Source organism: Canis aureus, chromosome 8, assembly GCF_053574225.1.
Source record: "Canis aureus isolate CA01 chromosome 8, VMU_Caureus_v.1.0, whole genome shotgun sequence".
In the NCBI taxonomy this organism is placed as follows: domain Eukaryota; kingdom Metazoa; phylum Chordata; class Mammalia; order Carnivora; family Canidae; genus Canis; species Canis aureus.
In genome coordinates this window covers 43,789,356-43,861,444 of record NC_135618.1, presented here as the reverse complement: position 1 = coordinate 43,861,444, position 72,089 = coordinate 43,789,356, and positions in this window count along the sequence as shown.

Genomic DNA, 72,089 nt, shown 5'->3' with positions numbered 1-72,089 from the left:
GGGACTTTATACATGTCCATGGCATGATTATTTTTTTGAATATTTTATTCATTTGAGAGAGAGAGCTCGTGAGCATGACCTGGCAAGGGGGCAGAGGGAGAGGGAAAAGGGAGAAGCAGACTTCCTGCTGAGCAGGAAGCCTGACGTAGGTTTGATCCTAGGACCCTGGGACTGTGACTTGAGCAGAAGGCAGATGCTTAACTGACTGAGCCACCCAGGTGCCCCATGACATGATTATTTTTAAGCTTGGTAGTAAATGCATGAATGCTTGTTTTGTTTTCTGTAAGTTTTGCTTGTTTGCAATATATATATTTTTAAGATGTTCCTTTTTAAAAAGATTTTATTTATTTATTCATGAGAGACACACAGAGAGAGGTAGAGACACAGGCAGAAGGAGAAGCAGGCTCTCTGTGGAGAGCCTGATGCAGGACTCGATCCCAGGACTCCAGGATCCCGCCTTGAACTAAAGGCAGACGCTCAACCACTGAGCCACCCAGGTGTCCTGCTTGCAATATTTCATACTAATAACAAGAATACAGATTACTGGGTCCTACTCCACAATTATCCCATCGAGATCCCCAAGAATAAGGCCCAGGAATCAGTATAAGCACATAAGGTGATTCTTACAAGTAACTGGATTTGAAATTCCCTGGTGTTGATGATCACTAAGATGACTCGAGAAGAACAAACAAAAGCAATCATGGATGTGTGATAGGGTGTGCCACAAGGAACACCTTCAGAGCTAGTATTCTATCATGGAAAAGCATGGATCTTGTATTCAGATGAGAATGGAATATGATGAGGTCATGTAGGTAGGGGAAGATGACTCTAAACCCTACTTTCCTTACTAGCAAACTGGAATTGTCTTAAGGATTAAATGAAAAAAAAAAAAAAAAAGAAGAAGAAGAAGTCCTGGCATAGGAGGCAGTTCACAAATGGCTAATATTTCTATTATTACAAAATACCAAAACTAAGTGTTCGTTTTTGAAAATGTAAACACCCCATTCACGGAGCATTCATCTGTAGGACGTCTTCCATGTACCAAAGAGATTGTACCTAAAATAGTCTTGGCCTCTGTTCCCCAAGAGTTAACAGTTGGCTGGGGAAAGACAGACACCCTCTGAGTAGTACTATGTTTTAAAAATTTTTTTTATTGGAGTTCAATTTGCCAACATATAGCATAACACCCAGTGCTCATCCCGCCAAGTGCCCCCCTCAGTGCCCATCACCCAGTCACCCCGACCCCCCGCCCACTTCCCCTTCCACTACCCCTTGTTCTTTTTCCAGAGTTAGATGTCTCTCATGTTTTGTCACCCTCACTAATATTTTCACTCATTTTCTCTCCTTTCCCTTTATTCCTTTTCACTAATTTTTATATTTCCGAAATGAATGAGACCATATAATGTTTGTCCTTTTCCGATTGACTTATTTCACTCAGCATAATACCCTCCAGGTCCCTCCACGTTGAAGCAAATGGTGGGTATTTGTCATTTCAATGGCTGAGTAATATTCCGTTGTATACATAGACCACATCTTCTTTATCAGGAAAAAGACAGGGATGTCCACTCTCACCACTGCTATTCAACATAGTACTGGAAGTCCTAGCCTCAGCAATCAGACAACAAAAAGAAATAAAAGACATTCAAATTGGCAAAGAAGAAGTCAGACTCTCCCTCTTTGCAGATGACATGATACTGTACATAGAAAACCCAAAAGACTCCACCCCAAGATGCTAGAACTCATACAGCAATTCTGCCGTGTGGCAGGATACAAAATCAATGCCCAGAAATCAGTGGCATTTCTATACACTAACAATGAGACTGAAGAAAGAGAAATTAAGGAGTCAATCCCATTTACAATTGCACCCAAAAGCAGAAGATACCTAGGAATAAACCTCACCAAAGAAATAAAGGACCTATACCCTAAAACCTACAGAGCACTGCTGAAAGAAATTGAGGAAGACACAAAGAGATGGAAAAATATTCCATGCTCATGGATTGGAAGAATTAATATTGTGAAAATGTCAATGTTACCCAGGGCAATATACACATTTAATGCAATCCCTATCAAAATACCATGGACTTTCTTCAGAGAGTTGGAACAAATCATCTTAAGATTTGTGTGGAATCAGAAAAGACCCCGAATAGTCAGGGGAATATTAAAAAAGAAAACCAGAGCTGGGAGCATCACAATGCCAGATTTCAGGTTGTACTACAAAGCTGTAGTCATCAAGACAGTGCAGTACTGGCACAAAAACAGACACGGATCAATGGAACAGAATAGAGAATCCAGAAGTGGACCCTCAACTCTGTGGTCAACTAATATTCGACAAAGCAGGAAAGACTATCCACTGGAAAACACAGTATCTTCAATAAATGGTGCTGGGAAAATTGGACAGCCACATGCAGAAGAATGAAACTAGACCATTCTCTTACACCAGACACAAAGTACTATGGTTTTGACTAGTTCCACAGCTTTGTGTCTCCTACAGGATTTTGGAGGGGCTTCCAATCATGGCATGCTGTTCCCTGAAGACATGCGATGGCACGTGACCCAGACAGGCCAGTGCCCCTGCTCCTCCCTGACAACACTAATTAGCATAGGAAGAGGGTGTATGATTTTAACTGGCCAATCAGAGATCTTCTGTGAAGTTTTTCTCCATGGATTCTAGAAAAGTAATCATTCCACTAGGCTCTAAATGAGAGAATTGTCAGCCTTATCTGCTTTTGGCTAAGCTTGCTTCTCTGCTTCCCAGTCATATGGTAAAAATCATTGGAACAAGGAGTGAGAAACTTAGATAAAAGGTAATGAATCATCTGATGCCTTGGATCCATTTCCATTCTTCCCAGTTACAGGAATCAATGAATCCTTTTTTTTTTTTTTTTAACTAAACACCCATAGGTTAGATTTTTCAGTTGTTTCCAGCAAAACAGTATCTCGATGAAAACATACTCTAAGATAACCTCTCTCTCATGGCGTAATTTGTTTGGCATCTGATGACAATGTCAATTATCATTAATTTTCAAAACCATATGACATAATTCTTTTTTTTTCCATATGACATAATTCTAATGCTCTTTGTGTTCAATAGTTCCAAAGTATTTCTCATCCTCCTTTTTGATTAAATAATCTAAGAATTTTGTCCCTGTACATTTAAGAGTTGCTCTGGGCTACTAGGAGGAGAGATTCATTTACAAAGACGTGAACAGGCAAGGATTTATTCATTAACATGAATAGTCTGAAGGTAGATAGTTCAGAACTCTCTTGGCTCCACAGGGTCAGCTGGGAGGGACATGGAGTACCTTCTATGTTTCTATTTTACTAACCCTAGCACTAATTTGCAACCACAAATTCTCTTCACAGCCCAAGATGGCTGCTGGGGTTCCAGCCGTTGCACCCATATTTATAAAAGCCAAAAGGAGGAAGGGTGGTGATGACAAAGAATGGAATTAACTCCAAACCAAGGCAGTTCTTAGTAGTAGCCTTTTTCAACACCCCAAATAACACCTTCCACTTATATCTCATTGACTAGAACTACAAATAAGGCTGAAAATGTAGCGACTGAACTTGACAGACCAATACTGTGAACAAAATCACTTTTTGCTACTCAGTAACAAAGGGAGGAAGGATATGAGGCTGATAGTTAATATGGCTGTTAGTCTTCCCAAATCACTGTGGACCCTCTTAGTCTTGGGATACTCAACCCCAGTCCAACCTACACCATCATATTCCCAACCTTGGGTTGAAGGGAAGCTTAGAGCAATGATTTTTTTCCCCCTGCAATAAATGGAGGGGTGTGTAATTGGAACTGTGGCACAGAGAAGAGTGGCTCTTGGTGTGGGCTGGTGGAAAGGGTCAGGGAATACCTTCCCAGAAGGACACATCTGAGCTCAATCTTAAGGAGAGGTCTAGAGTAGAGGACATTTCTGGCCTAGAGTGAGCAAAATATGAAAGGGGAAGTAAATGAAACTAAGTTTCAGAGCACCTTTCTGAAATGTTCCCCTTCAGAGACTGTTGTTGGAGAACAGAGTTGGTGATTTTTTTTTTTAATGTAAAAGGGCCAGATAGCAGACATTTCAGACTTTGTAGTTACATGTTCTCTATCGCAAGTACTCAATTCTGTCTCCTTGTAGGAAGGAAGCAGCCGTAGACAATAGGCAAACAGTTTTGACTGTACCCCAAGAAAAGTTCATTTATAAAAATAGCAGGTGGCCTCGGGCCTTGGTTTTCCAATGTCTGCCCCTGAGGAGAGGCTGAATTATTTTTCCATTCTCTTTGTAGAAAATGACATCACAAAATTTGGGGCATATGAAGAAGTGATTAATAAGGACAAACACAAGAAAATGTAAGGAAATTATATTATGGTTTATGGACTTTCATGTGAAAAAAATTATAGAGAAGAGTTATTTTGCTGAATTTTTGAAAATGTGGTATTTTTCAGCATTTTAAAATTTGTAGTTTGTCATCTTTTTATTATGCGATATAAGTGTTCACATGAATCCCTAAATTTTTATTATTTCTCTTTTTTTGTTTCTTCCTTAAAGAGCGGCCTCTAAAACTGTATAAGGTCCCAGCCCTGCAAAAAAGCAGATCTAATCCTGCCCAGAGGCAGGGGAAAATTGCACACTGGGGGAATTGCAAGCAATTTGGTGTTGCTTACATGAAATAGTGAAGTGATGAGAATCCTAGTCTCACCACCTGGGTTGAAATCCGGGTGTTACTGCTTATTGGCTAAAACAACCAGGCTCCGTTTTTTTCATCTGTGCATTGGAGGTAAGCATTTTCCCAGCCTCGAGGGTCGTCAGAGGGTGAGGTGAGGCGAATTCACACATAGGGCTATGTGCAGTGTGTAGTATCCGGTAAGGACGCATTCATACCAGTGGTGAGGATGAGGAGGGTGAGTAGCATGTGGTTGGGGGCTGGGTCCTGCGGGAGGAGCCAGATGCAGAGGGCTGTGTATGCAACCCTAGGAACTGGAATCCATCCCACAGACCATGGGGGAATATGAGAGTTTCAGCCCCAAACTGGCTTGATGAGATTTTCATGTGTTTCTGGAGCTGTGAAGTCACAGCTCTAAGAAAGGAGGCAGAGTGGGCCCAGCTCGGTCAATACCTGCTGTGTTAGCAAAGCTCGAGGTCTACTTTTCGAAATCCCTCCTGGGGAAATCTTCTGTTGAGTTATATCACCCGGCATCAGGACCCTTAGCAGAAGGAAATGAAATGCATCAGTGAAGGCCTGGACGGGTCCTGCAGGACCGGTGTAATTAAAGCTATCTATCCACATAGCTGGATGTTGGAAGGCAGACGTGGAGTTTGTATCAAAGAATAGTGTCAGGGCCAAGTTCCTGGGTGTTCTTCAGCGCCTCAGGTAGGGCCGTCTATCCCAGCAGTGACAGGGCAGGCGACTTCCAGAGCAGGCTCTCCGATCCTTTACAAAGCTCAGTGTGTTTGTGAGGGAGGCAAGGTCAGGCAATGTTATCAGAAAATATCCAGGCACAGGTGGGCTTTGGGGCCTGAAAGTTATCTGATCACGAGGGCTTCGTCCCGACTGGACCAGCAATATTCTCTAATGCTCTGCTGGTGCTTGAGATGTTTTCCCTTTGCAGCTTTTAATGCAATTGCAGTAATAATAATAATAATAATAATAATAATAATAATAATAAAACCTTTGGGGTAATACTTTGTTAAATATCAGGCTATCCCCCTAAGTAATTAGCTCCATGATGGTAGAGAATATTTCTGCTTAATTCACTTCTGTATCCCTAGTAGCTGGCCTGTGAAGGTACATACAGACTTGATGATATTTGTTGTATATATAACTCATTAATTTAGGAGGGATCCTCCTGGCAGTTTTAGGGAGTCAGCTGAGAGAGGCTTTTTACCCACCGAGATACCTCATGAACCTGTATTAATTTTGTTCATGATTCACTTCTTCACTCCCTCATTCTCTTCCAGTTTTAAGCAGCTTTATTGAGATATAATTCATACACCAAGCAACACCTATTTGAAATGTATGATTCAATGACTCTTAGTATATCTATGGACTGGTACATGCATCACTACAATCGATTTTTGGAAAGTTTTCATTTCTTGAAAGGGAATTCCACACTCCTTAGCAGTCCCCCCCACACTCCTGCCCCAGCCCCCCATCCTCCCCAGCCCCAGAAACCCACCAATCTATTTTCTATATCTATGGATTTCCCTATTCTGGACATTTCAGACAAATGAAATCGTATAATCTGTGGTCCTTTGTGACTGGCTTTGTTCACTTAGCATAATGATTTTAAGGTTCATCCATATTGTGCTGTGTATCGATACTTAATTTCCTTTCATGGCCAAAAAAAAAAAAAATCCACTGTATGGATATACCACATTTTATTTATCCATTCCTCAGTTGATGGACATTGGGCTGTTTCCATGCCAGAGCTTTAACAAAACTCATGCATTCTTCATGCATTCTTCAACACCGATTGACACCTACTGTTTGCTGAACACCCTTTTAGGTGCTCTCTTATGTGAAGATAAGTGAAAGCTGGTCTCTGTTGGGTAGAACATTGCAGCTTCTGGGGAGGGAGGGTCACAGTTAAGCTCTAGATATCTTGAGAAGAGCTAAAGATATTTCTTAAGCCCAGAAATCCAGAGGAAGGAACAAATATTTTTGCAACTGAGGGGATGGAGTCAGTAAGTGAAACTAGAAAAGCAAGAGTTTAGTGGAATAGTTGAGGAGGCTGCCCAAGGAGATGTGCCAAGGCACCTACTCACTGTGTTCCCCATGGACACCCCCTGTGTGTCAGGATGCCATGAGTAGGTTAGGGTGGCCGGTGGTTAGAGCTCGGGGTGAGGAGATGGGGGACGAAGCTTCTCCATGCTGGGATTTGTAGGGCCAACGGTGAACAAAAGCAAGTCTTTCTCTCCCCTGTACCCCACTGGAACCCGTCACACAGGCCCTTTCTCTGATCCACTAAGAAACAAATATTTACTGAGCATTTATTATGTCTAGATATCAGGAGCAAAATAGAGAAAAAGACAAAAAGCCTTTGTACTCATGGAGGTCACATTGTATGGAAAGGAAGATGATAAACATAAGTGAAGAAGTGCATAATGTATTTTCCTGTCACTTCTTTTTTTTTTTTTTTTAACATACAAAGGATTATCCTCTTTATGCTGCTCTATAGCTTGCCTTTGTATTTTTTCACTTAAAAAGATATCTCGGCAAATTGATCCATAAAAGAACTTAAGCATTTACCTTATGCTTTTTTTTTTTTTAAGTCATAAGGCACTCCTGCTGGAGTCAGCATAATTTATTTAAAAAGCATCAGCCAATGATCATTTAGGTTTTTTCCAATCTTTATGGTGAACAATGTTGCAATGGATGTACTGAACTAGGATCCCCAAAGGTAAATTAGCAGACCTGGACCTTCAGAGTAAAGAGTATGTACAGTTTTTTTAGAGGTAGATATTTACAGATTGTTCTTGGGAGGGACTGTAGGGTGTCTTTCCTTCTGTGAATGAAGTACAAGAACACTTGCATATCATGTTGCCATCCTTTCCAGGGCTGCCAGCCTGCCCAAGGGTGCATTTTGGAAATATTACAGAGAAGCTGGTTTGAGTGGAGGGTGGGTGGGTGAGGGGTGGGAGAGATTAAGCCAGAGAAATAGCAGTTTGCAGTTACCCAAGGTGAGAGATGGTATGTTGGAGGTGGAAGCCTGAATTTAGGCAACAGAACTCAGCCACATTGCCTTTAGAAATGAAGGAATGAAAGGTTTCAGACACATAAACTGAGAGGTAGAAGGAACTGGAGTAGTGTGTGTATCCGAAAGACAGGAAACAGGCCTAGAAAGAGGAATCCACTCTTGACTCTTGGAAGCTAGTGCCATGCCTTCCAAAGGCATGAACCTAAGAACCGCTAGGGGAGCTGACCTTGGATGACTCAGAGTAAAGCCTGAAGAGACAAAACTCCCAAATTATCCACGTGGGAAATCGTGCTTGTGTTTGGAAAGAGGCCCTGGACAGAGCTTCCCGTCTCAGGGAGCATATGGAACAAGGCGTTCTCTCTGAAGAGGAGAGTGTGTGGTGCAGAGCTGCCAGAGAGCCAGACGGCAATCTTGAAAGCCCTCCGTTTCCATCACTGCAACAAAATGGGGCTTCATCTGAGGGGTTCCCTAGTGAAACCTCAGCACATTACCTTCTGAGTTGTGGGACTCAATTTGGAGACACAGACAAGAAATTTAAGATCCTCACAAATTCCACAGCTTGAAATGTAGACCCAAATATCCATTTGTAGTTCTGAAAAACAACATTCTATTAGATCAACACTCCCACCAGCAAAAACTAAAAATACTATATTATAATAAAAGGCATTTGGTAGTTATCAGAGAAGTCATGCCTTTATGGGGACAAGGTCCTACAGTTAAGTGAAACTTACTGAGGTCAGTCCAAGAAGTTTGAGAATCTGAGCAGAAAGTATTTGCTAAGGGTCAGAGAAGTTGACCAGAACTTTTGCTAGTTTCTTGGCATTGTGGAAGCTAAACAGAAAATATAAAGTTCAGAATTATCCAGACAACCAGGACACTAGTGGAAAAGATCCCAGAAAGAAAATAAGTATAGCAATGGAGCCTGATAGTCTAAGCTAAGTTTTCCCCTTGAATTATGTGTTGACTTGTAAGGGGTGGGTGACAGGATGAGAGGCAGAAACACCAGGCAGAAAGTCATGGGGGGGAGGCTGAGAAGCTAACCAAAAGTTCAGAAAAGTTAAGGACTAGGGTTCAGGATTCATCAGAGTGGAGAAGCTCTAGTAAACATGGCAGGCATTTCACTGGGCAGTGGAAGGATTATACCCCAAGAGCAGAGAGGAAATAAAATAGAAATGTCTTTTATGGCTCAAATGTACTTTGAAACATCTTGGTTACTGACTGTGTTTTGATGATCTGTCCCTACTAGAACTCCTTGCTAGAAACTAAATAAATACTTCTAGGAGGAAGACAGCATCTAGAGCCTCTACAATGTTTAAAATATATATTGTATGGCATTCATACAAAAGTTACTGGGTTTACCAAGAGACCAACAGAAAAACTAAACAATAGAAAAGGAATGAGGAGTGATCCATGTTTTGCATAGTACATCAAACATGGACTGAAAATCAACAATAGTTATTCAAGAAATGAAGGACAAGATAGAAAATGTAGACAGATAACAAATACAGAGAAACTAAGAAAAAATGTAATTAACATTGGAGTAATGTGTAACTTAGAAAACAGTCATTAGACAGAAAATACTAATGAATTGGAAGATAAATCATTAGAAAGCATTCAGAAAGAAGTTCAAGAAGAAGGATGAGTAAAAAATAAAAGTGATATACGGAACACAGTATTTTGATCTCACACACATGTATCTGGGATATCAGAATTGTATGACAGACAGAAGGGGACAGATGCAATATGTGAAGAAACAAGAACTGGTAATTGTCTAAAACTGATGAAAGACATCAACCCACAGATTCAAGATGGATTACAGACGAGATCGGGCGCGTTCAGGGTGGTATGGCCATAGACCAAGATGGATTACAAACTCAAGTCAGATTCACACAAAGAAACCCACTGGATGACCTTTTCATAAAACTCTGGAAAACCAAAGACAAAACTGTAAAAGCAAACAGAAAAAATAAAAACATTATCTTCAGAAAAATAACAATAAATATGGCAGCAGATTTTCAGGAAAAATATGGAAACCAGAATACAAACACTGAACAAAAGTAATTATCAACCCAGAATTCTATACAGCAAATACATATATTTCAAAAGTGAAGGCAAACTAAAGACATTTTCAGGAAAACAAAATGTAAGATAATTTGTAGCAGACTTAAACTAAAGAAAATACTTAAAAAGAGTTCTTCAGGCTCAGGAAAAATCATTTCTGGATGGAGACATTGAAGCACAAAAGGTAATGAAGGCCTGTGAAAATTTTTGAATGTATTTGATCAGATATATGTATAAAATGTGTATCTACTGACTATAAAGAATGATAATATTGTCTTATGTGATTTAAAAGACATGTAGAAATATGTAATAACTATATAACAAAAGGTGAGAGGGAATAAATGGAGTTAAAGTATACTAAAGTTCTGATATCAGGAAAGGAGTGCAAATAGTATCTCACTCTTGACTATGGGCAAAGATACATACTGTAATCTCCAGATATTAAAAGAATAAAGGTATGTAAAATTATTATATCAGTAAAAGGGGACATGACATAACAAAAGTAGTCTGATAGAAGTCAAATAGAAGAGAGAAAAGGGACACAGAATAAACAGGACAAATAGAGAAAATAGTACAGTGGTAAATTTACACCTAAAATATCATATATTACATTAAATATAAATAGATGAATTAACCAAATTAAAAGACAAAGATGATCAGAATCAAGTATAGACAGATGTAGATATGTAGATATAGTCTTCTTACAAAAATACTTCTCAGATGTGAAGATAAATTGATGTTAGAAATCAGGGCATGGCAAGGGTATGCCATGCAAACACTATCCACAAGAAAGCCAATATAACTATGCTAATATAAATGTGCGCCCAGTGGGACTCCTGGGTGGCTCAGCGGTTGAGCGTCTGCCGTTGGCTCAGGATGTGATCCCGGAGTTCCGGGATTGAGTCCCACATTGGGCTCCCTGCCTGATTCTCCTTCTGCCATGTCTCTGCTTCTCTCTCTCTGTGTCTTTCATGAATAAATAAATAAAATCTGATAATTTTTTGTTGAAGATTTTATTTATTTGACAGAGAGAGAGAGAGTGAGCAAGCATAAGCAGGGGAAGCTGCAGAGGAAGAGGGAAAAGCAGGCTCCCCACTGGGCAGGGAGCTTTATGTGGAGCTCCATCCCAGGACCCCAGGATCATGACCTGAGCCAAAGGCAGACACTTAATTTACTGAGCCACCCAGGCACCCCTGTAAAGTTCTTAAAAAAAAAAAAAAAAAAAACTAAGTAAGATTTGAATTAATAAACTGGGACAAATGGGAATGAAAAAGTGTCTTTTCTTGTACTTGTATTTTTAACATGATAATCTTTTTTTTTTAATATTTATTTTCTTATTTGAGAAAGAAGAAAGAGAGAGAGGCAGGGAGGGGCAGAGGGAAAGAGAAACTCTAGCAGACTCTGCGCTTAGCACAGAGCTCAACATGGGGCTGGATCTCACGGCCCTGAGATCACGATCCGAGCTGAAACCAAGAGTCAGATGCTCAACCAACTCCACCACCCAGGTGCCCCTTTAATAGGTTAATATTAAAAAGAAGAGGTATTTGTGTGGTTTCTGGACACTTGCCCTACATTATCGTGAATACAACATAGACTAGCCTGCTTAAACCTTTCTCTACTGTCACTGGATTCCTGTTCTTCTCTAAACAAGGCACTTCTCTCTGGGCTAATTGAGGTGAAATAGGAGGATAACTAGTAGTTCGCAGAAGTTTCTGGGATTCTATTACTGTAAAATATCAGACAGCTATCTCAGAAGCCCACATTGAGAAGGCTCAGCCCTCTGGGAACTTCTCTGCATGTGCTAAGTTTCAAGAATCATAATAATTTCTATCAGGTAACATGTATTGAGTGCTCACCCCCATGAGAGGATTTGTGTTAAAGTCTTTAAGTGTTTTTATTTTTATTTGATCTCCATCACAACCCTATAGTTATCCCAAATGAGGAAACTGAATCTGAGATCAAGCAACTTGCCAAGGTGACCTGATTTGTAAGTGTCAAGCAGACAGATGAAGGTCTGCGTGAAAAGGACGGTCCTCTTCTGTATCCCCATTTCTTCCTCAAAGACCACCAGTAAATTGGAATCCCCTTCCCCCACCTATATCCTACTCGCAAGCAAGGCCACGTTTCAGGGGGCTGAGTCTCTGCCTCAGTGTGAGATTACAGCTTATTCTCCAATTAATTTTGCAGCAGCCTCTTTGGCTAATAAAGTCTAAACAAAGAGCATTTAATCCAATTCATGGGGTTTTTCTCCATCGTGAGCAGCCTGTCAAACACAATCAGATTCCGCATGCAAAGCAGAGAGGAGGCAGGCGTCGGCTCCACCTGCTTAGCGGGGCTGTAAGCGGGAAGCCCGCAGTCAGAGAACAGTTGGCTGTGCAGATGGCAGAGATGGGAAGACGTGGGGGAAACCGCTCTCTGACTCCAGTGCAGCGCAGGGAAGGGGCCATTTGGGGGTTACAGGCAGAGAAACACTTCTTCATGCCTCTTGACTTGGTCCAGTCAATGGGTGGTAAAACCACTCAGAAAGAAAAGACCCAAAACTGACAAGGAGCCCCTTATGTGACAGACACATAACGTTATGTGATCTCCAATTTTCAAGCAAAGGTCAAAGATAGAGACAGGCTTTCCTTTACTTCCAAGTGAGAAAAATGAAGATTCAGCAGGTAAAGTGACTTTCTTAAGGACATAGAGCTAATAAGTAGAGTTGTAGGGGCTCGAGTTCAGCTCTCCCAGATTCTCTTCTTTGCACCAGGCTTCGTGAAGATCGCTTGAAGATCCTCCATTGAGCAATTGACCTGTGCTCACCAATGGTTGAAATGCTGGGGAGAGAAGCCAGAAATGTGGAAGGCACTCTCCTTGTCTTTAAGGAATGCACAATACAGAGGGGGAGATGAGAATTAATATATAGGCGCTATTTAACCGATAATGATGTACTGAGCTGTGTGGTCACGATTCTGGGTAATTTAGCAAAGGACAAACCACAGGCCAGTGTTGCCAGAGCAGCCTGGAGGCTCACAGAATCTCAGAATCAAAGGCACCATCAAAATTACATGGGAGCATCCTGTCAGGGGTCCTGGAGGAAGACCAGTTCTGATTCATCCCTCTGCCCGATGTTTTAATCACTTTCAGGAAATCATTGTTGAATATGCAAATAAAAATTAACCTTTAAAGAATAAATAAAGAAGCACAGACATTATCTATCATGATTTTTTTTCTGGGTCATGGACTCTTTGGATAAATTTATAAAAGCAATGATCTCACTTTGAGAAAAAAAAAAAGCACATATCATTTCTGAAGGTCCAGGTTTCTCTAGAAGCCAATTCAATATTATGATGTTCAACATCAGAGGATGATTCAGGTGGCTGGGACACATCTGTTCAATTGAAAGGCACACAGTTTAAAACATGATGTTTTAATGTGTTTACAATAACATTAAGGAAAACTGCTTGGTTATAGAGGTAAAGGAAATAAAGCCAGGATGCAACAATTTCGTGTGACTTATGATCTCTACTAGGTATAAAATTCTGGTTAAGAGTTTTGGTTCTAAAAAAAAAATAGTTTTGGTTCTAGCAAGACTACCCAGGCCCATCCTCACTTGTTCATCAGCAGGGTGGCCTTGGATATGCTACATAATCTCTGGGTGCCCCACTTTCTTCATTCCTAAAATGGTCCTTTCTGCATAGAGTTATTTTTGAGAATTGAATGAGCAAACAGACTCTAGACAAAGCACTTCAAACAGCATCTGGTATTGAGAAAAGCCCTTAAAAAACATCATTGGCATCATCATCTTTATTATTATCATATTTTATATACTTCAAAAATTGCTCTGTATCTTAGGTTCATCATTTTACATATAACACATACACACATATACACACACACAACTGTTTATAAAAGTAACCTCTGGGGAGGAAGCAGAATTGATTTTGGAAAGTGATGGTGTCTTGATGAACAAGGACTTGAAATATTTTTTTCAATAAGAACATGTGTATATGTTACTGTAAATCAAATTAGAGACAAATGTGTAGTATTACTGCAAATGTGAGCCATTACTTCCTCTGCACACTCTGTCCATAACATGGAATATTTTCTGAATAATGGAATTAATGCCTTTTTATTTATTTTTTTATTGGAGTTCAATTTGCCAACATATAGCATAACACCCAGTGCTCATCCCGCCAAGTGCCCCCTTCAGTGCCCATCACCCAGTCACCTCAATCCCCTGCCCACCTCCCTTTCTACTATCCCTTGTTCATTTCCCAGAGTTAGGTGTCTCTCATGTTGTGTCACCCTCACTGATATTTTCACGCATTTTCTCTCCTTTCCCTTTTATTCCCTTTCACTATTTTTTTATATTCCCCAAGTGAATGAAACCATATAATGTTTGCCTTTCTCCGATTGGCTTATTTCACTCAGCATAATACCCTCCAGTTCCATCCATGTTGAAGCAAATGGTGGGTATTTGTCGTTTCTAATGGCTGAGGAATATTCCACTGTGTACATAGACCACATCTCCTTTATCCATTCATCTTTCGATAGACATCAAGGCTCCTTCCTTAGTTTGGCTATTGTGGACATTGCTGCTATAAACATTGGGGTGCAGGTGTCCTGCACACTGCATCTGTATCTTTGGGGTAAATCCCCAGCAGTGCAATTACTGGGTCGTAGGGCAGATCTATTTTTAACTCTTTGAGGAACCTCCACACAGTTTTCCAGAGTGGCTGCACCATTTCACATTTCCCACCAACAGTGCAAGAGGGTTCCCCTTTCTCCACATCCTCGCCAACATTTGTGGTTTCCTGTCTTGTTAATTTTCCCCATTCTCACTGGTGTGAGGTGGGATCTCATTGTGGTTTGGATTTGTATTTCCCTGATGGCAAGGGATGTGGAGCATTTTCTCATGTGCTTGTTGGCCATGTCTATGTCTTCCTCTGTGAGATTTCTGTTCATGTCTTTTGCCCATTTCATGATTGGATTGTTTGTCTCTTTTCTGTTGGGTTTAATAAGTCCTTTATAGATCTTGGAAACTAGCCCTTTATCTGATAGGTCATTTGCAAATATCTTCTCCCATTTTGTAGATTGTCTTTTAGTTTTGTTGACTGTTTCTTTTGCTGTGCAAAAGCTTTTTATCTTGATTAAGTCCCAATACTTCATTTTTGCTTTTGTTTCTCTTGCCTTCATAGATGTATCTTGTGAGAAGTTGCTGTGGCTAAGTTCAAAAAGGGTGTTGCCTGTGTTCTCCTCTAGGATTTTGATGGATTCTTATCTCACATTTAGATCTTTCATCTATTTTGAGTTCATCTTTGTGTATGGTGCAAGAGAATGGTCTAGTTTCATTCTTCTGCATGTGGATGTCCAATTTTCCCAGCACCATTTATTGAAGAGACTGTCTTTTTTCCAGTGGATAGTCTTTCCTGCTTTTTTGAATATTAGTTGACCACAGATTGAGGGTCCACTTCTGGATTCTCTATTCTGTTCCATTGATGTATGTGTCTGTTTTGTGCCAGTACCACACTGTCTTGATGACCACAGCTTTGTAGTACAGCTTGAAATCTGGCATTGTGATGCCCTCAGCTCTGGTTTTCTTTTTTAATATTCCCCTGGCTATTGGGGTCTTTTCTGATTCCACACAATCTTAAGATGATTTGTTCCAACTCTGAAGAAAGTCCATGGTATTTTGATAGGGATTGCATTAAATGTGTATATTGCCCTGGGTAACATTGACATTTTCACAATATTAATTCTTCCAATCCATGAGCATGGAATATTTTTCCATCTCTTTGTGTCTTCCTCAATTTCTTTCAGAAGTGTTCTGTAGTTTTTAGGGTATAGATCCTTTACTTCTTTGGTTAGGTTTATTCCTAGGTATCTTCTGCTTATGGGTGCAATTGTAAATGGGATTGACTCCTTAATTTCTCTTTCTCTTAATTTAATTTCTCTTAATTTCTCTTAATTTCTCTTTCTGCAGTCTCATTGTTAGTGTTATAGAAATGCCACTGATTTCTGGGCACTGATTTTGTATCTGCCACACGGCCGAATTGCTGTATGAGTTCTAGCAATCTTGGGGTGTAAAAGTAATGCCTTTTTTAAAATAAAGTGTCTGGGTTGAGTCTCAGCATTTACTCGACGTCTCTAAGAAAAGAGAGGAAACAGGCAAATGTCTGTTGAATATTGCAGAAGTCCTGTTGGAAGACAGATGCCTGATGGACCAGCTCACTATCTTGCATGCTTTCATCTATGCCACCTATATCCACAAGTGATTGGCTCTCTTCATTCCCAGGGCTCACAGCATCCAAGTGGAATTACTGTGTTGCCATTTAATTAAGCAATGGGACTAAAAACGGGGGCCATATATTAAATATCTTTGTCAAATGTTAGGCTTTTCACTGCATAAGTGTGCTTGCTTCAGCATTCATAAGTATGCAGCTTCAATTTCTGCATGAACATTTCTGTCTACTGCCCTCCATAGGCTTGCCTGGGGGCAATTAGCAAGCCCTGGAAATCTTCCATTCAAAGGAAAATGAGAAGTCCGATATAGTAGGGAACAAGTAAAAGTTATTTAGAGAAGAATATGCTAGAGAATTGACTGAAACAAAGTTTCAAAATCTGCAAAGCTTAAATTACCCAAACAACAGAACTTCTATGAGAGGTTTTTTTTTTTTTTTTTTTCTTTTTCTTTTTTTCTTTTTCTTTTTTGGTGACCGATCAAGTCAAGATGAAATTGGCAGAGAGGAGCACAAATGTTTCTTGATGAAGAGGAAATCCTAGAACCATCAGGAGGAAAAAGGATAAAGAGGATATTTTTGAAAGCATAGCCACTACTGCTGCCTCAGATGACTAGAAGAGGCGGGAAGTCAAGTGTTTAAGTAAAACAATCATCTCACAGATGGTTCCATGTTTTCAGTAGAACATACCCAAAGTCCTCAGTCAAAGGTAGCAATATACCCTTCAGCGACAGTAGGAAAGAATATACGTCTCATGTTCTCATTTTTATTCATTAAATAAATATTTATCAAGCATTTTCTGTCTGTCATTCTTGTTCTAGGCACTGTCTTTTCCTAGCAGTGAGCAAGACAGGCGAAAGGGCCATCTTGTTCATAAAGGAATACAGATAACTAGCAAGCAACCACATACATAAATAGTACAAAAGCAGTTAGTACTAAATGCTATTAGTGGCATAAAACAGGATAAAATCATGGTGCCTGGGTTGACTGGGAAGGACCTACCTGAGGAGGTGACATATGAGCAGAGGCTGAATAATAAGGAGCCCCATATTTCAATATTTGAGAACAATGTTTCAGGTTGTCTAGAGGGACCTGGAAAAGCAAAGTCTCCAAGGATGAGTTCGGTTTGTCAAAAGAACAGGAGGGAGTCTAGAGTGACTGAAATGTTTATGAAGAAGAGTGGTAGGCAGTGAGGATATCCCATTGAGGGGACAGGGACTTGGTTGTGTTTCTGTTACTTACCAATCTATGCTATGGTATAAAACAATCTGAAATAAGATGATCAGATTTAGGGGATCCCTGGGTGGTTCAGCAGTTTAGTACCTGCCTTCAGCCCAGAGCATGATCCTGGAGTCCCAGGATCAAGTCCCACATCGGGCTCCTTGCATGGAGCCTGCATCTCCCTCTGCCTGTGTCTCTGCCTCTCTCTCTCTCTCTCTCTCTCTCTCTGTTTCTCATGAATAAATTAATAAAAAAATATTTTAAAAGAAAGATGATCAGATTTATATATAAGATGCTGGTCAATGGATCTGAAAATCTTTTGAGAGCAACTATTAATAAAAGTCCCCCTAGGTGAAATGAGTTTAATAAAATTGAACTGTGGAAAATCTGATTGATTTTACAATCAGGATGAGCTGGATTATGCTGCAGTAACAAGCAATCCCTTAATCTCAGTAGTTTATGAAAAGACAAATGTTTTGTTTCTTGCCCCTACTATGTATCTATCACAAGTTAGCATGAGAATTTCACTCATTCTAGTTCAATGGGAATTTAGGCTGAAAGAATAATTGTCTTCTAGAGCATCTCTGATGGTTGCTGTGCTGCAGGAGAGCCCCGGAGAAGTCTTGCGCTGGCGGTTACAATCTCCAGAGTGGATGTGATGCTCACAAACATACTTTGGCTGATGATTCAGAAGACGGAACTAATAAATTCATGCTGTTCAATGGCATGCATAGTGCTCAAGAAATGAAATTCTACACATGTTCAAAGGAAGGTAAAATGGTATATATTTGGTAAATTCCCCTACTGACCATCACAACTCAAGGCAAAATCAGTTTTCAACATTTACCTTCTTCTTCCTCAAATACCTAGGATGTGCCTGGCAAGCCTATTCTATTTGGGAATGGGATAAAGGTGAAACTAGCAGAGTTGCAAAACTCCAGGACACCAATAATATACTAGTTGGCCCTAGGCTCTGAGCCACAGCCTAGTTATCATATATTGAGTGCCTACTATATCTGTGCCAGATTCTGAATTTCACTTCATTATTTCCCTTACTATTCACAACTACCCTAAGAAAGAGAGACAATTATCTACATTTTACCACCATAAGAACGGATACTCTGGACTGTCAGGAGACTCGCTTAACATCATACTGCTCTTAGATGTTGGGTGCCAGGTCTACCTGATGCCAAAGCTTCACTGTATTCTTTTTTTAAAAAAGTTATTTATTTTAAAGGTAAGGGGAGAGGCAAAGGGAAAAGAAAGAGAGACTCTCTCTCTCTCTCTCTCTTTTTTTAAGATTTTGTTTATTCACTCATGAGAGACACAGAGAGAGAGGCAGAGACACAGGCAGAAGGAGAAGCAGGCTCCATGCAGGGAGCCCAACATGGGACTCAATCCCGTGTCTCCAAGATCACACTCTGGGCTAAAGGCGGTGCTAAACCACCAAGCCATCCAGGGCTGCCGGGAAAAGAGACTCTTAAGCAGGCTCCACGTCCAGCATGGAGCCAGAGGTGGGGCTGGATCTCACGACCCTGAGATCATGACTGGGGCTGAAATCAAGAGTTGGATGCTTAATCAACTGAGCCACCCCGGTGCCCTTCTACAATAGTCTTTACTCTGATATTTAAGGTACAGTCAATTCAGAAACATAACCAAGACATTCTTAATCATTCAAGATTAATTGATGAAGTTTATCCCTAGCTTTTTGCCTTTGGACACATCATTACTTCTTTTATTCAACTATGTTTTACACTTATGAGTTTAGTAAAGGGTTTACCTAGGGAACTGAGAGTTTGGTGGATAAGAATTAGTCAGGAAATGGGTGGGCCAGAGAAATAATAGTTGATACTTATTTGATGTGCATGCAAAAAAAAAACAAAAGGAAGAAGAGAAGAAGAAGAAGAAGAAGAAGAAGAAGAAGAAGAAGAAGAAGAAGAAGAAGAAGAAGGAGGAGGAGGAGGAGGAGGAGGAGGAGGAGGAGGAGGAGGAGGAGGAGGAGGAGGAGAAGGAGAAGGTAAAAGTTTGGGAACCACTCTTCTGCCTCTCCCTCCCCCACGTGAGCTAGTCACAGCAATGTTAGTAGGAGTGTGACCTACAAAACTAATTATTTCTTTTTCATGAGACATATCTTCACTTAACACTTTTAGATTATTATTTTTTATTATTATTAACACTGTAAAGAGTGACCCATTATCAGAATAAGCCCTCTGCCCAGGATCTGAAGTCCTGGGACATTTGTGATAACAAGCTTGTCAGATATTTAGATTATGATTTTCCTGGGGAAAAATATGTCTACAAATTAAATCCAGGACCAACCTTATTAATCTTTATTTTCCTCCTTCTCTGCTAAGAATCTTGGTTCCAATGATACCGACATATTTGTACTCATTGTTTTTTATCTCATACCACATGCACAACAGACCTGGAGTATAATAGTAACATGACCATGAACAATAGGGTTTCTTAGAATGGCTTCCCTCAGTCCCTGTAGGTGACAGAGTGTATCTCATTAGAGATGTAGAGTAAAAGCCCTTATTTTAAAGTCATGAGATGGGTTCCCTGTGTGTATGTGATGAGCTTGTTGCACAATGAGACTCATTTTTTTATGTTTTAGAAGTTGCTTTCAAAAATACAAATTTGTCTTGTGATTATGGAAAATATTTATAAGGTTTCAGAGTAAAATCTGTAAAATCTTTCATCAGGAAAGTCAAGATACTACCCTGTTTCCTCACATTGTTTCTCCTCCTTTTTTCTTTTCTTTTAGATTTTTAAAAATCCTCCCAGGGTTTTTAATAGAAACTACTGCATACTCATACTCCCCTTTCTCTTAATGGTTAACAGCATGCTATACACACTTTTCTCTATTTTAGATTCCTTGACTTTGAAATATATCCTGGTGGTCACTCCATAGCAGTCCATGGAGAGAGTATGTGTTTCTTTTTACTGGCTGTATAATACTCCACTGGGTGGATTTCTGTAGTTTATTTGGCCTGGTGTCCAATGGGTAGACGTTAGATGGGGACCTGGCTATAGTTTTTCACTAAATGAGAGTCAATGCTCTCATTACCATTATTCACAGATTCAAAACTTGTGATTTCTGTTGATGGGCAACGTTGAAGGCACTTGCCTTCTTAATCCATTCTTCACCAAACACAGACTGCAGGGATGAGCGCCTGGCATAGTGAGCAAGGCTAAGCATCCTCCACACACACACATCACTGTTGTTCACACCCTGTCATCACGTACTCGGAGCTCCCAGGAAGTGACCACAACCTGCTATTTTGTGAAAGAGATGGCCCCCGCAGGAAAGCCCAGTGCTTGTGCTGGGGATGGAAAGGCTGAGAAATGGCAAAGATTTAAGAAAGTGGTGATTCTTAAGACATAAATGAGCTTCACGTGGGAATTCAGCTGTGTGTTTACAGACTCATTCTTTTTCTGCAGGAATAATGTGCTTCTCTTCAGCCACGCTTTACTGCGTTTGTGAGGAATTTTGAATGTTGCTCTGGTGACATTTGGGAACTTGAGGATTTGGGATATCTTGGATCTTTCTATGTCACTTGACGAGTACTCACCTGAAGTCAGTTAGTGCACCGTATTCCAGAAAGCACGGACCTTGAACAGACATAACTTTGAGTCCTGGTTCTGATTTCTTTTTTAAAAAACTGTAATTATGTACAAATCATTTAGCTTCTCTTATTCTTTTCATACACAACTGTAAAATGAGGCCACAACCGTGAGCCTGTGGTATTGCTGAAGTAGAATGAATGGAATAAAGAAAGCAGACCAAGCTCTGAGCACAGGGAAGTCACCCTCGCCTCCTTCACTTTCATTGTCACTGGATGATCATAAGAGGTGATGCAGTGCGTTGAAGACAGAGCAGGCTTGGAAATTGCCCGTTTTGGTTGGAATCCTGGCTTTACTCTTTCTAGGTATGTAACTTCATGCAAATTTCTCTATCCATGCCTCGGTTTCTCCAATGATGTCAGTCGACCCCATAGGATTGTTGTAGGATTAACTGCACGCCCATTTGTGAAATGCTTGGAAGCAGGGGTAGCCACTGTGATCGTTTCCATGGGAGAAGGAAGGTGTACTACTGTATGTGTTATTTAAAGCTGGACCTCACATGTTTTAATTATAAAACCCTGCTCCTGAGACTTGAAGCCAGATGTATCTGGATAGTAATCTGCTCATGTCTTGCTTCTCACTGTCAAAGATAAATGTGGTGCCTCAAATCCTCCGTTGCCCCCTGCCATCCTATCCTTCCCATGTAGGCCCAGGAGGCAGCTCCCAGAGGAGGCACTAAATCTGTGGCCCAGCTGGTGTCTGAAGGGGGGGAAGGGAATCTGCTTCCAGCTGCAGCCTCCAGCCCCACCCTCCCCGTGACATGCTCCTCTTGGTGAACCCTCGAAGGCCTCGATAATTCACTGCAGCCACGATGCTCAGACAGGTTGCTTGGAAAAGCGAGTTCTGAGCCAAGGGTTTTGGCAGGTCTTAAAATATTTCCTTCTGTGCAACTGCAATCACATCTCCATCATGAGCACCTGGGAGTGCAGTAAGGCATAAAGGGGAGAGGAATGAGGAACAAATGCAGCCCTTGGTTTATAATTCACCCTTGTGACAGTGAGATCTGGGCACAGCTGATCTGGCTTGTGGTGCAAGATCTGGGACAAGTGAAGTGATACCTTTTTGGTTGTATCTATTTTAATTTTCCCAGGTAAACAAAGTGTCGGGCTACCCCCAGAGGCAGCTGCCAATTGCTTCTATGCTTCCAATGGCCAAAGCTTAGAAATTGCACGCATCGTCCACAGTCCACCAGCTCATACAAGGTCTGCTACCTTCTATATATTTTTTTTCCTCCAGAAAATCCTGGAAAGGGAGTGAGGGTGGGGGTGGGGGTGGGGGGAAGGGTTCCAACACAGATAAGCACTGAGAAGAGCTCCTCTTGAATTCCCTGTGACAAAGCCTAGGTGGTTCCAGGGCAAATCATCATAGAGGCCACATAAAATATTAAGAGGGAAAGATAAGTGTATGGTTTTGCTATTTTTAGGCCTCCTTTTTAGTAAAATACTTGGTATATTTTATTGGTCAATAAATTGTTGAGTAACAGGAGGGAGGAAAATAAGAGAGAGAAAAAGAGAAGGAAAGTAAGAAAGACCTGATTAATGGAAGGATTGCTCGTGTCAGAGGTGGGATTCAGTATTCAATCTGTTCATTGTGAATATGCTAGATGCGGTGCCAACTGTATACCTCTCTGTCTCTGTCTCTCATACACACATACACACGCACAGTGGCAGAGTCCATACATGACCATCTGCTAAACCTTGGTTACTCACCGATCTTCTCACGTCCCAATAAAGTAATAATATTAGCTAATAGGTCCCAAGATTCATGATATTTGCTAGATATCATACTAAATATGTGAAGTTCCTCATTCTCCTCGAGACAGTCACTATTTTCATCTTTATTTTTGTAGAGGAAGACTTTGAAATGTAGGAATATTTTTTTGTTCCTTTGTGCAATGCCTCTCAAATCTTATGTGGAAAAGCCAAGTTTTGAAATGACACTGCTTGATTATAGTCTCCACTATTACAATCTATTTACAGGCAAAGGATGTCCTGGAGAGGGATAGAGTCCCATGGAGGTGCAGAATGCGCACAATAACATGCCACGAGTCAGAGGCAGAACAAGAGTCAGAGCATCACTCTGCCACTGCTAGGCCAGCAGCCTTCCCTCCATGCTTCCCAGCCTGAGCGATCAGCCCTTGATGTTTGAGAGTAGAGGCAGCTTCAACCCATTTCTGCCTCTGCAGTGAGCTTTTAGGAAGGCATCTGGCCATACACAAACACAAATGTTTGACAAATTCTGCTGGGGATGAAGGTTTTTGAAAGGAATGATATTCAATGAGTTCAGATTCTTCGTTGCCAGCTAAGATGACACCAGGCAACAAGTGGGCAGTAGAGTGGGGATGGGGTATTTTATTGATGCATGCAACTAATAAGGTCTTTGTATGGAAATGGATTTCGGGGTAACTTATTGCAAGAGCTCCAGGGATACCATCTGCCCTGTCTCCTCTTCTCTGTCTCTGTCTCTCTGCTATCTCTTAGAGCTGTTTTCTCCTTGTTGGTGTATTTCTCAACCAGACTCTCCAAGTGAGTGCAAATTTCCAGGTTTACATAGACCTCACAGTCTTAGAAGACGACAAATCCTCTCTTTCCTAGTGGCCTTCTTAAACCCTGATCATCTGTTCTTTGGTCACGTCCATGCTCTAAGATCCACGGTTGTCCCAAGAGGAGTCCATGCTCTGATCAATTAGCTGCAGTCACCTGGCCATTTCAATTGGTGAAAATGACAGATGGATCAGGGTGGAAAATTTTGCAAAGGAAAAAAAAAATCCCATAACCAGAAGAAAGAGAAAAGACACTGGGCAAGACAACAGACTATAACCATTACTGACCTGCACCCAAGCTATTCCATATCCATAAACAGCTTATTAAAATCCCAGCATCCTGCCCAAGTGGCTGATGAAGAACCATAGATTTCACCCTCTCAGTGTGACAGAGATATTTGCTGAAAAGAAGTCTGGAGTGCCTGCTGAACATTTCTCCCAGAATTCTTTCATTATAGGAAGATTTAATCATTTATCATTTGAAAATCACTTCCCGACATCTGAAATACTAGTGGTAAAGGGAGAAAAAAAAAAGCATGTGATGTCGACTTGGTAAAAACTCACGTAAGGCAGAGCATTGTTCTTGGCTAATCACAGCATCAAGCAAGGTGATTTTTATTGATGATCTCCTTGAGCAGGATAGATGTCTTCATAAACCCAAGAAGGAAAGAAAGGAGCAAAAATGACAGAAAGAAGCCGAGGAGAAAATGTGACAAATATTGAAGTGGGTAGGAAATTGTTTTAAAAAAATCAGAAATCCATGGAGAATATTGAACTCCTTTTGCCCATAGATGAACAGATGAGCACAATTCCACACTGCAGGCTCTGAGGCTCAAATGTGAGCTCTGACGTGCTTTCACCATTGTTTGAAGAACAGTGCACCTCTTTGGGCCAGGGCGATGTCATTAGGATTCCAAATTAACTTTTCTTCATAGGAGGATATGAAACTCTGGTCAACCCTCTCTCAGCCAGGACACGGACAGCGTGACCATTTCCTGTTATTTGTGTCCTTCTTTCTTTGCATTCTCCCTCCTTCCTGCCTTGCTTCCTTCCCTCCTTCCTCTCTACATCTGGACGTGTGACAACAAAGGTCTTTAGCTGACATCTAAATTCCCACCCTAGAACCTCCACGTTTGCATTTTATTTTAGATGATTCCTGCTGGCTCTCAGAAAAATAAATGAACAAGGGAAAAACGAATCATGGTCAATCTGTGGGAAAGCCAGAACCTTACGAAGGACCTGACAACTGAAACTGAGAGTCCTTGATTGTTGACAGAGCTAGCTGTGTTCTTTCACCAAACTTGGTCATTTGAAATATAGTAATGAGTCACTGAGCTATTTTTATTGGCCTGTGTTGGGTGCTTCTATTGACGGAGATGGCGGAGGGCCATACTTTTGCATCACTGGGTTGTTTTAAGCTCAAGTATTACGAGGTGCATTGGAGAGGCCACTGGATTTCAGTTGAGGAGATCTGGGTGGATTAACGTAATTACCACAACAATACCAGTAATAATCAGCGGGTACCATGTGTGGGCATGGTGCTAGACGATTGACCTACATTGTCTCAGTTGATCCCCTAGCAACCCTGTGAGGCTGATATACTGTCCTCCTCATTTTACAGATGGAGAAATGGAGGCTGAGGCACAAATGAACAACATACTCCAGCCTAGAGAACTAGCAAGTGGCTGATCTGGCATTTAAATCTAGTCTCTCTAAAAAATCAATCAATCAATCAATCTAGTCTCTCTGCCTCAAAGCCTACACTTAAGCCTGTTTCTGCGCTGCCTGTGTGCTAATGCAGGTTTTGTAACTATCTTCCTTTGTGATCGTGGGAAAGTCACTTCCTCTCTGAATTTACTCATCTGTAAAACATGATTGAGCTAAACCTGTAGAAACCAATATTTTTGAATATGAGAGCTTTATTTATTTAAGACCAACACTTTTTTTTCAAATGCTCAGATAATTTTTTTAAATGTAGTTATTGAGAAAATAAAGATAATGTAACTTCTAGGTATTGGTAGTTTTATTTATGTATAAACATGGGGGAAATATTTCACCATGTTTCAAAGTGCAGCCTCCAGAATCACAGTAGGTACAGTTCCCAAGTCTGCCACTTACTAGCTATGTGGCTTTGCACCAACTTAAAACCTCTCTGTGTCTCAATTCTTTCGTCTATGAAGTAGGATAATAATAGTCCTCTCATAAGATGGTTGTAAAGGCAAAATGGGTTTCGGAAAGCACTTAGAAAAATCACTGGAGAATAGAAAATGGTATCTAACTCTTAGCTATTATTATTAAATTATATTTCATTAATCATAGTGATAGTAATTATATTTTAATATTTTCACAGATCTACTAATTTGTCAGACAAGACTCCATATACATTCAGAAACTCTGGGAAGACTACAGGGTTCTGAAGTACCAAGATGGAAACCAGAAAACAAAATTATTTTTGAGCTTTCTTCCAGTTTGAACACTGTAGGAAAAGCTCTACCCCATTCCCGGCCTCCTGACATCACAGAGCTGCTTCTCAAGACTTCTCTGATGGAAAAACAAAAACAAAAACAGAACTGGCTCAGAGTAAACGTTTTTGTTTTCTGTTTTTTCCTACTGGACTGCTGGCTCTAGGGGAAGGGAATTCATAAGAGACCCATGTTTGTAGCTACCAACTCCACACCTTTGTGCCTGCATCAGCATAAGGAAACAGCCACACTGTCCTCCTTCATTAAGATATTCCTCTCCCCTCACCCTGGCCACCCCCAACCCCATTCTCTGGATCTTCCTACCTGGAACTTTTGCCCAGAAAACCCTAATGAATCCTGAGTTGGAATACAGGCCACTGTTTGCAGCTGCGTGAAACTGCATGTAATCACGGTGAGTGGTGGCTTGGAACAGACTGAGAACATGGTCCCTGAGCCACGCTGTTAGGGTTTAATTCCTTGCTCACTTTGTTCCTGACTAGATGTGTGACCCTGGGCAAGTGCAGTAACCAATGTGGGTCCACTTTATTTCTCCAGGAAATGGGGATAACAGTAATAGTAGCATGTTCCTTATGGGGTAGTTATGAGGATGGAATACACTTAGGGTTGCATCTGGCAGGTAGGAAATATGACAACCATCATTTGTCCTGATCACGGAGTGCTGCAAACTGTTCAGCCCAGAATGTGATTGAACCCATGTATTCTTTTTCTTTTCCTGGCTTGTCCTTCATTCTCAGCTGGAATAGCCTTATCCCTTGGAAATACCCCTTTACTTTCATGTTCTGGCTCAGCTCTTCATCCTTTGTGCTCATTAATGCTGGGATCAGACACAATGGTAGGCAATATGGTTTTGTTTTGTATAATAAAGTCCGTGTGTTTACCTCTCTTACTGGACTTTAAGTCCCCTGGGCTTGTTCAGAGCAGGCATTGGGAACCGCATACTATTTTATCCCACACATCTGGTCTCCATACAGAGTACTCCTTTGTCTCTCAGGACAGCATGTGGTTTGGTTGGTTTGGTTTGGTTTGGTTTGGTTTGGTGGGCAAGCAGAGGTTTTGGGGAAGACAGGTTTGAGTACACACCTCACCTCTGCTCGTCTCCTTGAATTGGCTACGTTGATCCCATGCCCATAATATTTATCATCATTCACTTCTCCTGCTTTATTTGGACCTCTGTGATCACTACTACAGACCATTTCTGTTTTTTCCCATGTCTCCAACTACTCCTTCCCATATGCCCTCCATACTGCAAGATTAATCTTCCTATGATGCAAATTCAGTTATCGCTTACCTCCCTGTCTCTCCCACTAAACTGTAAATGTGTGATATCTTTCCTATGTACACCATCCCAGAGTAACATCTAGTGCAACGCAGGTGCTCAAATGACCTAGGTTTACTTTTTCCCTTTTTTATTTCTGTGTTTATATCCTCAACCCCTAGAAAAGAACAATCCATATGTCTACGAGAGGGTAACAGATAAATATACGGTCGCATATTCATAGGATGGAGTACTGAACAGAGATGAAATAAAAGAACTGGATCTGTTTGTGTTAACAAGGATAGTTCTCAGGAGCAGACTCTTGAGTGAACAAAGTCAATTCAGAATGACATGCAGAGTATACACAATTTATCTAAATCAATAACATGCTATAACTCTTTATATTTTTATGGTTAGGCCAAGTATATAAGATATGGACTGTGTATACAACCGGACTCATTATTATTCCGGGGGGGGAGGTAGAAAAATGTCCTTGAGGGGAGCAGTATGTAGGATTTGGCTTAATTTACTATGCTTTATATACACAGAGGGAAAGGGAGACAAGGAGACAGGAAGATAGAGGTGGGGGAGCAAAAAAGAAAAAGAAGAGGAAGGAGAAGAGAGAAAGATCTAGAGCTGGAAAGAACCCTAAATCAACTAAAATCCAGAAAGAGCTGTTCTATTTATAGGAGGGAAGAAACTCATGGCTTCTCTTATCCACATGCAGAGGAGGAGGAGGAGGAGATAACGCACGGTTGGTTGATGGGAAGGAGAAATCAGTCCAACTTTAACAGACCTGTGGTCTGGCAGGATGGATTATAATCTGCTGGAGCTCCAGGCAAAAGGGCCAGTCTGCACCAACCCAAGGACTCCATCCTCGGGGGACTTCACTCGGCACAACAAGGTTAGTGTTGAAGGCTGAGGGGTGGCCAGGAGGGCCTCAAGGAAGCCCGAGGTGTCTGGGTCCTTTACAGAGTGATGGCAGTGGCTCTGAAGGTATGAAATGCTGATGAAACCCTGAGGCCTGTGTGGCTGGCAAAAGGCTGGGGCAGAGCAGAGCACTGAGATCTAGCCCCTCATGCACGCAGGACCTGCACCAGGGCAAGCAGAAACGAACTGAAGTGTAGGGGTGGGGGGTGGGCAGGCAGGGGAGAGATCGCCTGAGGCACAGAAAGTCAGGTGGGGCTCACAACAGAGAGAACTCAGTGCCCCTCACACCTACACGCTGGTCTCATAGGACAGCAAGGTCTCTGCGTCTGGCCAGGGCTCGGATCCCAAGCCCTGTTGAAAGGAAAGCCCTGATCCTATTCCACAGACCTTTGAATCTAATTATAGTCATGACAAGATCTAGACTGGCTCAACTCAGATTAGAGCGACTCGGTCCTAACTCTTAGCAATCTGATGGAGGAGGATCAATCGATCGATAATTATCTTAAGGAACATTGCTGAATGAGTGCATGAATGAATGAGATGTGAGTCTTGGGTGTCCATCCATCTTCTGGGTCACCTCACTGGTGGAAAATACGCTGTCAATCAGGTCGAAAAGCTCCACTTAGTAAAAACAAATTTGCTCTTTCTCTGTCTCTTGGAAAGCTGCAGTGGTCACCGACAAAGTTTTAAGTCACAATAAGCAAAAGGCAGGAGATTTTTTGAACACCGAATTTATTCAATTTAAAGGGCTGACATGAATCTGATGGCGTCTCTTTATTTTCTTGGTGTTAAAACGTTCCTTTTTTTCCATGAAATGATGATATTAAATAGTTGCTTTTAAGAGATGTACTTCATTAGCAAAATGAAAATCCAGCTACTCATTGAGGGCCCCGTAGACATGGTGAACTTATTTTTATTCTTCGGGTGATCCAGGGTTCTCCTCTCTCACCACACCTCACCGCTGCACTGAGTGAATTCATTATTCAGGGCTTGGATTAAAAAATCACCCACTCCTCGAAGTATTTCCTGACTCTGCAGACTTTTGTTTGCTCTCCATGTAATAGATGCCCATGGTAATTGTCACTTTTCTAACCGCTCAGGTTAGAGTCAGGTAATTTCTCACCAACATGCCTGCTGACTCTGGTCCCTCTCTGGTCTGGGTTTTTGCTAAGTCAGCGTGAGTAGGTTATAAGCTCAGTGAGCACAAGAATGGTGCTTATCTTTTCCACCACCAAATCCACAGGACCTGCCACCAGACCTGGCGTATGGCAGTTGCTCACTAGGATGCTTGCAACCAAGTGAATGAGCGTGAGCCACGGCAAATTTAGGAAAAAGAGCTGGTTTATCTGTTTGCCCTAGTTACCCCCAAATCCACACATAGCACCTTCTCATAATTCCCAGCCCCGTCTTCCTCAGGAATGGCAGCAGGCGGGTGAGCTGGTAAAGGCAAGCTCAAGGCTCACAACTACCCGGCCTCCTGTCTAGCAGCCTCGCCCGCTAGATGACAAAGGGGAGCAGGGACAAACCAGATGTTTTATGTGCTCTTATTTTGGATTATGTGAGTTGTTTCTCATGAGCATCTTTGAGTTGTTATTTTATCAACCTCATTTGATTTACGAAGAAACTGAGGCTTTAAAGGGATTGAATCACACGTGCACCCAAGTTTACACAACAGTGTACAGCAGGGCTGGCCTAGGGCTGGCCTAGAGCTCAGGTACTTCCTGTTGCAAAGACCGCACGCTATTTTGCCCTCTGTTTTGCGTGGCCTTCATGATCTCCAGCCAAGAGAGGCACCTGCTCCTCATCCAATCTGGACTCTGCCGGAGAAGCTAGAAGGCCAACGATCCTTTCCTGGGTCCCACCTGCCCCTCTGGGGAAAACTGGCACGCAGGCACCTCCTCCCCGCTGGAGCAGACACACGTTGGCACCGTTTCCCACTCAATCAGTAGGAAATCATTACTGCGTTGCTAGGAAAATGAAACAATGCACGTTATACAAGACCCACGGTGACACTGAGAAATGAGGAGCTGCCATGAGTGCCATGCAGCTAGATCTGTATGCCTGCCAGCCAAATCACAATGGTCCTTCACGCAGCTGCCTTGGAAAACAGGGGCTTTAATTGTGGTGCGATACACATGCACAGACGTGAAGGAGCAGCTCTGTGGGGTCGACCCCGGGCCTCAGTCATGGACCGGCTGGATGCCAAGGTCTAGGTCCTCTATAGGAAGCACACCTCAACACGTAATGAAAGGGTCACCACCCTGAGCCAGAGGGCTCCAGGTGACCTGGGAGCCAAGTAATTTCTCACCAACATGCCTGCTGACTCTGGTCCCTCTGCAATACTTTGGCAAGAAGCTCCCTACTTGCTAACTGACCCATCACTGACCATCCTGCTCAGTGTTCCCCCTGTGGGATGCACCTCTGAAGAGACTGTACCTAATCCTCATAGAGGGAGGCTTCTCTCCTTCTTGGCTCCTTCCTTTCTTTAGATGTCAAGGGGGAGATCCCTGTCGTCTCTGTCTTGAACACCTCTTTCTAACACTTCCCGACCCTCCTTGTTGATAAAGAGGTGACAGCCTTTAGACCATCTGGAGCTACCCTGACATTTTCTTTTCATCTAATTTGATTTTATTCTTTATTTCCATTTATGATGAGTAGTACCTATTTTCCATTATGGTGATGTGAGGAGGTATCTTTTTAAAATACATTTACTTCTATTTAGGACAGAAGCAAGCATGAAGAAAAAATGGACAACAACCTAACACAGAATCAGTGTACGGCAGGGCTGGTGGTCCCTTCTCAGTCTCAGACTGGGCATCGCTTTGAGCTGGCTCCTAACTCTGTCCCCTGAGCTCCACCCCACAGTGCTAGGAGCAAGCCCAGCGACTCCACTGTCTAGCTCCTCTTCCAGTAGACTGAAGTTCTGATATTGAAGAAGACAATAATATTCCTAAAAGCCTCTCCTCTCAAAAATAAAATTCTGATTCCCCTCGACTATCTTATCCAATGAGCCCCCGTGCTCTCCCAAGCCTGCTTACCTTGTCCTGAGCAATATCCGTTTCCCCACCTCTTCTCTTAAAGATCATTGCGTGGAACTAAATGTATCATAGCAGGTGCTGTGAGAACTAAATGTATTATAACAGGTGTGGTGAGGCAGGGTGCACACAGTACCCCATTTCCCTCCTTCCGGTCACGTTCCCACTTAATGCTGCTCACTATGGCATTAAGGGCTTTTGTTTTGTTTGGTTGCTGTTGTCACGTGGCTTTTTCATGTAGCCACACGAGGAATGCAGCGTGTGTGAAAATCCCTCCGTGCTTCCTGCCTCATACCCGCATATATATCTAAGAGCCTGTTGGCCACTACGTTTAACACAGAATGGCACATCGCTCACATTTCAATGTTGGGTTAAAAAAAAAAAAAGAGCTGAGTCCTGACTCTTGCACTTGCCAGGTGTAGATCTTGGGTCATGAAACTGTTGCCCAGTGAAGCTCGGTTGCTGGCTGACAATTTCCAAAAATGGAATCACACCACCTACTCTTTAGGTATAGTGACACCCAAGTATTTGTCCTTGGATCTATACGGGATTTATGTGGGGAGCTCTATTTAAAAATCCATCTGTACTGGTTTTTTTTTTTTTTTTAAAGTAGGCTCTATACTCAGCATAGAGCTCAATGTAGGGCTTGAACCCTGAGATCAAGACCTGAGCTGAGATCAACAGTCAGACACCAACTGAGCCACCCAGGTGCCCCCCCCACCATCTATACTCTTAAGTAGAGGAAAGGCAGAGAGAAATAGTTATTTGAATCTCTTAGAAACCCCAGAGTATGAAGATCCAAATACATATAATCAGATTATACATATAAGATATATAAGATTAGCAATAAATATCAACATTCTGTTCTTATACTTATCCACAAAAATGCATTGAGGCACCATTCTATACAAGATGGGGTAACATTACATCCATCCAGATCTTTCCATGTAAGCAGATACAGGTAAAGATGAGAAAACCACGGGAAATACTTAAGGACATGGAGATAACCGGGCCCCAAGGGACTCCCCCTAGAACTAAAGAAGCATCGTTAGCTAGGGTTGCCTCTCCATTTCTGTAGGGCTCCTTGGGAAGTCTGCCATTTCCCATATTTCTCTGTTTCTACAGATCTGTTTTATTGTGCTTTCCCAGAAACCATATTTATCTCCAGAGCTCCTCAGCCTAGTTGACCCCCTATTTGAAATATCAAGGATTAACAATCTTACAGCCTTCTATTGGGTGAAGTTTGACTATTGATACAGTCAACTCTATGGCAGTGATGGATGGTAATCAAAGTAGTGTCATGGCCATTTGATAACAGAAGTCCCCCCATGCCTGCCACCACCACCACCACCGAGGATGGCAGAGAGGCATTAGTAAAGAAGGACTGTAGGGTGGCAAGGCACCCAAGAGTTGTCTGCCCTAAGATAGGTATGAAAAAATATAGACCATGTTGCTCTGAGATCATTCTTTTTTTGGGGAGAGGGGAGCATGAACAAGTGTGAGTGGGGGTGGGGGAAAGGCAGAGGGAGTGGGAGAGAATCTCAAGCAGGCTCCATGCTCAGTGTGGAGCTGGACTCAGGGCTCCATCCCACGACCCTCAGATCATGACCTGAGCCAAAATCAAGGGTCAGATGCTTAACTGAGCCACCCAGGTGCCCCAAGACTGTCATAAGCCAGGGTGAGAAGCTTTATTTTTCTGAGATGGTGATTTTTTAGTCCTAATTGTAGCCAGTCGAATGTACCCACAACTTCTCCTGCGCTAAAATCCTCTCTTCACCCAATCCTGAAATATATTATTTTACCAATCCAAATATGTCAGGGATTTTATTGCATTTGCATTTCAAACCTGATAAAATCATTTTCCGGGTGACATTTTTCCTTGAAGGCAACTTCAAATTGAATATTTTTTTCCTTGTTATCTCTCTCTCCCTTACCAGTCCAACTTCACTTTCAGATTGCAAATCACTCACTATCAAGAGAGAGGCAATGATCCACTGTTGCCATCTTTCCCTCCCTGGCATGTGGAGAGGTTTAGCTTTGCATTTCCAACTCAGGTCTCTCCTTACAGAAAATCTTTTGCAAACACCTTAAAATATCTTTATTGACTATATCTCATGAGCAGATCTTTGCTCTTTGCCAGACGCTGCCAGTGGATGCCTCCTCTCACACCCCAAAGGCAGGTGAGGTTAAGATATACATTCATATTTGGATTTCAGGGCTCCACCTTTTATCTATAACCCTCATTCTTGATTTTCTTTAAGCACTTGTAACAAAGGATGCAGACTAGGCGTTAAATGGTTCTGGATGTGACACCCTTTTTGTGTGTGACAAATTAGAAGAGTAAAATCTAAAACATAACAGTATTTGGGAGGATTGAGTTAAGTAACACCGGGTATAGTGCCAGACATGAGTGTAAGCTCTTGTGAGTTCTTTTTGATCTGTTTTGCATCATCTTTCACCAAACCTGAGCTTAGGAAGATCTCTAATATGAACTGTTCACACTGGACAACCCCAAGGTTCAGTAAAAAAAGGTGAGACTCATCACCCAAAGAGCTGGCTCCAGCTTGGAGCTCCTTGCAGTTGAGTGACAGAGGCGGTGCATTTCTTAAAGTCTTTGAGTTTCAGTTTCTGCCTCTGGAGAAGGTGGGCAAATCATCTGCAACTTGCAGGGTGGATGTGAGGATACCAGGCCATTAGATGTGCTGCCCAGAATAACCCTGCAATTTTCAAAACACTGTTCTGGCAATTGCTAATAGGAGAGAATATGTACAGGACTTCTTCTGTGGGCCAGGCACTGTGCCAGCATGGGATGTGCTTTGTCACATTGTATGTTCGCTATAATCGGAGGCCCCTTGCGTCCTTTCCAGTTTGATGCATAAAGGAACTGAAGCACCAGGAAATCAAACTGTTACCTATGTAAGTGTCAGAGCCAGAGGTTCATTCCCAAATTGTTGTCTTTACTGCCATTGTCACCAGATTCACGCTGCCAGAGGTGCGGGTCTTTTTAAAACCTAAAATTAAAAGGGACAGTGAGCGGAAATTGTTATGAAAGCAGAGAAAGAAATTTAATGCTTGGAGAAAAATTTTCTTGGCACTTCCTCAAAATACTAATTGAAAACTTGTTTAAACACCCAGGACTGTCATCCAGATGGTGAAACATATAATTAAAATAATTACCCTAAATCTGGCAATCTAGAATTATCACTTATTATTATTAATATAGCACCTATTCAGACAGAATTAACTTTTTTACTTCCAATTCCTTCTGTAATATTTAGCACAGCCCCACAGGCATGAGGATAATCTGTCTTTTGGATAAAGTCTTTATAACGCCTTTCATTTGTATTCACATTCACCTATAAAGAGTGCTTCCTCAGGCATGGCATGATTTACCCGGCAATCCTGCAGTGGTGGGCAGTCTCCTTCCCTTTCAAAGATGAGGATATTAATGCCCCACAGAGCTCTGCCACACGGTTACTAAATGATAGGGCAGGGATTTGGTTTCTCAACTCTTAACTCTGATCAGGCAAAAACTTTTTGAATTATGAAGATCAAAGAAATAAAATGGAATTAATGTGCGGGAGTGTTAAATGTCAGCCTTGTTCAGTAGAACAAACTACTGGAAAATACCTACATTCTCAACCTTAAGAAGAGGGCTATGTGTGCTCTCACTCACCAACTTGATAGTACGTCGCACAACGATTTGAAATGTCTGGAAAAAAATCATGTGTTATCACGTAATCACTATTTATTATATGCTTCTTTATGTTGTATTTGTTATATAATGTTACATGAAACAAAAACTAGAATTCAGAATTGTACATAGTGGCTGGCTACCGGGCCTATAGAATTAACAAAAAGGAAATTCATCGAACTATTCACAAATCTTGTGCTTGATAAGAGACATTTTTTTTTCGTTTTCAAGTGTTCATATTTTTATGTGACGATGCTATTAATGTTAGAGGGAAAATCATTGCTGATGCATTTTAAAGATGGTCACCTGCAGATATGGAAGTGAAAATGGAATCGTTACCTGATTCCAAGACAGCTTTTACAATAATGACTAAAAAATATAAATGACAGGCCTTTGGGCATTCTTGTTTTCTTTCTAAGATGCCTCACCACTTAGTGAGCTACATCATTCTGTGGATTTCATTGGCTGCTTCACTAATGTATTAATTTTGTTTCTCTCTGCTGGAAACGCTAACTGCCGAGGGGTTGGGGCTATTTGCCTATTAGTTCTGATTGGGAAGGAGAGTGATATTATGCATCTCGAGTAATCAGGGTTGACTTACTGGAGAATGTAAATGAGTTGAGGGACACGGTGGGATGACTACCCAGAGAGAAGGTGATTTAGGGCATGAGAAACCGTTTAGCAGGAGGGCATAGGAATTTAGAAGACTCCTGCCCACCGCTGCCAGGTCCACTTTGCTTAAAAACAAAAATAAAAATCAAGCAAGAAAAAGAATATAAAAATTTTCCATCAGGTTTCTCCTTAGCTCAGGGACAATGAATACCTCCCAGAGATGCAGTACATGTTCCTCAGCCCAGAGAGAGACACAGTGTAGACACATGAGAAGGGGATGAGCTTCACAAATGAGATGAACAGGCTCAGATCTCAGATGAGTCAGTTGCTAGCTGTTGGAACTCAGACAGGACACTTAACATTTCTGAATGTCAAGTGCCCTCTTGGTACAATAAGGATAGTGCAAAGTGGAAAGTTAAGCTTGGGGATTACAGACCAAGGTTTGGATGTAAGATTGCTACCTCCTTTCCCATGTGGCTCCTGCCCCTTCCCATATGTGTGCTGCTACAGAGCCTTCCCTATGTTCCCCAGATTCTCTGAGCTCTTCTTTCCTCATGGTGGGTTTTGACAAGTTGTTTGCTCTGTTGGAAATGACCCCAACTTTTCCTCTACTCTCCACATTTTCTGCTGTGCATTGCCCCTTCCCTTAGGGGAGACCTTCAGGTCTTCATCTCAGCTTAACTTTTCATGGTCCTCACCGTGGTCATTACTGCCATAACCCCGGATATCATTCCCTCAGAGAACGTACCACCATTTATACAGCCGTGTTTGTGTGAGTATTTGATTGGTGTTTTTTCTTCTATTAGAACATGGATTGAGATAGAAAGAGATGCCTAGTCCCGTAGGTCCTGAATATGCATTTGTAAAACAAATGGACAAAAAACGAAGCAAAAAAGACAGAGCTTACTGTCTTCATAACTCACTTGATTCTGAAAGCAAGATCTGAGGTGGATCTTGGAATGATGACCAAATAAAATGGTCAACATGTGAACACTATTTGTCTCTATAAAATATGTAAATAATATCCTTTTGTAGGGCTAAAGTATGCACAGGATGGGCCCATAATACTGAGCAAAGATAAATTAACAGACTATGAATTGGGAGGAGGATGATTCAAATTAAAGCATTCTAAGTTCTGTATAATGTTTAGCAGGAAGTTAAAAAGAGATCAACTTTTGATTCTACTAAGTATGGCTGCTCTAATTTTCATAGGAGCCACTAAAACCTTAGAAATAAAAAGTGGAACTTACAAACTGGTAAAGAATAAACAAGACAATGGAGGCAGAGAGGGTGGGAAGCTCAGTCTGTCCCAGAAAGGACAAGAAAAAATAAGGAACAGAAAAGCAGAATAAGGGGCACCTGCATGGCTCAGCCAGTTAAGTGCCTGCCTTTGGCTCAGGTTATGATCCTGGGGTTCTGGGATCCTGTCCTGTATTAGGCTCCCTGCTCAGCAGGAGTCTGTCTCTCCCTCTTCACTTGCCTCTCCCTTAGCTCATGCTCTCTCTAGCACTCTCTCTCTCAAATACATAAACAAAATCTTAAAAAAAAGAAAAGAAAGAATAGAAAAAAGGCAAAGCAAAGCAAAGCAGAATAAACAGGTAAAGCTCCACAGACTAGGTCTAACTCAATATGAACAAGAACTGGAGAAAATGTGAACTTTATGGAAAGCTCTTAAAGAAGACTTAAGTAAATGGATACATACCCCACATTCCAGGGAGATTTAATAATGCCAAAAAAAAAATGACAATTATCCCCTCAATTGATCAAAAGATCCAATTCAATGACCAGTAAAGTCCCTATATTGTCTTTGCGTAAAATCAGATGTAATGAGGTGAATGGATAAATGAGGGGGTCAAAAGTAGCCAAGACATGCCTAAAGAAGACAAAATGGTAGGATATTAGTCGCCAAATGCAATCAGTGGTTGAGCGTCTGCCTTTGGCTCAGGGTGTGATCCCGGGGTCCTGGGATCGAGTCCCACATCAGACTCCCCCGGCAGGGAGCCTGCTTCTCCCTCTGCCTGTGTCTCTGCCTCTCTCTGTGTCTCTCATGAATGAATAAATAAAATCTTTAAATAAAAAAAGACACAGAACCATAGCTACAGAGAACAAGTCGGTAAATTTGACTATGTCCAAATTTAGAATTTTTGTTCATCAAAACACAAACCCAACACACAAGACCTGAAGCAAACTATAAATTGAGAGAAGTTGTCAGCAACACACAAAACTAGCAAAATGTTAATAACAGCATACATTAAAAATTCCCCCAGACTCATTAAGGAATACCAAACAACCAATAAATGAAATGGACAAAATCCTTGAGTCGGCATTCCCAGGAGAGAAAGGACACAGGGCTACTAAGATAGGAAAAGATTCTGATCTTCAGTGGCAACCAGAAAACTTAAATGCAAATAAAGCCACAATGAAATGTTTCTATTGGCCAGTTTGACAAAATTTTAAAGTTTGAAAATATGCTTATGGAGAATGGACACTCACATACAACTGCTGGTTGGGAACATAAATATTTGCAGCTGCTTTAGAAAACACCTGTCATTATTTTATATAGTTAAAAAATGTATAGCTTTGGGATGCCTGGGTGACTGAGTCAGTTAAGCGTCTGCCTTTTGCTCAGCTCACGGTCTCAGGGTCCTGGGATCGAGCCCCGCGTGGGGCTCCCTGCTCAGTGGGGAGTCTGCTTCTCCCTCTCCCTCTGACCCTCCTTCCCACTTGTGTTCTCTCTCTGTCTCAAATAGGTAGATAAATAAAATCCTTAAAAAATAATGTATAGCCTTAAACATTATTAGCATCATTGTTTCCAGAATGACATTAAAACAAACAAACAAACAAACAAACAAACAAAAACCCTGGAAATATCCAACAAATCCAACAATAGATGAACAAGTAAATAAATTATGGCATATTCATACACTGAAACATCATGCAGAGGTAAAATAAACAAAATATCTATATATATCATAGCTTATTTGAGCAAAAAGTAAAACAAAAACAAATATTAAAATACGTACAGTATGCTTTCACTTATGTAAGGCTCCCAAACTGGAGAGGTAAATGACACAATAAATAGGCATTACCTGGTAAAATTTTATAAAAAAAGCAGAGGCATGATAATCACGAAATTCATGAGATGGTTAGTTAGCTGTAGGCTCAGGGTAGGGAATGCATCCAAGGTTGGATATACAAGGAAGCCTTGAAAAAGTATTGGTGATTTTCTTCCTTTTTTGTTGATTGATTGGTGCACTGTTACACATTTTGTTATTATTTTATGATTTATAAAGCCATAATATACTTTACTGATTCATGAAATAGCATATAATTTCTTTTTTTAAGCATATAATTTCTTAAATAAAGGAAGGACTAGTCATTTCTGCTGACTTCTCATAGTATTTGTTTTTGGATCAATTACATTTTGTAAATATTAGAATGTTGAAACCAAGTCAATTTTTCTATTCTGGCTTTCTGAGACTATGGGATGCCCAATGAATGGACAACCAGACCACTTATCTTGTCGTGTAGATATCTTTTATTTAGATTTAAATCTACTTTAATCAAGACAGGCTCTCCATGAATTGAAATCCCTTGAAAGCCAAGCTGGTTGTAAAAATGGGCAATGAATAGGTCCTTTGAACAAAGTATCATTCATAACAATCTGTAGAACTGTCACTTTTCTTCGACTGTCCTTTGATAATGAAGTAGACCTTTCTCACTCAACTGATTAAAGGTGGATGACTGAATAATCCTGCAGACATGTCCATTGCCCTATAGAAACAGACACCTTTTCTAACCAGAGTGGTTAAAATGAAAATTATTTTGTTCCTCTGACGAGTCACTTTAGGAGTCGGATTAGTGATTTTACAGAGCTAATGGTAAGATTTCTGGTGGTCTCTGTTCGTTCTAATCGTGAGGATGTTCTCAGGCCTGAGGTAGGGTTGGTATATTGTATTTTATCAGTGACCAATGATCTGGGATGACCTTTCTGAATGCTGCCTGGAGGATGGTTGGATGTCTCTGAATATTCTGGAACAACCAAGATAAAATATTACTACTTCCTGCAAAAGTGGAAGACTAAAATTAACCTTAGACACAATTCAGCAAGTCTTCATAGTTGGAGGAGAGGTTTGTGGTATGTAAAGTATTATGAAGGTAAACACCATTATAAGGTCACCTCACTGTTTCGGTGAGCTTATATGCTCATATACTTGCTTATATGAAGTATCCACAAGACAAGGCTCAGTGTTATCATGTCCCCTCACATCACTTGATTTAAAAAAAAAAAAATGATGTCCAGAGCTCATTCCAGATCAACTGGATTAAATTTGTGAGTGTGATTTTAGGTAGTGCTGCATTTAAATTTTTCTCTAGGTGACTCAAATATGCAACTGGGGTTGAAAACAATGTTTGAAGCCAAACCAGATCTGATTTTGAATCTCAACGTTAGCAACTAGCTGCTTGGTTTTATGACTAAGGCTTTCTAAATCACTAGTTTCCTTATCTGGAAAAAGTGCCTAAAAATGGTATCAACTCCATCAATTTGTTGCAAAGATTAAACAAGGTAATCAATTCGTGGAGTGCACTTAGAACAGCACCTGACATATAAAATAATGTCTGATAAATGATGGCTATCGTTGGCATGCTTATTTGTTTTAGGAGTTTACTGTCCGGGTGCAGAGAAGAGAGAAGATGCCGGACTCAGCCAGTCAAGAGGGTCCAGGGGAGATTTAGTCCTTAGTTTTTCATCTTCTTCTCCTTTTTTTCTTTTCTTTTTTTTTAAGTAGGCCCCATGCCCAGCATGGAGCCCAACACAGGGCTTGAACTCCTGACCCCAAGATCAAGACCTGAGTTGAGATCAAGAGTCAGATGCTTAACCGACTGAGCTACCCAGGTGCCCCAAGTCCCTCACTCCTCTTGGTGAAAGCAGGGCCCTCCGCTTCTGCTTTATTTCTCCCTTGTGGGGCCTCTTCTTCGAGGAGTGCAGAAATCACATTCTTCAAATCCTTGCTTGAGTTCTAAAAGTTTTATGTTCTTTCCACATCGACAGCCTTTCTTGAGGAGGCTCTGAAACTGGCAGGCTTGGGCTAACCCAAAAGGGTTGGCGGAAAAGTTCAACTGTCCCTGGCCTCCTGCCAATCCAGACAGAACTCCTGGAAATATTTTATCTCTGAAAATAAAAATCAATTTAGTGGACCCGAAGATAATGTAGTATTCACAGACATACCATTTTTCTTCCAACGTAATTCCCTTCGATGCCGCTAAAGGGTTCAGTTGTCAGCAGCAAGATAGAGGGAACATTTTTTTTTTCCCTGGGATAAATTATGAATCGGCTCCCACTCCATCAGCCCAGTGCTAATATGTCACCAGCCATCAAGGTCAGGCATAGCTTTAGTTCACTTACCCTCAAGGTGATAGAATGGTTAACAGCACAGGATTTTGATTACAGAGGTTCAACTTCTGGCGGTGCCTCCATTTTATTAACATGACAAATGGCAAGTTACTTAATCTCATGGTACTTCCATTTTCTCACCTGTAAAATGGGGATAATATTAAACACTTGACATGGACTCAGTGTGAATTCAAGGTACTAATGCTTTTTTAAGGTGTTTTTTTCACAGTGCTTGGCATTTAAAAAGGACGCTAGAGCTTTGTTGCTACTTAGGATAGTGTTAATGATTTTGAGAAAACCACTCAGATTTAAAGTGGTATGTGTATGTTCTCTGCCTGAAAAGAAGGTAAGTGTCGCAGCTTTCCCTGGTGCTTGAAGAAACATACTGGAAATGGCAAATTAATGTACAACCAGGATGGAAAGGATGCCCCCTCCCCTGGCAATCAGAATAAAATGCCCACATTTATATGCTCAGAGTTGTACCGAATGAAATGCTGGCTAGGGGAGATTTAGAAACGCTGGTTCCAGTCCTGGTTCTCACAATAACTAACTATATAACCCTAGGCAAATAATTTTCATTTTTTTCAGCCTGTTTCCTTGGTGATGAAGTATATCTAGGTTGGAGTAGATGTTAAGGTCAAACCCTGCTTGACTATGCATTGAAAATGCTCATATTTAGGGAATCAGTGTTGGTTTTATAGAATAGCTCAAGAGAGATCTGTCTATGCGGGCTGATTTGAGTAGTTGCTGATAAAGACATGGCCCCATTGCCCTGTTCTTTAGATTAGATTGCAAAACCAAAGGATAAAGACTTTGTCTGCTCTGCTGGAGTCCTCCTTTACAATCCTCTCTCTGTCTCCATTCTGCTCTGTGCACAGAAACACTAAGAGGCTATATGTACGCTAAGTTGGGCTTCCTTGTCTTCTGGTCCCTCATTCAGTTGAACCAATGTGAGGACCTGGTACTCAGGTACACAGGGAGAGGAAAGAGAGAGATCACAGTCTTCCCCCAGGTCTCCTTCCTGCTAGACTCTGGTGGGATATGGTTTAGTGCTCAGGGGTCTGGCAATTTCCTCAATCCAAGGTCATGTCTTCGCCCAGGCAGGCTTACTATACAGTTCTAGCTTCTGCCAGGCTTGGTAACTCCTTTCTTCACTTGCCCCTAGCGGAGTGACCTATGGGTGACAATGGCATTCCTCTTGTTGCCAGCTTCTGGACACTCCTCTGTCCCTTGTTGATTTCTCACACCCTATGAAGAGCTCATTCATAAACTCTCCTTCATCATCCTTTTTGGATATGCCACCTGTTTATCATGCCAGGGCCCTGCTCAATACGACGATTTATTTAACACCTGCAAGGTCCCTTGTATTTAAGAGATATTCAAGACCAGCCTTTGAAATGATCCTTTCACTTATAAAATCATCATGTCTGAGTTCGAATGACATACTCTTCATCAGAACCAAAGTAGCCAAGATCATGCAGTTATTCTTTTGAAGCAGATCTCCCTTTACCTTCCTTCATTTTTTTTTATTCAACCCCAAACTTTTCAGGATCTGTTTCCTGTCAAGAACTACGTAAAATGTTGAAATAGATAGTTTTAAGAAATTAAGATAAGGATTGTATTTTATATTCACCCAAATATTCAAACCATGTCCAGTGTTCTTCCTTCCCGAAGGACCAAGTTACCAACTGGTACGCTTTTGCTTCATCCCAAAGGACTTCCTCGAGCACTTCCTGTTGTGTACATCTGCTGCCAATCAATTCTTAGCTTTCTTTTATCTGAAAATGGATTTATTTCACTTTAAATTTTAAAGGACATTTTAAAAGAATTCTGTATTGATAGTTTCTTTCTTTCCTTTTTTTTTTTTTTTTTTTTTTCAACACTTTCATGAAAACTTTGCTCCACCGCCTTCCGGATCCCATTGTTTCTCATAAGAAGTCAGCAATAATTTTCTTGAATGTAATGTGTTCTTTCCTCTGGCTGCTTTCAAGCTGCCCTCTCTATCTTTTCTGTTCACAGTATGGTCCTGATGTGTCTGCATGTCTAGATGTGGTATTCTTTGTATTTACTTCAGATATGTTTCACTAAATGTCTTTAATCTGTAAATTTATATCTTTCTCCAAATTTAGAAAGTGGGTAGACATTATTTCTTTCAAAAAAAAGTCATTCCTTGTTCTTTCTTTGCTCTCCTTCTGGCACTCCAATTACAATATTTTAGATCTTTTGATATTGTCCTACAGCCTGAGGCTCTGTTCATATTTTCAATCTTTCATCTTTCCGGGTTTTTTTTCCAGATTGGACATTTTATACTGACCTATCTTTAAGCTTACTGACTCTTTCCTGCTCATCTCTAATATAACTGTTAAATCCATTCTGTATATTTTAATTTCAAATGTTGTATGTTTTAGTTATAAAGTATCAATTTGTTTCTTCTTAAGACTTTATACATCTTTGCTGGTATTTTTTATCTTTTCGCTTATTAACATAATTTTCTTTACATTACTGGGTATAGTTGCAATAGATACATTAAAATCATTTAAATTTTATTTTTAATAAAACAATTCTGCTACTTCCAAACTATTAATTATTTCCAATTGGTCTCCAGGAATTGTCTTTTTCTTTTTTAAGAATCAGTCACATTTTCTTTTCTGGTGTTGGTATTGCCAATACTGTGTTATTGTAATTCTAAGTCCTGTTCTGTTTCTCCAAAGCATGTTGATTTTTTTTTTTTTTTTTTTTTTTTTTTTTTTGCTTTAGGAGAAAATTAACCTGGTTGGATTTAAAGTGCAAACTCTACTTCTTGGAGGCAATTCGAGTTTCTGTTCACTCATCTCATCTTTAGCTTGGTTGTGTGGCACTTGCCCTTTGCAGGGGTGGTTCAGTGTCCAACAGATATTCAGGCAATGTTTATACACAGGTTCTTACATTCCACTTCTCATGTTTTGTCTTCTTCAGGACCCCTCCTTACTTTTCAATGGCTATAATTGGCCCAAATTCTATCCTCTGATTTGTTAGGCAAGACATACCATAGACTTTCTATTGGACTTTCAGTCACCTGACAAGGCCCAGAAGGATGCCTGCCATCTGCTAGATGCTGGGAAGCTGGGAAACTCACCCAAGGTAATATCTTCCTTTCAGGGGATTACCCCTTTCAAGAATCTGTCTGGTTTCATTCTCCCAAGTGTTTTAATATAGTGTGTTTTTACTTTATCCAGAATTAACAGTTATTATTTATGGGAAGGTCTATATGATAGAAGCTAAGTCATACTAGAAACCACACTGGAGTATAACTTCTTTAAGAATTCATATTACCTTGTATTTAGAGCTGCTAACAGTGTAATGAAGTCAACCAAAATGCAAACCAAAAATTACAACTTCATTTGATAGAGGCATACAGCCTATTTCAGAAAGTATGCTTAAAATAGAAGTGTAGCATTTAACGTTCTTGTACATGTAATTTGGAAACTGGCAGTGTTTCTCAATCCCTATCAACAGTATGCCTCTAACTCTAAAGGAAATAAACTCATAACTCAACACTGCCACTCCTTTCAAGTGAAGCTAGAATGGTCATCCAAAGCAGTTTCTTCATTGGAAGATGGTTTTGGAGTTTTGTGTTTTGTTTCAAAAGTTCAAAAACCAACAGCAACAGCAAGCGAAACATTGATATGTCTGTACTAGTATTGCTAGAATGCCATGAACTCTGCCTGAGTAGATAGTACTATAATCCTCATCTTACAGATAAGGAAATTAAAGTCCATGGAGGTAAAGCAATGTGAAAATTCACCCAGCATGACAGCAGTGGACACTGGATTCAAATCCAGGTTCCCATTTTGGCAATATGATCCCCCTTCACGTATGTTCTAGACTGATACCAATTCTCATTTAAAAATTCAATTCACATAAAATCTTAATGCTAGAGGAACCAGTGAACTTCTATCAAGGAAAGATCAATTGACACTAGGACTCAAGAGAGTTACTGGATGTGCCACTAATTTTCAGATCATTTGACACAGACCAAACTATAAGCCCGAACATCCACAGAGCAATAAACAGCAGTTGATTGGCAGAAGTAAATTCAGTTCCCAGGAAGGAGGAGGAAGTCGCCATTGAAAGTCTATCAGACCTTTTTGTAGACCTCATAAGAAATTCCATTATTCCAGAATTCTAACATGATTGAAAACCCAGGGCATCAGTCACTTTCAGAAGCTAATCATATTCTTAACAGCAGAACAGTGTGACTTTGGCTCAAGATAGGTCAAACTTGTTTCTTTCTCTTTTGGCAGGGGTCCGGGGCGGGGCATGGGGAGATTTAACTCAATTGAAAAACAGCTATGAATCTGAAGGCGCTTGAATAAAACTCGGCTTCCAATGTCTCATTAAGGAGGTCATTTTCAAAGTTTCTGCACATTGTGTTTCCGTTGGAGGAAGAGACACCAGGCTGTGGTTTTTCTCTAGCATGGTCTCATGTTAAAATGTTTTTGACCTACAGAGAGGGTATTTGTTGAATCTAATTGAATTTGTTGCTCACAAAGACCAAGAAAGCACATTGGAAAGGAGCTGCCCAAGCCCTATGTGCTGGAAGTGGGATGGATACTATGAAACTCTCCAATTGTTCAGTGTGTTTGTCACTGTGGTATCACACTCTGGGCTAAGTGCGCACATGACAGGCTCTATGTAACAAATTAACCTGTGAGATAATCAAGCTATTTGTTGAGTCATTTTACTCCTTCCAATGACCATCACAATCAGATGTTATAGTAATGGACAGAGAAACAAAAAAGGACATTATTCTTAGATTGGTGACATCTTCCCTATTTTTGAATTTAAGGCATCTAGCAATTAAGTAGATATGTGCTCTTTAGGAGTAAAATAATGCAGGCAACACATATGTCCAGCACATATTTTATTTCCCTTTCTTTTCTAGAAATGACGCAAGATATTCCCCTTCTCCAGTCCTCCCTCAACTCACTTACTTCTTACTCTCAATTCAACCTTCTTTCTTCCTGGCTCTTATCTCTGCACCATGAGACTCCAGCCTAAGACCTTGTTTATTGCACTGTGCCAGGTGTAGGAACACAATAGTAAATTCCCTTCATGGAGTTTGTTCTCTAGTGGTGGAAACAGCAGAGTAAACATTTAGACAATTAATTGTGGAATTGTGGAATTACCTTATGGAAGAACTGCTCTGTTAACGACTTAGTTAGGTGGCAAATTATAATTTATATAGTTAAACGCACATATTATTTATAATTATGTTATTATAATTTAATATATTATAATGTATAATTTATAATATATTTAATTAATTTAATATATAATTATAATAATTAATATTATTAATTATATATTAATTATATATAATATAATAATTTATATTATTTTAAACTATATTAATAAGTGAAAAGATAAAAAATGCCAGCAATTATAATTTATAAAGTAGTATTATTTTGAAAATTCAGGCCACCCTTAGCTTAATGACAACTCCCAATGTAATGGTTTTTCACACACAAACACATAAGTATGCTATGAGAAGTTCTATTTAGATATGATAATTTGCTCTCTTTATGAGTTTCTAGTTACAGAATGTCACAGGTACCAGATTTGAATTGTGCTCCATGTTCCAATAAACTCCCAAATATTTTGCATACACTGAGCGAGAGCAATAGAGGTAGCATCTGACATAATCCATCTTTTGTACATGAGTGCTATTTCTGTGCATTATAAAGCACTTTTGTGTTTATTTATTTATTTTTTTTAATTTTTATTTACTTATGATAGTCACACAGAGAGAGAGAGAGAGGCAGAGACACAGGCAGAGAGAGAAGCAGGCTCCATGCACCGGGAGCCCGACGTGGGATTCGATCCGGGGTCTCCAGGATCGCGACCTGGGCCAAGGGCAGACGCCAAACCGCTGCGCCACCCAGGGATCCCCACTTTTGTGTTTAGCTTTTATTTTGCTTTACATGCATTTTCCATGGTATAACTTTAAAGTATAGTTTGCCTGGAAGATACTTACGAATTCCCCCAAATGTTAGAACATGGATACAGAGATAAGAATGCTTCTGCCAAAGAACACCCCTTCTTCCTAACCACTCCGCCAACTACTACCCACTGTCAAATATTTTTTCTCCTTTGACCAGTGAAATCTCTGTCAGATTCCACTAGATTGCATTTCACCTAGAGGCTATTTACTTTCAAGCTATTGCTTGTCACATTTATATTATTTAATTAACATATGTACATATACATACATATAAATATGCATGTTCTTAAAAACTAGACATGAAAAATTTGTATGTATTGTATATATCTATTCAAAACTCAAAATACTTTATCCTATTAAAATTAATGGAGATATTTTATTTTTGTTTCATTTTTTTTTTCAATTAGAGGTATGCTTTCAGAAACTATAGTTTGTATTAGGTTAAGTAAGGACCAGATGTAGGAAATGCAGCGTTGAGACCATGTGGCAGAAGTGTCTGAGTCTGAGTAATAATGGAGGGGGGGGGCCCTGAAAGTAGTACCTTTTTAAAAAGAGATTTATTTATTTATTTATTTTAGGGAGAGAGAGCATAAGTTGGGGGAGGGGCAGAGGGAGGAGAGAGAGAAGCTCAAGCAGAGTCCCCACTGAGCACAGAGCCCGATGTAGGGCTCTATCCCACAAACCTGAGATCATGACCTGAGCTGAAATCAAAGTCAGATGCTTAACCGGCTGAGCCACCACCTAGGTGTCCCTGGAAGAAGTATCTTTTAAGCTGAGACTTGAATCCTGAGTAAGATGTAAACAGGAGAAGAGCAGAGAGACAGCAAAGGGAACATGTTTTTGGTCCCTCAGTGGAAGAGGACTTGATTCAACTAAAGAGTTTAGAGCATTGTGTCCAGCACATATAGCAAATGAGGCGAGATGGTACATAATGTAGGTTTGAGGGGCCTGGACACCCCAGTCTTGCTGATCCCATGAAAGAGCACTCTCAAGCTAATGAAGGGCTTCATACAGCAGAGTATCAAGACCACATTTACTTTTTGAAAGTCACTTTGGCTACTCTGTTCAATGAACTGGAAGGAAGGTAAAGGGTGGAGGTGATGGTGACTTAGACAAGACTGGCAACAGTGATGGGGGAGGTTGGATGAGATAGAAATAGCATTTTGATGTTTCATGGATAGAAGTTTCCAACTAATTGTAATATGAATAAGGAGAGAGACATTTATACTCACTTTCCCCAGAATTAGAACCTTATCCTCAGAATCCAGACTTGTGTTAAGCTGGCTGCCTCTGGCTTTAAGTTAATGATGGCAAGAATGAGAGTTTATGGTGAGTTGGGTCCTGTCCCAAGTGCATTGCCTGCATTCTATCATAGAATTTTCACTCCAATCTCTGTGTCTTATTATAATTTCTATTTCACATTAATTAATTTCTATTTCATAGATGAGACATAACTTGGATGAGGTCACATGAGCAGTTAATGGAAGAATCTAAATTCAAACCTAGGCAATCTGACTTCAGAAACCCCCCCCTCTTAACCCCAAGTGGTGATCTATCCCCTTATCTCAATATCTCTAATCTCACATTAAATTAAAAAACCTAACTATTATGTGTCACTGCTTCAGGTAAGACTAAAATACAGGGTGGGGGTTTTCTTTTTCAATGCCCATGTATTCCCTGCCTTTCAGAATCAAAGACATCTGTATGTTGGCAGCATCTCGAAATGCTATAGTGCTGGGCAACCTACAGGAGCTGGAGAGCTCCTTAAATTCTTCAAGACTCTGGGAAGCTGATTGCAAAGTGGGAACCCTTCGTTTGTGATTGAAGTGTTAAATTAGTACTTAGAGGAGTTTCTTGCACCTTCAAATAATTTTCAGTTGAAGAAAAATCCCCAACACACTGTTTTCTCTTTGACAAAGTCAGCTGCAGAAAAACAGAGGAATGTGCAAACACCCACGGTGCCATTTTATCTTCACAATAGACACCAAAGAAGTGTGTTGATGACAACTAAGTGGAAGACTTAGACTAAGTCTAAGAGACTAAGACTCTCAAGTGGAAACATGAGTCTAGAACAGATCTGTTCTCAATGGAAACCATGACTTTCATGTACCTGGATGTTCAGGCCGAGTGTCATCCTGGCGTTTCCTGTATGAAGCAAAACTTTGTATGGCCCAACTAGGACACTTTTGAAGGTGAAATGAGCCACTAGCTGAATGGGAAGACAGGTATAAATCAGGACTACTCCAGGTTTAGCCAGAATGCATGGACACCCACCTACGGAGATACTTACCTTATACCGATGCGCCATTTGTAGTTAGTGCAGATCTTGCCAGTAGCTTTTGTCTTGAATTACCAGTATTAAAGTATCATTTTATACTTGACCACTCCTAGACATAATTTCAAATGATCCACATCATCATGTTCCAATAATTTTCCTCACCAGGTTAGGCAACGTGAGGCAGATAGAATGGTAGAGTGGATGGATGGAAAAGTCTGAGGAGGCAGAGTGTGGAGTTTGAAGCCTTGATTACCAGTCTCAAACATCAGTTCACAACCAATTTATTGAGTGATCCAGGTAAGACAGTATCATGAGGCTCAGCATCAAGTGACTTGTCTAGGCTACCCTCACGCTTGATATCAGAATCTTAAAGATGATAGGTATAAAACATCTGACACATAGGAGGCTCTCAGTAGTGATAGATACTATTTTAAAGATTTATGTATTTATTTGAGAGAGAGAGAGTGCACAGGGGGGAGGGCAGGGGGAAATGGAGAGAGAGAATCTCCAGCAGACTCTCCACTGAGTGCAGAGCCCAACTTGGGGCTCGATCCCACGACTCTGATATCATGGCCTCAGCTAAAGTCAAGAATCAGATACTTAATCAACTGAGCCACCCAGGTGCCCCAGTGATGGATATTATTACCACTACCTTTCCTTCATACATATCGCTGTGTAGTGACAGCAACTGTATGTATTTCTTCCATATTCATTGAATACAAATTAAATCAGGTATCCAGTGCCAGGATAATAGTAAGTACCCAACAAATATTGAGACTTATACCAGGTAGCAATAGGTTGGGATCTTTGCGACAAAAGATCCCACTAATAATAGCCTTGAGAGATACGGACTTATTTCTCTCATGAAACAGGAATTCCAGGGCTGGGAGATCTGGAGTCTGAAGTACAGGGCCTCAGTGATGCTAAGGACCCAAGTCTATTACAACTGTACTTTCCACTAGACTTAGCAGGACAAAAGTCAGAAAGATGGCCTCCTCTGAAGGACTTTTTATCCTTTGAACTTCCACCAACACCTGAAATAATCTGTGTGCACATGGATGTTGTCACTCTCATGTAAGTAATTAATTGTCCCTTTAGACAATTCCTCAGTTCTTCCAAACAGCAATTTCTATTCTTTTTTTTTAAATAAGACATTATTTATTTATTTGAGAGAGAGAGAGAGAAAGAGAGAGCACAAGTAAGGGGGAGAGGCAGAGGGAGAGGGAGAAGCAAGCTCCTCACTGAGCAGGGAGCCCGATATGCAGTAGGGCTCCATCCCAGCACCCTGGCATTATGACCTGAGCTGAGGGCAGATGCCTAACCGACTGAGCCTCTGAGGCGCCCCTATACTTTATTCTTTATATAATTTTTCAGTGGATGAAATATTGATTCTCTCAGCCCTTGGTATTTCCACAGGGCATTTGCAATGTCCAGATCTTCTGGGCCAGTCACTTCCAGACTAGAAAAGCCTTACTGCAACTTATTACAGAATAAGGTTTAAATATTCTAATTTTTTTAAATTTTTTTAAATATTCTAATTTTAATGTTTTTCCATGATATGAAAAAAAAAACGTAGAAAGCAGGTAAATGCAAATCAAGTCTCCATAAGCATAATATTTATATCCAACAGATTGGGGGGAAAAATCTAACAGTTATAAGAGTAAGAAAGGATATGCATAAGCAGGAATGGTTCATGCTCTTTCAGTAAGAGAGCAATTTCATCCAAATACCTTGGAAAATAAGTTGGCATTACCTTGTAACATCTCCATATAGTCCACAATTTGGCAATCTTGCACCTAATATTTTTATTTCAGGGAGAATGTTATCACATGTGCCCCCTCCTTCCCCAGAAACAGGTACAAGAATGTCCACGGCAACATAATCTATCGCAAAACAAATACATAAGCAAATGAAACTGGAAACAACCTAAATTCTAGAAAGAGGAAATAGATAATTTGTGGTATATTCCTACAATGGATATATTATAGCCACAATATTCATGCCATATTCACGCCACAACGATGAATGTTAAATACATCACCATGGGTTAGACTTCGGAGCATAATTTTGGGGGAAAAGTCCCCGAAGCAAGATATAGTTTGATGCCATTTAAAAAATAGATCTTAACAAATAAACTATGCCTGTGGGAGGAAAGTGGAAGAATTTCCTTTTTAAAATTAAAAATTTTTAAAGGATTTCCCTTTTAAAATTAAAAATAATTTTCCTGTAATCATTTATTTTTTAGAGACTTCAGATAGTTTCTTTGTGTATATATTCTGTTTGAAGTGTCTGAGTTGTAGGCAGCAGGGGAGATAGCACAGAGGGTGCTCACTCCATCTCAGGTGGGACCAGAAGTCCTCGCTTCTTTGTCAGACATGGACAGGGAGCCTGTGGTACCTCTAACAGAGTCAATGAACAGAAACCAGGAGTTGATCATTGAGCCTATTCTTCCCACTGGACAAGTCTCACTTACTGACTCTATGCCTTGTCCCTAAATGAGTTTCTTTCAATAATAGTACCCAACGACTACTCTGAAAAGCACAGGGCACTATTTCGAGCAGCATCTCAGGTTTAAGGTTGCTAACCTGGTCACACAGAGCAACCTGGACAGGAAGTGCCCTCATGACCTCAGGTAAGTAGACAGACTGGCTGTGTCCACCAACACTGGAGTGTGGCTCAAGGCCACCTAGTGCTTCTGTCTCTCGCTGCTAGGGCTATTTTACCTATGAGTCAGGTGACCATAGAATTTATTGTCCAAACCAAAACAATTAAAAAAATGTTTTTTAAAGATTTTATTTATGTATTTTAGAGATAGAAAAAGAGAACATGAGAGGGGGGAGGAGCAAAGGGGGAGGAGGAAGAACCTCAAGCAGCCTCTTCACTGAGTATAGAGCCCCACATGGGGCTCGATCCCACAACCCTGAGATCATGACCTGAACCAAAACCAAGAGTCCCACGCTCAACTGACCAAGCCACCCAGGTGCCCCCAACCAGGACACTTTTAGAAGTAAAGGAGAATGCCAACCATGTGGCATATTGGAGATTGGAAAAGGCAGGTGTGAGCTAGAATTTGTTTTGGGGAAAGGAGAGCATATGTCATCCTATGGTAAGTGTTGTTACTTCAGACCATCCTGTGGTTGCCTCATAACCTTGCCCACCAGTGGACGTTTCCATGTGTTTGAAAAGGACAAAATTGGCCCAGAAAGTCAGTCCTAGCACCATGGCAGCTATAGGGTTGAACAGCTGCAGATCAAATAAGAGGCAGAAGACGGTTACATGCAGCGGACACCATACTTATTTCTTTCCCAGCGCCAAGGCTCTCCTCACCCACATCTTGAAGAGGTGGGAACTATTTCCTTTGATCCCTCGGCCACAAATATTCCAAAGAGTCTATTTTCTCTCTCTCATTTCCATAATTACAACTCCCAACACATTCTATTCTCCCAATTCTCACCAGTTTCTTTTTTTTTTTTTTTTTTTGCCCTAAACCATTGAGAGGTGACATAATTAAATTGATGCTGGGATTTGAAACCAGGGAAAATAAAACAAATCCTGCCTTATTCTGAATAGAGCAAAGATCTCTATTTCTCCTTCCCTCACGATTAATATTAAGATACAATCACAAGGGTGGGCTGGAGGGAGGCCAGCCTTTAGAATATATCTCTTTGCTGAATAAGTGACAAAAGTTAAAAAGCAGTAATTTAGGAAACTTAAATGTGACAGCAGATGATAGATGGTAGCTGGCAAGGCTGCAAAATGAGAAACATTAAAATTGTATATTAGGATAGATCAAGCTCTGTACTGCGGTTTGCGTCAGCAAGTTTCTTTTGATATGTCAAGTCTCCATGGGCCTGGAACTCCAGTCTGCTTTGAAGATGGATTTTAAAAGGAATATGTTTATGTTTAGAAACTTAATAATGCCATGTGCACCAAAAAGACAGGGACAAAAATCAAACCAAATGCGTTACTGTTTATTTGCTCTGGGATCTTCCCAGGCCTGGCACCCCAGGGCTCTGTGTCTTCTAGGAAGTTCTGGAGATCCTTTCAGAAGCACATCAGATATCACCTCCTCCAGGAAGGCCTTCTGATCCCCACCCGCTAGGGGCATTCTGGCTCCCCTACAAATCTTCACTTCCTGTTTGGACATTTTTGTGTGGCACTTGGCATTTCCCCCCTTGCAAAATGTTGGCCCAGCTCCATCAGTGCTCTGTACAAGGCCTGGAAGAAGATGCTATGGTTTTAATGATGCTGTGAGGTTTCTTTGCTATCCCATCAGTGCTACCTCCTTGTGAAGTCGCAACACTTGGCACACATTCCTATTCCAATCTTTATTCATGAGGAACCAGCTATGTGTGTGTGTGTGTGTGTGTGTGTGTGTGTGTGTGTGTTCATTTCTTCTTCCATACAGAGACTTTCTTGAGGATAGAGATTATGTATTCTTTCTCTGGGGAGTCCCATTGACCAGAACAGGGTCTAAGCCATAGTAGGTATTTGTTAGATACATGGGTCAACCAATCAGTAAACCAGGGCATCGGTCAGTGAATCCCATCTCTTTGCAGCTTGAGTGTCATGGACTGGGAATTTTGTCTATCGGTTATTATGAATCCTAGAACAAATCACTTGTCTATAAAGGCTGAATCATGTGACCTCCAAGCTCCATTCTATTGCTATTACTATTCAATTTGTTAAGCTCTTTGTCCTCATGAATAGAAATACCAATACTGTGATACTAGTATGATTTTACCCTTATGTCTTTCATTTATGTAATCACCTTGTCATCATTGTTGAGTTGCATGGGGAGTTAGGCATGGGGCAACAGGGGAAAGGAAGTGTGTTCTAGTGGGAGGCTCCCAGGGTTTATTCTCTCTCCTGCAGTCTCAAAGACAGATGGAGAAGAAGCTGCACCTTCAGGCGATCCAAGAACGAGACTTTTCCCTCTCCTCCATCAAGGCTCACGAGTGTGATGGGGAGAAGCGTGAAGAAAAAAGAAGAGGAGAATCAGGTTCACACTTCTCTCCCCATCTGCATGATGGACTCTATCTCAGAGGCAGTTTTCAAGATCATTGCTTTCCTTTGGTGTAGCTTCTCAACATGTCACATCATTCTCCAATCCAGTGTCAAGTCAACATTTTAAAAATTATTACTTGCATTTTAAATAATAACTCTCTATTATTTGTATGGTGCTATTTCAAAGTTGATCAGTGTCTTTAAAAAAAAAAAACTACCTAAACAAACAAACGAACAACCCCACCCAACTGAGGTATGATTGACATACAAAAAGCTATACATATTTCATGGATACAACCTGATGAATTTGGATATAAGTATACACCCATGAATCCATCACCACAACCTATGCCATGAACATAACCATCTCCTCCAAAGGTTTCCTTCTGCTCCAGTAGATCTTGTGCTAAGTGGTCAATGTCTCTGGAAGCCAGGTTAATAGTTAAGATATTGGGAGTTGTGTTCTGGGGTATCACATCTTTAAAAATCATTTTACTATGATTTGTGTTTTTTCATTTTAGTTTTTTAAAGGTCTGTTTATTTATTATTTTAGAGAGAGAGAGAGAATGCATACTGTGGAGGGGGGCCAGAGGGAGAGAATCTTCAGTGGACTCCCCACTGAGCACAGAACCCAACACGGGCCTTGGTCTCATGACCCCAAGATCATGACCTGAACCGAAATCAAGAGTTGGACGCTTAACTAACTGAACCACCCAGGTGCCCCTGACCTGTGTTTCTTAGAAGTATAATCCATTTCTATGTGGAAATTCTACCAGAGTACTAGTACATTCAAACAGGACCCCTATTAAAATAGAGCCCAAATCTCTGGGATTCCAAATTCCACTCTAAGTGCAAGCCAGAAACTCAGAGGAATCTGAATTCCTATCAGGCACCAGAGGTCCACAATACTGGGAAACAGAAGGTCACTCAGCTATAATAAATAGATTTGTTCATTGAAACTGTGCCACCACTTCATTTTAAATAATACTTGGTGGCCAATCCAATGGCAGAAGAGGGAAGTATTGGTTTGTCTGGATTTCCATAATTAAAGTTTGCACAGAACACCTGCTTTGTCCAAATGGCATCCTGCAACTGCATGCCCAGCCACCATGGTTATGGGGGGATGGGTGGTTTTTACTCCTTTTTGCCTGGCTGTATTAAAGTTCTGGGATTGGGATTGGTAAACTCACATTTACACCTGGGATCCTACTCTGTCAAAGTTTTTCCAGTTCGAACTGAAGTTACAGGTATAATCACCTTATACATATAGTTCTTAAGACCTACTTTTGTTTGTTCAGTTTGTTCTGCTTTTCCTTTTATTTGTTTATCCCTAAAGATGTCACATTGTTGTCCAGGGTTATTTAAAGAGCGATATTCTGCAAGTGCTCAGGAGACAACAAGCTGCTGGCATGACATTTCTTTCAGACCAACACATTTTTCCCCCCTGATGCAGAGGACATTAAAGTCCTGCTTTGCCCACCAACCGCTCTAAAATATATTGCACACAGACATAGGACATGCACGTGAAGAATTTATTTGCCTCATCCTTTTTTTTTTTTTAAGGGGCAATCAGAGACACATAAAATCTTCATGAAAAATGGATGGAAGTGAGCCAAAGGTCAAAGGTGAACCCAAGAAAATGGCTCCTGGAGACAGGGAGCAACTCAGAGCTTGTCGGCAGCCAAAGAAACCCAGCTGCCCTTCTGCGCACATGCTGGAGAGGACCAGCCAGGGAGCCAGATGCTGCTTTAGGGAAACAGAGGCTGAGTGTGTGGCATCCAGTGATGGTCTTGGCTGTCCAGGTAATAGATTAACAAGAGGCAATGTTCCTCTCACTTGATGACACCTCCACTTGGCTGGACAATTTGCCACTTTCAAGCCTCCCTCCACCCCCACATAACATGAAAGACACGTCCAAGGCTTTGTGAGGAAGATAAGCCAAGGAGGAAAGGAAGAGAACGTAAACAGAAGAGGTCTTGTAATGTTTCCTTTGCCACAGAACCTCTTTGTATGCGGCATGTCCCCAAATCACAACACGCATTGAGGATGGAGTCCTTTTTAGAGCAGCTAATTATAAAAACATGGTCTGGCATGGAAATGGCAGTATGGTTCCAAATCATTCTAAAGTAGGATGCCAGGTTCCTTGCAGCTTTCCCTGTGTGTATTAAAATTGCCAAGCCCCTTCTGCTTACCATTTCTATATGCTAGACCTTCCTTGTTGCAAAAGACAGTGATCTTTGGAGAACAGAAAGAAAAGATGGGGCTGGGAAGAAGGCAGAGAGACAATCTGAAACTTTTGTAAAGTGTGATTTGCTTTTCATGGAATCAAACAATTCTCCTTATTTTCTTATTTTATTTCAATATTTAATATGAGGACACCTATGTGATGCACACACAAAGGGTTTTGTGGGGTCAGCAGTATCCTCTCTCTTACTGATTCTTTCTGTTGTGTTAAATCCTACCACTGTTTGAATGTACTTACATTTTAACCTAACCAGGGCGATGAAGGATATTGACTAAGTACCTATTACTTCCATTCATTGCCTGTGAAAAAACACAATGTGATATTAAGCACTTACTGTGTACATTGGTTTAGACCAACTGATAGAACTTTCAAGGATGGTAGAGATTTTTTTACATCTGTTATGACCAATATGGTTTCTGCTAGCTACATGTGGTGTTGAGTCCTTGAAATGTGGCTAGTATGACTGGGACACTGATGTTTTAATTCTATGAAAAAGGAATGAATGGAAATTTAAGGAGATCCACGTGTTTTGTGGATATTATATTAGACAGGACAGATCTAGAGCCTTGGGAAAAACATCAAGAACTCAAGGGGCCTGGGTGGCTGTGTCGGTTGAGGGTCTGACTCTTGATTTCAGCACAAGTCATGATCTCAGGGTCGTGGGATCGAGTCCTGAGTCAGGCTCCATGCTCAGAGCACAGTCGTTTATACTTCTCTTTCTACCCCTCCCCACCCCCCATCTCAAATAAATAAAATCTTAACAACAACAACAACAACAGCAACAACAATAAGAACTCAAGTACCTGTACTCCACATTGGAAAGGTCCCTGAGCCCAGATCAACTTTGTCAATTGATTTGTTTGTCCAATGCAGGCAAATCTCTCAGTAATTTAGAACCTTGGTTTTGTCATATGTAGGACAGGAGCAACAGCGCCCCCTCTACCTGCCTCCTGTTGCTATTGGAAGGCTGAATGCAATTAAGGAGCATCTAGATGTAGCACTAAATGTGGTTTACTACTGTAAACTTTAGAGAGGATGTTGAATGAAGTAGGCTTTGAATGCCATAGTAAGAATTTGCCTTATAAAAATTAGTTTCTTCTTACATGACTTCTACTTAATGAATGTGGAAAAGGATGCATACAGAGATTAAGTGATGTCCTCAAAATCACTCAGATGGTAAGTGATGGGGTTGATAGTGAAATGTAGGCACTGGGGTTCTAATTTCTGATAATGACTCCCCCCAAGCCCATGCTGGGACACTGGTGGCCTCTCCAGCACCTATTTTTCCTTATCCAGAGTGATGCGTAAAGGTCTGAATCAGAGGTTTTGATTGGTTGGTCTTAAGCCAATAAGAACATTTCCTATCCCTGGTCACATGACATAGATGGCACATGGTGCACCTCAGGCCAAAGGGACTGAGACATTTCCAAGACCTTTGGATGGAGAAGTTTCCTCTCTTGCTTGTTACAAATTGGGAAACTTGTAATCCTGGTTACTGCTGGCAAACATTTTGTAATCAGCTCTGTGCCTCTGATAAGGTTAAACCAAACACTGTGGAAGGCAGAATGGAGGGGTGGAGAAAACCTTGGTCCTTGATCCACCTTTACCTGTAGTATACTCTATAGTTAGAGTTTGCAGTTATGTAGAATTATTATTTTTTAAAACAGTATATATTTTTGTTCTTGCTGTTATATCCACTAATGGTAAGCAACCCAGAGCAACTAATATAGTCATCCCTTATACAAACTCGAAATTTCACAACCCAGACAATTATGTGCATCATTTAAAAGTCAAGGTTTGAAACTGACAAACGCACAAAGAAAGTGTCGCTCTTAGCTCAGAGACATGATCCTCTGCTCTGGCATTTGGAATTAGGCCTCCATAACAAGGGATAACAGATTAGCTCTGCAGCAAGCAATGGAAGTACATTAAAAGAATATTAAGGTTGTGACAGGAAATGATATCAGTAGAAGCAATTCCTCGGGAAGGGAGAGGCACCATATGTGCAGCCAACACGGAGATGCCAGGGTGAGGGGGGGAGGTAGAATGAGGAAAGTCATTAAAGAGACTCCCCATCGTGCCCAGGAGTTGGAAGACATATGGTGCCTTTGCCCCGAGTTGGGAGGTTTCATTTCTCTTCCCTTCCAACTTCACACTCACCCTGTGTAACTGAGGCAGAAGACAGGAGTGAATACTAGCTAAACAAGAGTCAGCGATGTGGGTCCTAACATTACAGTCACTCCGCGGGATCGGGGAGGAGGGTGGTGTAGTGGAAAGATCATTGGGTTATAAACTCTAAGGCTGGAGTTCTATGCATTTTAACCCCATAACCTTGGTCAATCCTTGAACTTCCCAGCTCTACTTACACCATCTAAGAAGTAGAGGAAAGACAATGCTTTAGCCATAGTACTACCCTTCCCATAAATATTACCCTTTCCAGAAAAATGCATTAAGTGCAAGACAATGCATAATTTTTCTTTCCAGAAAAAAAACCCAAAACGATGAACTCATAAATACAAACAATGGATAGGTGGGCTGACAGAGGCAGAGTGATGGGTAAGTGAAATGGAAGAAGATGGTCAAAAGGTACAAAATTCCAGTTGCAAAATAAATATATCCTGGGCATCTCGGGTATAGCGCCATGACTATAGTTAATAATTCTGTATTGTATATTTAAAAGATGCTAAGAGTAGAAATCTTAAAAGTTCTCAACATAAGAAAAAACACATAAAACTAGGTGTGGTGATGGGTGTTAACTAGGCTATTACGGTGGTCACTGTGGAATATATACAAAGACGGAATCACAATACTGTACACTTGGAACTAATATAATGTTGCATGTCAATCATATCTCAATAAAAAAATGCATTGCCTTGCCTTGCCTCTGGGATTTCGCTCCTGTGCTCCCTCTGTCCACCTTCTTTCCCCACTACCTCTCTTTTATGTCTTTTCAGCTCAAAGTCACCCTCTGGATGAAGTCCTCTCTGACCTGTATTGAATATCTCCCCTCCTCCTACCTGCCTTAGGACTTACCCCATTTTAAAAAGAAATCCACAGGTCCAAAATGATGGCCCTCAGGCTAAGGCCCTTATATTAACAAACTGAGACTTAATACCTAACCTGACTGCAGTTTCAACTGCCAGGAATGGAAGTTGTAACCAGTGGATATGGAATTTCCTGGTCAACACTGAGAGATTCACTAATAGACCCCTTCCTTTCCTCTTAGGAGGATGGCCTTGCCTAAAACAATGTATTCTTTGCTAATAATTTCTATTCCCCCCAACACTTTCTCCCTGACTTAAAAATTTTGTTCCTTTCTATAGCTTGACAGAGCTTCTTTTTGTTCGCTAGATGGGATGCTGCTGGGTTCATGAATAAAGCCAATTTTCTCTTTAACTTTTATTCAGTTGAGTTTTGCTATTGAATACTCGCAATGCTGGAGCCACCTGTTCCTTCTCAGTAGAAGTGAGCACATGCACACATCTCTACTTTCTGCCTCACATGTATGCTACACATTCAGTTCCTTGAGGTCAGGGCCATGTCTGTGTGTCGCTGTTTTGGGGGCTCAGATTTAGGCACCAACGCTAACTAGGCCCTCCAAGCTGGGCAGAGATTCCCGGTGACTTTGCCAGCTCTCCACCCTGTGGTTGGAAAGATCTTCTCCTTCCTCAAATCACCCCCTTCCTCAAATTGCCTCTTGTGCTCCCCAAGACTCTCAGGAGAGGGCTTTGGCAAAAGAAGATGAAGCCGTGTGTGACAATCTCAGTCCCATTAGAGATGAAGTCTAGCCACAAGAGATATCCATTTGGCTGAACATCCATTTAGGTATTATGTACCTAAACAAATTTGTTTCTAAAACAAATTGCCATTTTTTTTGTTTTGCTTTTTCCTTTGGCGAGATCCTGAAGAATGGGCAGTCGGTCAAATAATAAGATTTGAATCTAGTGTAATAACAGCCAGGCTATAAAAGCAGGTAAGATTCTTTTCACTCAAGGCAGATGGTAGCTGGAAACCTTGCAAGATACAATGAAACTGGCTGAGCAGGACTCCGAGTATTGTCAAAGATGTGGTTGCCACCTGGGACTGGGGTTATGGGAGATTCACAGCAGCTTTGTCAGGCCATGTTCCACTTACTCTGATTTTCAACTTTGCTGTCTCCACTTTTACGAATGAATTATAAGACAGATAACTATTCCAGCAAATGGTAACATAACAATAATGAAGTGCAACACAGCTGAGGGCTGAGATAATATATTTCCATTTGGGTTTATCTTTCCTCAAATTTCTTAAAGTGCACTACCCACCAAAAGCTCTCCCTTCACAAACGTGAACACGATTAAACTGGTGATTGCATCTGGGAAAAAAAAAAAAAAAAAAACCCTGTGCTGTGTGGCAAAGTAGTTTGACGCTCATCTTGCTGTGTTCAGGTGCAATTTCACGAGGCTGTAGATGGCATTTGAAACTTTAATCCAGGGAGAGATATCGATGAGTCTTAGATCCTAATCAAGAATTTGAAGAAGGATCTTCAAAGTTATCTATTAGTGGAGACACAAGTTAGTGAAGTCATTGCTGGGAGTGTTCTGTATGAGCACACACATGCTTCAGGAGGATGGGACAGTAGGGAATTTGTGAACTTAGGGTGTCCTTTCATTTCCCTCCAATGCCCCCTCATCCCACACCATCATTCCCATTTAAGATGAGGAAATGGAGTTCCCAAGAGAAGTGATACAGTTAAGATCCAAAGGCCCATTACAATCTCTCTCAAGGGAAACCCAAAAGTGTACCCTCTGAATAAAGGTTGATGCCTTGCCCATGTCCCCTCACCTTTAACATTTCAGTGAAAGGTGCCCAGACTTCTACATACAAGCAATGCCTCTATGGCCAGGGGGCTTTCTTTAGCCACCAGCTTCCACTTTGCGCACTATGTGACAGGTTGGAAGACCTGTGGAACTAACAATGCTCCCAAGTGTCTCTCAGCCAATGGTGGAAAGGAGTTGGTCATCCCTTGGGTGGGGTAACATGGAGATGAGCTGTCCCACACTGGCTACCAGAATCTCCAGGGAGATTAATCTCCAGTCACCCACCGTGGTAACAGACTTGATAATACACACTTCATCATCTAACTTCTTTTATCTTAGTTCCTTACTTGGTATCTGGTGTCTTATATTTTCTTCAACTCCCAACTAAAAGTACTTGCACTTAATTTTTTTTTTTCTCAGGGTCTGCTCTCAGGGATTGCCGACTGAGACAGTCCTATCTGCTTTAGATGGTGTGGATGTACCTATCATCTATGTTTGCCAAAAAAGTCACAATTTCTATTTAATTTTTCTTCCCCCATCCTCCTTTCCTGAACTGGATCCCCAAATGGATGGGAAAATGCTGAATGACTTAGCTATGGTTTCCTCTAAACAGAAAGGCAAGGGTCTGGACAAGAATAAAATCTTGTTTCACCACCTTGTAGGGGTATGAACAACACAAGACAAGTAGGAAGACAAGTTTGGAGATCTGTCTCCTTGTGGCCTTTAAGTAAGCTATATTTCTTTTCTTTTTCTTTTTTCTTTTTTCTTTTTATTTTATTTTTAAGAAAGGGAGAGGAGCAGGGGGGTGAGGAGGAGCAGAAAAAAAAAAAAAGAGAATCCCAACTAGACTCTGAGTCATGCTCAGAGCCCCATGTGGGGCTCGATTCCATGACCCTAAAAAATCATGACCTGAGCTAAAACTAAGAGTTGGATGCCTAACTGACTGAGCCACCCATAGGTCCCATAAGTGAGGCATATTTCTATATGGGAATTAAGAAAGGGACTCATTTAATGACCGGTCAGATGATGCCAAATATTCACTCAATGAAGAATGTTAGAGACTTATGCCAGCTAATTTTTTAAAAATGTCACTGGAGATTTTTGTTTTCATGAAAAAAAAAAACATTTGAAATATTTCCAGAGTATAGAATCTTTCCAAGACTTCCTTTAGAGCTATATGTCTAAGAGAAGAACTACAAAACCTTTTTAAATCAATTTTGTCCTAAAACATGAATCAAAAGCTAAGGTCCGAATATGACTTATTTCCTTTCACAAACCTGTCCTGCAGAGTTCACTGTGAACTGTCTTATATTTTGTTGCTTTTCTTCAGTAAGAATATTACTAATCATTATTAGGTTTGTGGTAAAATCTAATTATGACCCTAACATCCCTGTTGGATTAGAAGAGTGGAAATGAAAATCCTGACCAGGAACACATACTCAGGCATTTTATAAAGGGGCTGTAACCACTAACATTCAGATTCCAAGATAAAATCACTGTCCTTCATGTACATAAACAATTCATTATTTGCCTGACTTGACTGCTCAAGAGCTATTTGAATATTGACTATTTTTTGTGATTTTTTTACCCAAGCCCTGGAAAGAAACAGTACGAACCACGAATTCAGTGACATCACCAATAAATGCTGAAACACACAGAGCCTTCAGGACGTGCTAACGGGAAGGTTAATACATTCTGAAAACTAGTTGGGGGCCATTTGTGAACATAGGCTTCACATCTGCTGTGTTCCTGCCAAAATTCTGAGAAGTGTTCCGGAAAGCCACCCTTGAGAGGGTTTTAATTCAAGACTATGATGCTATCCTTGTTTGGTTCTCTACCTTGGAATTTAACAATGGAACTCAGGTGACAAGAAAAACCAGATACCCATACCATGTAAATATTTTTAGAAGCTAAAGAAGTCTGTCTTTCAGTGAAAAGACGATTAGAAGAGTAAAGAGAGTTTAATCAAAACACTAAATTCAACTTTAGATCCAGTGACTCAAGCCAATGCTTGAAGTATCTTCCCCTTGTCCCCGCCTTCCTGCTCCTCCTCTTCCTCTTTATCCCCCTCTACCTCCTCCTCCCCCATCTCCTGTCTTCCTAAGTCTCTCTCATTTATAGCTATGGCTCTTAAATAAGACAATCTTATCGGTGAAATAACATTGCAGCGAGTCTTTATGTGAAAGAGCTTGATTCGTACCATCATGTTAGTTTGAAAAACAGGCAGGATTGTGACCAGCGACTATACGAAGCTCTCCCCTGTATGACAACAGTTCTACAATTTTCAGAGTTTTGAAGGATTATGTACCTGGTCTTTTAGCCTCACCTCTTCAGCTTAACAGAAAGGTCTCAAGGTTGCAAGAAACCTCACGACTAACTCGTTCATTCTCATGTTTTTACTTGAATCTGTCCTATGATTCTCCACCAAAGGATCAATACTGCTCCTTGAATTCCCAGAGAGATGGGGAACTCATTTCTCTAAAAACTCCACCCACCTATCCATAGAGGGCTCCAGCATGTAACATGTCTTTTCTTCAGCTTGAGTGTATTGGCTTCATTCCTCAAGCAGAGTGTTCAGAATTAAAGTAGCATCCAGACCAGGCAGTCTAAGGATAAAACCCTGGTAAGGAAAGAAATGAGTAATGAAAAAGAAGAAATTCAAACGGCTAATGGTCATATGTCCAAGAGGTCAGCCTCACTAGAAAGGGTAAGCAAAAATGAGATGCCATTTTCTTACTGTTCAGGTAGGTAGAGAAAAAACAAAATGCTGATATTAAAGCAAGCCAGGTCAGGAAGTGGGCACTTGCATACACAGCCACCTTAGAAGAAAATTGGTATTAACCTCAGGAGGGAAGTGTGGTCAAACCCATCTGCCACCCTGAACATGTGCACATTCTTCAGTATATTTCTTATGTTTGCAGAAATAAGATGTAAGGACAGAAATATGTAGAAAATGTTTAGCTACCCCATTAGTTCCTTCTGGTTTTATTCGAAACATGAAAATGGCAAATATTGACCTCATCGATCGTTTATCCACATACTACTATTCCTTCATTAGGATGGTGATTAACTAATAATTATTGACATGAAAATATGTTAATGATATATGTATTGTTAAAATTTTTTTAAAGATTTTATTTATTTGAGAGACAGAGAGAGAATGTGAGAGAGAGCACAAGCAAGGGGGAGGGCAGAGAAGAGGGAGTAGCAGACTCCCCGATGAATAGGGAACCCGATGCAGGGCTCAATCCTAGACCCTGACGTCATGACCTGAGCTAAAGGCAGATGCTCAACCAACTGAGACACCCAGGTGTCCCTGTCTTGTTAAATTTTGTTTCTGTATTGTTAAATTTTAAAAGCAGATTAAAAGAGCTATGGCTGGAGGAAAAAGAGGGGTAAAACACAATTCAATTGGGGAGATCTGAACACTGACTAGATATTTGATGTTAAGGAACTGCAGTCACTTATTTGGTTCAACTATTGTTTTGATTTTATTTAACATACTATGCTAAGAGCTACTGATTAAACTAGTCATTGGCCACACAGGTATTGGGTTTTCCTCTGGAAAGGCCACTCACATGAGATGAAGGGAATAAAATAAGTTAAAGACTCACAGGAATAAAAGCACTGGAAGAGACTTAAGTGAATAAAAGATTTTAACATTTTGTAGAAGGAGGAGAAAGCGGATGGGATAGTAGTCTGTCCAAGCAGAGTGGTGGGGATGAACTCAGGGAGAGGGGGTCATAGCAGGAAGCAGAGTGATTCATCAAACACATCGAAGCAGGACATCTCAGAATCTGGAGGCTCCAGGAAGGGCAGGGCGGGGGTGAGAAAAGCCACAGAAATGGGGATTAATTACAGATGTCTATGAGTGGCCAAACCCATGGAACAGGTGGTCACATCCCTCTTGCACAAAGCAAGGAGACTTAGCATCTGTGTCTGGCTTGTTTGATCAAAATGAGATTGGTCTGCTGTCTTCAGGGGACTTTGCTCTCAATGTTACGGTGAGTTCATAACAAGAATTTGGAAGGTTTCATTCTTTTTTCCCCTGGGCTCTCAAAGACATTAAACAGAATGGGAATTATCTGATCCTTTAGCTTTTGGTAACATTTTGCTTTTAAATCATCTGCATTTAACACATTTGTGAAGACTTTTGTTTTGTTTTGTTTTTTTGACTCTGAGACAACATTCACTAGTAGTTTGTTTGCTTAAATTATCTTTTATTCCTGAAATCAGTATTGGTAATTTATTCTTTTATTTTTTTCATCAGCAAGCCAAGAGCAGCAACTGCAGAGTTATTCCTGTTATAAAGCTTTTCTCCTCACCTTGCCTCATTTACAGATAGCTTCCTGCAAATATGGAGTGTGCGTGCAGGTGTGCGCTGGTGCATGTACAGGTGTGTTTTGTTTGGTTTCCACACATCACTTATCTATTGGGCTAAATGGAGAGAGGGAGACACTGGTCACCCTTGCTAGAGATACCATTCCTAATGTTAAAAATTAATACATTGATATAACCCTAGTCTGGGAGAACTTTTTCTGTATCTAAAGTTCCTGTCCTCTTTCTGCTTGACTCTCTGGTTCTCTGTTCTGTTCCTGTCTCTCTGTCTCTGTGTTGTGAGCTGCAAGTTTTTCCTAGTTACTTAAAAAATGAAGTGAGCACTTCAGTTTCTCTTTTTGTTGTTATTTGGTTGATGTCTAAGAGGACAGTGAAGTGAATATCTTTGCCATTGTAAAACTGGAAATCTGGATTTAAAAAACAAATATGTCTCCCCTGTTAAATTTCCCCATAAGCTCAAGAACAGTATCAATCTTACTTAAGTCTGTATCCCAACCATCTGACTCACAATAGGGGTTGAATCAATATTTGTTCAATGAAGATAAAAATGAACTAATAAATAACGTATAACCTCATTTTGAGGAAAAAAAAGAATATTTTGTGGGGGGAGGATATACATAATGAAGTTAATACTGGTTATCTGTGGATGGAATGGGATTTATTCTTGTCTTTTTCTACTTTAGATTATAATAAACACATCTCTCTTAAAATAAGAGGAAGACGTTTTAATAAAACATAATTTTAAAACAGCATTTTAAGAAGCGCTCATTTTAAAACAGTGATTAATTATACTGGATCTTCCAAAGTGGTCTAGATTCTAGTGCCCTGTTATTTCTGGGAATAAACTTGCACTTGCTGAATCAAGGCTCCCATCTTGGACCCACAAAATGGTGTTTATGATCATTATTAGAGTAAGGATAATCCCCCACGTCAAGGGGCACCTCCTGTCACATTATAGACTCTCATGTCCAGGTTCCATAAGGGTGAACCCAATGAACAGATCCTCTGCTTCAGCTTCAGTTTGAAAAGAGGCCACCAAAGGACATAGCTAGTCCCTTCACTGCTTTTTCCTTCTCAGGGATATTTTGTTGGTTTCAGAGAATTACAGGGACTGTCAGTGTGCTGAGCTTCAACTCTTTGCACACATAACCTTTTCAAAACACGGGAGCAAGGGTTTCCTTGGAGTGCCAACCATTTCCCTGACGTATCTGCAGCCATTATGGCCTTTTTTCTGCTTCCCAAATGCATAAATTTATCCCTATCACCTCCTCTGATCCGTCCATTGCTTAAAATGTTATTCTTCCTGGATTTCTTCTTCACTTGGTTTCAGCTCAAGTGGTAGCTTCTTGGGGAGACCCTCTTTGTCACTGAGTCTTAAATACCCATCTGATCACTCTCTGGTCCATTATCTTAGCAAATTATCCTTTCTATCAGATATTCTTTTCCTTCCCCCATCAGGAATATAGGTTTTCTGAGATCCCTGTTTGCCTGATTCACTGTTTTATTGCTAACAAAACACATCGGGAGCTCCTATTTAAACATGCAAAGAGTGCAATGGAAGTTTGTGAATGGTAGGGGAGGAGGGAAGAAATGATTAAGATGGGAGAGAAAGAGAGAGGAAAGGAGAGAAATTCAGCACATCACCTCTTAGCTGCAAATCTTAATTCCCAAACTGATCAAGATAACCTTCTTTCTTTAGAAGAGAGTTGAAATTCCAAATAGCAAATTTCCTGTTTATATATATATATATATATATATATATATATATATATATATATATATATATATATATATATAGAATTAACATAAATATGTAGTAAAAACTAAAATGTGAATATAATGATTTGCACTTAGCTCCTCTTTGTTCACACATCACTGACAGGAAACTCATTACGTGATTAAAGAGGAATGCACAGAAATGAGGACCTTGACATTTTTTCCTGAATCCTTGATTTGAGAACGTTACAAGTTTTCAACCTGGGTTATTTCCTTTGATTCTGAAACATGAGAGAAAAAGAAATCACTGCCAACATTTTACTCTTTAAGAATCACGTGGATAGTGGCACAATGAGAATAGATGTTAACTATTGAGTCTACACTTAAAAATGGCTCAGAATATAAAACAAAGGATGAAAGGAGTTCCTGGCCATTCCCATGCCTGCTTCTCCCTGCCACCACAATCACTGAAGCATTTGTTACGATGGGGCCTTCATCAGCCTAATTCCCTAAGCAGTGAGAATGAGCAGAGCTCCAGATAAGCCTGAGGGATAGTCTAGCACAAGCAAGAAGTAACCTTTGTGGTTTTATTTATTTATTTTTTTTTTCCTTTTTTTTTTTTTTTTTTTTATTGGTGTTCAATTTTCTAACATACAGAATAACACCCAGTGCCCGTCACCCACCTTTGTGGTTTTAAGTCACAAGAGTGTTTTGTTGTTTCTGCAAAAAAGCTTAGCCCATCCTGACCTGTACATGGTGGCCACTGGGGGATGTGGGAGTAGAGAGAAAAAGAAGAGGGAAAGTATAATCAGACACTTGAACTTGCTCGTAGGATTAAAGGGAACAGGTGGAGAAAGAGAAATTGAAGATGTAGTAGAGAGTGCCATTAATTGGTGGGTCTCTGGGAGGCCAAGGGCTGCATTTCTCCTGTGCATACTCACATGCCACAGGCCAGGCACACTGAGTGTAGGTTTACACCCTTAAGTAGGAGACGATCATAACAGGTGTCATCACTGCCTTGGGATCATCTGCCAGTGGGATCTCTTCTGGAGACAGCCAGATAGCTGATAATCAAGTATTTGAGACAATTTAGCACCAAGACTTCCTTGACAAGCAGAGGAAGGAAAGGATTCCCTTCTCAAGACCTCAGTGATCTTGAGACAATAATAGAATCCACCTCGTGGAGTTGTGAGGATTCCATGAATTACTATGTTCACAGCACTTAGAACAGTGTTGGACACAAAGTGAGTTCTAATTAAGCGTGATCTTAGAATCCCTTTGGGTTTTAGGAAGAAGCTTCTAAAATGGCGGAGAAGTCTGGGAATGGCTACTTTCGGCAGTCATTTACACACAGAGGGAGAAATGCAAGGACAAGCGAAGTTCAGCTTGAAAAGCAGCACACATGGGCATGATGAGCCAGGAATACATGCAACGTCTCTCTCCCAGCCTCAAAGCCAGTGCTGCTACATAAAAGTTTATCTTAAAAAATGGACTGCGTGGATCAACTCATGGATCTGATATTAGCTACATTTGGATAAGTGAGAAGTTTTTTTAACTGCTGGCTGACACTGGAAGAAAAACAGTGACAAAATGAAGAGAAAGGAGAGAAGATCGGGGGTAGGGGGAGAGAGAGAGAGAGAGAGCGAGCAGGAGGGGAGAAGAAAGAGAAATGGAAAGAAGGGGAAGAAGGGAGAAGCTCCAAGGAGCTGAGAGGCAGGGAGCTAGAAGAAAGAAAATCCACGAGAAAGCAAGGCTTATTGACTAGTTGACAAAACAGACTAAAAAATCAATAATGTTTCCTCTGACACTTTAGATAACTTCCCAATAATGCTGGCCAGCATGCTCAAGGAGAGGGGTTCCTGGGGCTGACAGCTTCACTCCAGACTGAGTTTTCTTTATTTTTACATCTCCCCAGGTGGGGAGCAGTGTAGGCTGTCACCCTCCAAAAGGATGAAAGTGAGCCTTTTTTCACAGTGAAGGGGGCTTTGGAGCTGGGAACAGAGGGGTGGCAGGGCTAGGGTAGTTTATTTTATTTTACTTTATTTCTGTGCCCAGGGGCTCTGTCAGTGACGGACTCTGCCTTCCTGGCAGCAGGAACCTGAGAATGCAACGCGACTTTTGAAGATCCTTGCCACAACTAGCCCCGCACAAAAAGCATGAATGGACAGCAGCCTCCAACTTGCGTACTGCGCAGATAACTTTTGAATTAGAAAAGCAATGGAAGCCTTCAGTGCTGACTTGTTATTTTCATCATATGTTCATTTAAATATGTGTAGCTGCTAAGGGAGGCATAGCCTCTCGTGATTGTAGCTCTCACACGACACTAAAATCCTAAATAATGTTACAAATAGAATGCATGCAAGTTCTGGTACCACCAAGATTCAAATTAGCCACGCTGATTTAAAATGAGGGGTTTTAGAGGTGCCTGAGGGGTTCAGTAGGTCAAGTGTCTGACTCTTGATTTCTGCCCAGGTCATGATCTCGGGGTTTGTGGGACTGAGCCCCATGGCAGGTTCTGCACTGGACATGAAATGTACTTGAGATTCTCCTTCTCCCTCTGCCCCTCCTTGCTTATGCTCTCTCTCTCTCTAAAATAAAATAAAATAAAATAAAATAAAATAAAATAAAATGAGGGGTTTTAAAAATAAATTGCCCTTAAAGGGTTTAACAGAAAACCACAGTGTCAGGTAACATTCTACATTTAAGTTTAAGTGCTGATAGTAATATAGAGAGAGGTCCTATTCCTGAACAGATGTATAAAGTGACATTATTATTCCCCAACTGTTTACTTGTATTTAAGAATGATCAGGTCATAAGGTCCCCATATATGACCAGAATTCTATTGAGCAAACCCCACTCATGAAGGTTCACTTGCTTTTCCATAAAGCTGACTCGCCCACTTGAGGGTGAGGTTAACACTGTGGCTTTTTGAAACCTGAATTAAGTGGACATGTAGTCCTATTATTTTCAGAATTAGGGAAAGAAAGCCTCTTCCAAACTTACTGCTTGCAAACTATTGCAAAATCATTGTAAAACTGATGCCCATGAAACACATTCATTCACGTGAGCCTGCAGTATTAAAATTCTGGCACAAGTCATTTGTAATTTGGTCTTCCAATAGTTATTGGTTTGCCATGGGCACAGTGATTTCTTTCCATTCGTTGTAAAACCTTCATTCCTACAATATATGGTCATGTAGTTTGGGCCAAATTCAAGTAGAAACACATGAAATTGTTTGGGATTGTGTGGCTGTACTTGGTAATAAGATGAATCACGATTTGCTCTAATTTTATCCAGATTATCACCTAGATAGAATTAAAACTCTTTCTTTAGGAGTCCCCAGCCCTCAGCAGTATGTCTTAGACCTTGCAGGCATGGTGGACCTCAGACTGAGAAGACATAGTGAAGGCAGCCCTGTTTATGGGTTCAAAACCTCAGACTCTAGTAGAACCTGAGTTTGGCAATGGGTGCGTCCAAAGTGGTGGAAGAAACTAGCCTTTGAGAGAAGGGGGCTGTGCAAGATATCTTCTGCCTACACCTCCAGATTCATTCTCTTGCTTCTCCATCCTGCTCTGTTAGCTGGAAGCCTGGCCTTCATGAATTAGAGGTTGTCCTTGCTTTTGGGATCCAAAACCCAATGAACATCCGGTTCATTGGATGGGAAGCACCAGTTGAAGTAGAGAGAAGGAGAATAATGCCACTGGATCATGTAGTCTCCTGCATCCTTCTTTTCAGGTCTCTAAAGCTCACTGTGACTCTTTACTGAAGGCTACAGATCTTGTTCCAGAACCCCTCCCCTTCATACTGTTTGCAGCCCCTCACCCAGGGGTACTTCCATATACTATGTAGTGTTTCCTAACCCTGCCCTGAGAATTGTAACTAGCCCTTTTTCTAAATGCTCCTTAAATCACTCAATTTGATTATGCATCTCTCCCCATCCAGGACCTGGATTAATAGAGGTTCCTCCCTAGTCAACAGGACTAGAAGCACTTGTATTCTCCAAGATAATAGGACGAAGTTAATGGAACACACACATATACAAGTTCCACATATGTTTCTTGGGGTACAGATGGGAAGATAATTCTCCTTTGTAATTAATTTACAATGTTCTGGGCACCTAACTAAGCATTTGATTTACATTTTCTTTCTTAAGCTTCTTGATCACATTTTGAGAGAGGATTTATTTCCCCATTTTACAGATAAAAAAATGAAGGCTACGAGAAGGAAAGTATCTAGCCCAATGCAACAAACCTTGAAAATCTCCACACTAAGATACCTGCATGGAGGGATAGTTGTTGTTTTTTGTTGTTGTTGTTTTTCTTTTACTATACTGATGAATTATGTGGTCCTCTGGGGATAAAGGCCTAGAAAAACACCTAAGTGAAGTATTCTTTTGCCTATCCCCAATCCTCACACATAAAGCAGACACAGTCTTTATCACAAAGTCTAACTTATAGAAAATCATGATTTGAGTCAGCAAAAATTAATTCCCTTCACAGAACCAAACAAAAGGAAGTGAATACCAAGGTAGACAGTCAAGTGGGTGTAAAAAAGTAAAAAGTTGCAACAGAAAATTCATCAAGATAAATGAACAATTTGTATCTAACAGTCAATTCACCCCAAAAGTACTACCAAACCCTACTTACCCAGATATCATGCAAATAATAATATCATATAAATAGATGGCAATCTTCGATAGGCAACTAATCAGAAAGTTAAGTGGTAGGAGAAAAGGATCTCCAAAGTCAAGAAGAAAGCCATAATTCTATGCACTAAAACTTGGGAACTTCTTTTCTAGAAGATCTTGATAAACTCCCATTGAATGTTCGAGACTCACTTTTAACAACTGATGTGGGAATCAATCTCTAAAGATGGCCCCCACGTGAACCATGTCTCCTGATGGTTGATCCCTCTGTTGTCTCCTCCCATATGTGACCAACAGAATGAGACA